This window comes from Homalodisca vitripennis, chromosome X (assembly GCF_021130785.1).
Source record: "Homalodisca vitripennis isolate AUS2020 chromosome X, UT_GWSS_2.1, whole genome shotgun sequence".
Classification (NCBI taxonomy): Eukaryota; Metazoa; Arthropoda; class Insecta; order Hemiptera; family Cicadellidae; genus Homalodisca; species Homalodisca vitripennis.
The window spans coordinates 123,427,089-123,499,177 of NC_060215.1; the positions used below are offsets into that span (position 1 = coordinate 123,427,089).

At 35.8% G+C, this 72,089-nt stretch overlaps 2 protein-coding genes across 2 annotated transcripts; one reads left to right on the top strand and one right to left on the bottom strand.

Moving 5' to 3' along the window:
- The first annotated feature begins 13,784 nt into the window (after nt 1-13,784).
- LOC124369601 lies at nt 13,785-36,454 on the top strand. Its single transcript, XM_046827651.1, has 5 exons — nt 13,785-13,809; nt 19,889-20,038; nt 21,821-22,009; nt 34,333-34,482; nt 36,267-36,454. The coding sequence occupies exons 1-5, from the start codon at nt 13,785-13,787 to the stop codon at nt 36,452-36,454; spliced, it is 702 nt and encodes a 233-aa protein (XP_046683607.1).
- Nucleotides 36,455-60,090: 23,636 nt separating this feature from the next.
- On the bottom strand, nt 60,091-62,114 carry LOC124368595. The gene is made up of 3 exons (XM_046825837.1): nt 62,045-62,114; nt 61,600-61,665; nt 60,091-60,570 (listed from the first exon to the last, which is right to left on the bottom strand). Exons 2-3 carry the CDS (start codon nt 61,660-61,662, stop codon nt 60,244-60,246), a joined length of 390 nt encoding a protein of 129 aa, XP_046681793.1. The 5' UTR covers nt 61,663-61,665; nt 62,045-62,114; the 3' UTR covers nt 60,091-60,243.
- Between the last annotated feature and the right edge of the window lie 9,975 nt (nt 62,115-72,089).

Here is a 72,089-nt window from a genome sequence, read left to right on the forward strand (position 1 = left end):
AACAGGATGAATTGTTAGTTTTATTCATTTGCAAGAAAAAAAATTTAGTAAGTGTGAAATATGCCTTGAAACATTTAAGATTGTTGAATGAACATTTCAGACTAACAAATTAAATTTTCGGTTTTAATATGGTGCCAGCTTATTTCTACAATAGGTTGTAAGTATTCTCAGATTTTAATGATCAAAAATCTATTAACTGAACTTACCAGTAGAGAAGTACTGTTTTCTTGGGACGACTGTGGGTCGTTCATTATCACCTACAACAAGGAAGAAGGAGTTAAATATGGTGCAAATAGATACATCAACAAAAAATAACTATTTGTAACTAAACAGTGAAAAGTATAAAAGCGTACATTGAGGAATTTTTAAAATAAACTAGTCACCATTTACCTTTGGGATTATGCAATTTACTTTTGGGTATTATATCGCTTAAATCAATGTTTGTATACTTTTTACAAAGTCAAGTCATGGATAATATTAATAATTAATAGTTCATGTGCAGACATCAGTTTTTTTACTCAGGTCGAAAAAACACAAAGCGAAAATGAAAGCACCTCAACTAGTCAGAAACACACACACACACACACACACACACACACACACACACACACACACACACACACACACACGCACGCACGCGCACACACACACACACACACACACACACACACACATATATATACACACACACATATATATATATATATATATATATATATATATATATATTACCACTTGCCATTATATATTATTTATTTGTTATGTAATATTTATGTTTTATTTTATAATTATTATAATTTGGTATTACATGTAAATTAGTAATATTTAATTAATGTATTAAGTATGTTAGGTTTTTTTTAATATACTAATATACAACGTAATAATAATGTTTCTGTTAAATCATTATTTTGTTAAGTTTAAAAAGTCACTCATCGCTACTAAATAATTTTGTCTTTAGGCGCTATGGTCGTGGACTACAATACAAGGATGTACTGCAGATATTGTGTCTCTAGTAAGAAAGGCAATATTGTGTGGATATACAAGTTAATGTCAATTATATCTACCATGTAACCAAAGATGGGTGTAACTGATGTGAAATATTCAGTTTTAGTTACAATACATTTGTATTGTATTGCTGTTATTTTATAATGATTATGTGTTACATTGCCACGATTATATTATATTATTAAATTTTATTAAGTTATTGTTATTTTTACTTTTATTTCAAAACACTGAAATAAACATGTACAATTTTTATATAATTCCCCCTATTACAATTCTATTAGTTAGTTTGTGGTTAAGTTTCAAACTCGTATATCTATACTTTGAGATCTGAGAATAAACTTCAAGATCAGGTCTTGATGGGTGATTTACACTTAACCGTTACGTTCAATATTTTGTTAATATTATGATAAAATTTTTATTTTTATTTCAATACACTTCATACGAACTGAATTTGTTGCAGAATATTTTTAAAATCCCTGTTTTTAATGGTGATTGGTGGTAGAGTGGTTTTACCGTAAACTTAATACACTCTGACCTGATTTTTGCTCTTCTTTTATTATTTCTGAAGTGCTGTAAAATAGCGATTTAGGACCTATTATTTTTCAGAATTTCCTCTGGACCCCCTACTGGTTTAGAGACTTTTCAATGCCTCTGACCCCTCGGTGTTATGCCCCCCCCCCACCCACAGAGCAGATTTCTGGATGCGCCAATGTAGAAGGATATGTGGTATATTGTACGAACTATAACTGGCAAAGAGCTCTGGTACGGCGGTCTACTCAAGAACAGAACTATGCGGCGAATCGCAACAAACAACATTAAGAGGAACGATTGGACTACAACTTTGAGGTTGACGGCCGTCATTTTGACGCATCGGCTATCTACCGCAGCCCCGCGATCGACTTCCAGTTATTCTTATCTGATTTAGAACTTTACTACTCGAAAATAGCAAATAACAATTCCTATACTGATAATTTAAAAACTGAACTCTTAGATAGTGTCAAAATAACGCTCAACAAGACACGATTTAAACATAATATACAAAGCTGGTCTAACGAAATGTATAAACAAACCAACACGTGTCACTGCTCATTCCTTGACTTGTATCGACCATATCTTTATAAAACACGCTAATTATGATCACTTCGTTACTTTGAGGCAATCAACACTGAGGTCCGTAAGATACGTCTTGGAACTGTGGCTATTAAGGTGACGTTGTCTAACTATCTGAGCGGCCTCGTCCCTAACACAGCCAGCTTTAATGTGTAGTTAAATTGTTAATATTTTCATGTCACACGGTCAACCACTGAGGTCCGTAAGATACGTCCTGGAACTGTTGTTATTAAGGTGACGTTGTCTAACTATCTGAGCAGCCTCGACCCTAACACAGCCAGCTTTAATGTGTAGTGAAATTGTTAATATTTTCATGTCACATGGTCAACCACTGAATATTTTCATGTCACACGGTCAACCACTGAGGTCCGTAGAATACGTCCTGGAACTGTGGTTATTAAGGTGACGTTGTCTAACTATCTGAGCGGTCTCGTCCCTAACACACCCAGCTTTAATGTGTAGTTAAATTGTTAATATTTTCATGTCGCAAGGTCAACCACTGAGGTCCGTAAGATACGTCCTGGAACTGTTGTTATTAAGGTGACGTTGTCTAACTATCTGAGCGGCCTCGTCCCTAACACAGCCAGCTTTAATGTGTAGTTAAATTGTTAATATTTTCATGTCATACGGTCGACCACTGAGATCCGTAGAATACGTCCTGGAACTGTGGTTATTAAGGTGACGTTGTCTAACTATCTGAGCAGACTCGACCCTAACACAGCCAGCTTTAATGTGTAGTGAAATTGTTAATATTTTCATGTCACACGGTCAACCACTGAATATTTTCATGTCACACGGTCAACCACTGAATATTTTCATGTCACACGGTCAACCACTGAGGTCCGTAGAATACGTCCTGGAACTGTGGTTATTAAGGTGACGTTGTCTAAACTATCTGAGCAGCCTCGACCCTAACACAGCCAGCTTTAATGTGTAGTGAAATTGTTAATATTTTTCATGTCACACGGTCAACCACTGAATATTTTCATGTCACACACGGTCAACCACTGAGGTCCGTAGAATACGTCCTGGAACTGTGGTTATTAAGGTGACGTTGTCTAACTATCTGAGCGGTCTCGTCCCTAACACACCCAGCTTTAATGTGTAGTTAAATTGTACAAATATCAAATTCAACTATACCTACTATTTAGTTTTATCGCGGGCAGTTACTTACACAATTAAATCCAATAAATTCCCATTGCCATTGTTCTATTGAATCAATTAGTGCAATCGTAATCGACAATTGACCTGTCTATTCCTGACCTTTCCGGAAATTATTGTACTACTGTTCATCGATGATCAACCCTAGAAATAAACCATCAATAGGTCAGCCCTACATCCTGCCAACACCTCCCCTGCTCGCCCTAATAATAGTTCCCACCATATTCATAATACTGTGGTGCCCTAAATAATTGTATCTTATACTAATACTCATTACCCTGAAGCGAGGTTCGTCCTGGGCAAACCCTGACTGGGTGGGGTTCATACCGCATGTGGTCACCGCGACCTACGACCGAGCTGCCTGGTTGTCACCGAGGCAACAAGTAAAAAAGATAAGCGACCGCGGTAATATGATTCTGTTGACTATCCCAGTGGGACAAACTGTGCAACTTCAGGCGTTTTAAAAACAGGAATTCCTGACCACTACGCAATTACTGCTACGATCCGTCTCCCTGCACTTCATGACGTAGTGGACTCTGACAGAACGTACTTGGACATGAAGGTGCTGGATGGGCTCGTGGTGGCTCTGACGTGTGACCATGTCCTCGGCTGACAAGAAGTAAATGCTTGCTGTAATGCTTTCCTAAACACGTTCTATAAGCTTATGACAAATTTGATATGAACAAAACATCTATTTACAAGACAAGAGCTAAACCTTGGATTCCATATTATTTAATTCTTGCCGTTAGAAAGCGTAATAAATTTAGTAAAATAATGAAATAAAAAAATGAAATAATGAGTTTATTCCTCCACAAAAATACAGTTCGACAACAATCTACATTCTAGGAATATACACTGCCACTTCATCCAGTAGTGTGGCAGCACAATAATAGAAAAATAATGTTTATAATACAACCATTTCGTGAACAATTCCGAAACTTTACTTTATTTTCAGGAATATCTTAAGCCATCAAATTAAAAAAACAAATATGGTTTATTTAACGGAAATATAGTAAATTCAACGGTATTAGAGCACTGTTAACGAGTTCATTTATTCTAGGAAAAAACAGACAGGAGTTCCCTGTGCCCGAGTTCACTCGTAAAAGTGAAATTTCTGGCAAAAATTTCTAGGAAATGGCTAACTCTTTTAATTTGTTTTTTTTCTAGTTGGATAAGGGGTTAAATTACAAATAACATAAGAAAAACATTTTCTTAATAAAACATATACAATGATAGATCAATATCATTGGTAAGTTCGAAAAGTAAAGTATTCGAGTAATGTGTCCAATCCCAATTACAGGAATAACTTGAAGATAATAATATTTTCTTCTCAATACGGATTCGAAAAAACAACAATGCTTCATACTCTCTATTCGCAAATTAATGAACGTATAAATTATTGTTTAAATAATAACAATGAAGTGCTTTTTCTGTTCATTGATCTTGCAAAGGCTTTAAATAGCGTTAACAGAAGCCTGATGTTTCGCAAATTACAATGTGTTAAAGTTCGTGGATTATCCTTCAACTGTTTCACAAGCTAATTGAGCGAACGTACGCAAACTGACTCAATTAACTATTATTGAAGAGACACAGTGAGTTTTAATTGCAGTGTAGTGCAACTTAGCACTTTTGGGTGACTTTTATTTTTAATTTATATAAATAATAATGACAAACTCGAGATTACTGGTAGCATATTTTTAATTGCAGATGGCAACGAAATATTGTTAGAGCAGAGATCGTGCGAGGCCTAACGTTTTGCTGTAAGAGAATTGGTGGCAGTAGAAAAGTGATTCGAGAAAAATATTTTTATCATGAATGTCTCTTAAACAAAATGTATATCGATCGCATAGCGCGCGGGCGAGCCGCCTGTAGACTTGAGATTGATGCTGCACTCTAGCGGTGACTCGAACAGTGGCTCCTGTGATTGTCGGGTGTTACAGAGAGATAATCAGTACAAGTACCTTGGAGTCATCATGCAATCTACATTAAAATTGTAACCACACATTCATATGCTAAATTTTAAACTAAGTGAAATGATTTAGGTGTTTCATCAATGAACTGAAATATTAGAAATAAAACTATTACACTTATCCACAATTGATTTTACAATATGGCATTATAGTATGGGGAGTGGCTTACAGGTATATTTCAGATGAGTTAATGTTCGCTCAAAGTTTAGTATTAAGGCTGCGTTTAAAAACACAACACATACCCGACTATCTTGCTTTATACAGAAACATAATTTCAGAGTATTAAAATCGATTAACTACACCAATCCAAAATACATTGCAATATTTCTTACTCAGAAATATTCCACAACATTTAAGGAACCTGCAGGTCCCGCTGTCTACGTACTACAATCTGGACTCTGTCTGGTTGTTGGAGGTCGGCGCTGAACACGCTGAGTCACTAGGCTTACTTTTCGGGTCCCATCTATTTACAGGACTAATATTTCAAACACTTACGATACTACACGTAACAACCTGCTCTACTGTTTTGGTATGTACGTCTTGTTCCGTTTTTTTATTCCTTCTCCGATACCTCTAAAATAATAAAAAATTAGCTTTCAACTAGCGTTAATAATTAATTCTTCAATTAAATACTAATATTCATTAATAAATACCATACCATATTTTGTTTGCTTAACAAGGTTTGATATAAATATCATTAGATTATAAAGTATTTGTGGCATAATTTACGAGATCTGCGTAAAAAACTTAGTTTTTTATTATTAGTTTTAATTTTGAGATACGGCAAAAATTGTTATAAAAGATGGTTTATTATGATAGCGTTGTAATACCACATGTGCACATCGACAATGAGTATACTCGCCACCACACTGTACCGTAGTTGTAATTATTTATGCTGAATCGCGGTAGGAAGTAGGCTCTTTTGTTAACTAGACGCGGTGCGTGGACATTGTTTGTTGGTTAGACCGGTAAATCAGCTGATCGAGATGTCTACGGTTAGTAATCAGAGATACGTTCCCGAGCCAGTTCACGGAGAGAGGGGGAGCAGTGTTGAAGTGACAACGACAGCGTAGAGACGTCCAGCTGAGAAGCAGTAGTTCTTCCTCTAATCCTATAGTTTGGGATCTAGAGTAATTCTTTTTATCGAGTGTAAATTTAAATCAAGTTATTAAATTTCTTTAGTGCGTTTTTAGTTTCCTATCAGCCTCCATAGTCTTCAAAGTAGTAAGTCCCGTACCAGCGTTTAGTTAATATCTTTTATTTTAATACTATTGTGTTTAAAATTTGTAAAATTTCCCATATTACAGAGTCTAAAAATTAATTCAATTTTTGAAGTATTGTGAATTAAATTTTGGTCGTAAATTTAATATCAAGTTTTGTGTTATATTGATTTTTGAATATTTTGAGAAGAGAACTTTTTATTTTATTTTGTTAATTTAAACCATTTTTGGAGAAGTATACATTTTTAGTTTCATTTTAATTTTAATTCTTTTTTAATCAGACTCTTAATTAGATTCAATCGGTTGTGAGAAGTTTTTGAAGAAAATCAAATCTAAAGTTTGTAAACTTTGTTACAATTTTGGGTAAACTTTAATTCGGAATAAATCAAGTATTTCCGAAAAGTTGTTTTGATTTATAAAGTATTAGCTCCAAAGTAATATAATATATGTACTAAAATAACGGTACAACACAGAAGTCTCTGGTGCCCATGGGGGACTAATTCCTTGTACAAAAGTGTACGATATGCGTTTGTAATCCGAAACGAAATATTTTTGATTTAATTCGAAGAAGTTAAATGGTTATTACTTGTGGTGGAATACATTTCATTCTAATGTCAACTGAATGTGCGGCATATTTTAAGAGGTGGCAACATTGAAATAATGGTGGTTTGAACATAACAAACCTCCCATGATCAGCTGCTAGATTGCTACAGGGTCTGACTTCATTATGTGATATCCTGCGGATAGTCAGTCATACAGTCATAAGAGGACGTTTCCCCCGAGTTATAGGCTTCGCTTACACTCGGCCAATTAATTTGAGATATTACAATAAAAGGACGATTTATTAAGTTAAAACTGAAAATAGGGAATGGAGTAATGTTGTTCTTAGCCCTATGGTTTACTTGAGCCAGCAAATATTCAAAACATCACACTAGCTGAAAACCGAAATAAAATTTGTGTCCAAGAGTCTTGTATATATCAGACACAAGTGGGTTGAGATTCACTTTCTGATAAATTTTGAGGCTACGAACAAGTAGGCTTGGGCTGTTAGGCAGGAAATCACAGCAAATTCTAAGGACTACAAGCTTGGTAAAAGGTATTAATGCTAAAAGTAACGCCTTTTTGTTCCATTTTTCCTTATCGTAACGTATATACTTACCAAAATTTTAATTTTTTATAAGTGAATATTTCTAATCTACATTAAGAAATACTAATCTAGTTTACCTTTAATATAATAGCTTAAATTTGTTTGGAGTATAATTTCTTTAGACTAAGTAATTTATGAAGTTAAATATAAATTATCTGTAGTGTATTTCATTTCGAGGTTCCCCAATCGGCTGTAGATTAAATTCAAAGAAAAAAAACAACCATCATAAGCATTTTGTTCAGCTGTTTTCAAAATAGCTACGATTAAAACTTAGCTAATCTAAATAAGATCGCAATCTGAGAACCACAAAATAAGCCCAAGGCCTTACATTTACTAGCAAATATTTCACATGTATTGGGAGAAATTAGAAATCTTCTCTTGCGAGGGAGAGTACTGACTAAGTGATATTTCGTAGGGTCAGTTGGTTGTAATGTAATAGTGACTTGCCAATTGAAATCGCTTCCTATCGTAACTTGATGCAAGTGGAATGTTGTGGTGTGTTGATTATCGGGGGGAGAGCAATTTAGTGACACACCGCGCCGTGTTTTCTTCAGAGAAATGAAGTAAGTACTTTGTTATGAAATGTGAGTCAGGCGCAGGAGTACAACCCACCATTTTCATATCAATTTCAAAATTCATAGGAATTGTTGCCTAAAAGTTGCAACCTGCGATTTATTTAAACTTTAAATTGACCTTTATGAATATAAATTTAGCAACTTTTTACTATGACCTATGCTTACTTTTCATATTTTCACCGACTTCTTACGGGCCATGTCCCTGAGGTGGTAAAATCTACTGATTTCATCAGAAAGTTCAATTTTATGTCCTTTGTCACTGTACAAAGTTTTGTTTTTAAGTTTATGAGTACAGAAGACTTACACAGTTTTTAGACTATTCAGTATCTCTGTATATGCACCAATGCTGCAAATCATGGCTGCATACGATAAACCCGTGCTCAAGGGCTTTCACCACTTTATTCTTCAGTGCTAATCACATATTTTCATCAGTCATTCATCTCTTAAAGCTGTGTTAGTTAAACAAATTTGAAACTTACACGTCATCCCGTTATTTGAATTGTTTACACGTCATCCCGTTATTTGAATTGTTTACACGTCATCCCTGTAGCTATTGACACAGCCGTCAGTCACAGTTTGATTTACGTTTGGTGACATGAGTCATTGCATCATTCGCAAAGTAAACATCTTTCAGCAGGCTGCTCCATACATTAAAAACAAATTGCAATCGGTTCCCTCTTTGAAAATCATATCAATGTTTCTAAATCTAGGATGATAATACAAGTTATAGCTAGATAACGTAATAACCAGCTATTTACATATGGTAATCATATGTTCTACTGTATGTATCATCTAATGCCACATCTTTAAAAAGTTTAGATCAGTGAAAATAAAAAAATGTAACGATAAAATTGGTTGTCATTGGTTGTTTGGCAATAACCTTAAACTTACAGTTTACTTAACTTCCAAAAGAATTTTATTTTTTTATTTTAGTTTGTATTTATCTTTAATTTGGAACTAATACACTGTGTAAAAGAACACACACACACACTTTTCAATAGTAAGAACTAAACAATTACCTCCAAAATAGTTTGAGAATACCAGTTAAAACTCTATATTATGAACCTAAAACACCAATTATTTATTATGGTTTATATAAAATGAAAGTATATACATGTACAAATATAACTGGTAGGTACATTAAAACCAAACTTTCAGTATTTAGAATAAAGGACCTACAAAAGAAATTTATAAAGAAATATTATAAAGAAATTTTAATGCAATAATTTGTAGCCTTCAGTGTCTCACGGTTGCAAGCATAGTCAAAACTAATATTCAACGTTTGAATGATATAATGAATAATTTTTCAGTAGCGGCATATGACACTTAAAATTATATAGGTCTGTGATAGTGCCCTTATACGTAAATAAGGTCTTAGCACACAGTGCCGACCAGCTGTTTAATATCAAATTTTGCAGCAATTTACGGTTATTGGACACACTAGAGGAACAGAATCACCATGGAAATGATGCTGGTGATAATATTTATGAGAAAATAAATGTCAACGTCTCCCTGATCGCCAGGTGTAACTTGAAGGTCCATCGGCAGAAGCAACGAAGATTATCAGAAATGTATGTCTTAGTTCAAGTTCAATGTGGTAGGTGTGTCCATATTGTTTAAAATTTTATGTAGGCAATACAAAAATACTTTTTTTGTCTCCACAGTAATATTTGCTTCTTAAAGTTGTAAAATAATTATTTATCCCTCTCCAAATGCCACGTAATTTAGTTTATTGTCGTCTGGGGTGATCTGAACGTCAACATCTTAAAAAATTACCCCCTCAGATGATCTATTCTCGTACGAGTAAATATCTCGCCGTTGGTTGAGGTGCATTTTAACATACAATATGTCGATTTTTCTAGGTTGTAGAGTCTTGGCTGAGGCCATTTGCAATATTTTGACAGCTGGTCTACACGACTCTTTGAATTGTAATTTTGAAATAACGCACAAATCGTTTGTTTTAGAAATTGCTCTCAAAAATTGGTTATTTTCACACTTGTAGCAACAGTCAGTAAGATTGAGATAAATTAAGCAATACTAAGCCATCATCAGAACCTTAATGGGAGAGTATTTTACTAGAGAACTGAAAACATAAATACCTGTGCATATTTTGGAGCAAACTTAATAGGTGTGAACACACGTTAATCAAGGTTATTTCCAATAAATTTTGAGAAGCAGACCTCTTCTAGTGTGATATCATCCAATAAAATAAGATAAATGAATAGGCCCAAGTTGCAGTCTGCTGAGTGCAAACAAGTAGAAGTTTGAATTTTGGAGAATTCGCTTTTACATTGAGGCTGTGAATATTTTGGACACAACTGTTGATTTCACAGAGCCAATACATTAAAACAATGAGTCATATCATCAACATAATACGCAATTCTTTCGAGTGGAAGCATGGTAAGATGTCAGCACAATCGAATGCCTTACATAAGTCGAGAAACACACTTAATGTGTGATTTCGCCCTGTACCTCCTCTCATCTCAACTCAAAACTGTTTCTGCGATTTGCACTTCCTGAACCCAAACTGTTCGTTATAGAGCTGATTGTATATGTTAAGAAACTCAATAACTCACATATAAAAGTGTTTTAATTTTATTCTCTTTACGTGAAAATTTGAGACAAGTCTATAACTATTAATGGTTTTGGGGTTATCTTAAAAAGATGTAATTACTTTTAACTTTTAGGTGTGATTCGAAAACAACTATGCCGGATCACTGATTGAGAAGCGACAGACAGCGACGTACGAAGTAACAGATTAACTAATGCAGTCAAAGGTTTCAGATTGTACTTAGAGAATTTACATTGGCTTCTGGGGAATTCTTCAGAGCTCAGGTATTAAACGACGGATGTGAGGATCGTTAGGGTTATTGGACTTTTTACATTGACATCTGAGGAATTCTTCAGAGCTCAGGTATTAAACGACGCATGTGAGGATCGTTAGGGTTATTGGACTTTTTACATTGACATCTGAGGAATTCTTCAGAGCTCAGTATCAATTTTTAATAATTTATAAACGCTTAGTTGAAAATCAAGCTTATCATCTAATATTCTTATAAATATGCACTGAAATTGACAGATATTATGAATTCATAAAATCTACGGATGAAAGAATTAAATAAAATTATATTCTTCATGATTGTTAGTATGATAATAAGAAATAAATTCAGATTATTAAAAATAACTAAAAAGGTTCTTCTCAAAAATTAAGAGGAAATCTTTAATAATTGTCTTAACACATTGTAAATCAAAATATTTCTTAAAACTGTCAATTACGTCATTACTGGTACATGTGATTTGCTCCAGCAAGCATGAAATACACAATTTAAATATAATTCGTAAACATCTTTATCATAATTGTTCTAATATTGAAACCAACTTCCTTAAAACCTACCATAAAGTATACTCAAATGCACCCCATTCTTCATACATGCTAATTGTTTTAAATATTGTAGAATTAAAGCTTGATAAATTATGTATAGTATCATTTTCTAAATTAAACCAGTTTTTAACACTTAAAGAACCTTAGAAGGTAGCAGTTTTAATATGTTTGGATTAGTTTGTTTTCTTTTATTTCTTATAGTTATTACAATATAGTTCAAATGTAGATGAGATGCTACTTTCAGCATTCAGTAAGGACATTTATTCAACTGCGAAATAAAGCTATTAGAGAGAAGAGTGACAGCTGGAGGTGTTCTCGAATGAAAACATCTTTACTTTACTTTTTTACTTAAAAAAGTAAAGTAAAGATGTCTTATTTTACCAGGCGAATTTAGGGCTATGAAGCCCTCTCTAACACTTAACCTGGGGATCAACGTCTTAAAGGTGACTTCTAAACTACCACCAATGGCCGGGCAGGCGGGCTGCTTTTGGCTTTAGTTTTATTTTTTACACTTTTTGTCTTTCCCCACACATAATTACAAATATCCAATAGGAAATAGAGGCACACTCATCATTCCGTATAACCAAAGCGAGATTCGTTATCATTTAGTAAAACTTACTGTAATGACTGTATTCTATGCATGTGTGTGTGTAATTTATAAATACTAATTTAGATTTGTTTTATTTACTTTGATTCAACTGAAATCCTAAGTACGACGTCTTAGAACGACACGGTTTGGCAATAATTTCGAAAATATTTGATACGTATGGCAATATTGACATGGGCATTCTTATTCAGCTTTGTAAGTAGAAATTTTCCATATTTTGTAATTGAATTGATATCATTGTATATACCATATGTTGTAGCTTCTACAACATGAACTTAGCTTTTACAATCTGTATATACAAATAATTATTGAAAATTGCTCTACATTTGTGTATTCGTTTCATTCTCAATATATGATAATTCGAAGATACTGATAGGAAATGAAGCAGTTGGTAGATTAATTTATTATTATTTAACTATTCATCATGTATCCCTTGTCAAATATCACATACATTTCCCACTCATACAAAATAGTAATTTACGTATTTATTTAATAAATATTTCCTAATTTTAATTCTTTTTATTTACTTTGTCATCGAGGCTAAATAAATGTCTTAAGTAACCTTATAAATCGGTTGAATTTGTATTTAACTTATTTAGATTTGCACAATTAGTTGCGTGACAGTTCTGCTATTAATTTATCTATTCGTGGAATCGTACCTATTCATGTATCATCTGAGGACTCATTTATTTGTCTCCAGCATAAGATCAACTCCAAAGTTGTTTATCTAATTATGGTCTTTGAAATCATGTAATCGAAATCAACAGAACACTATTCATAATGCGTTGTTAAGACAATACATTTCAACTAATGAATGTCTTCTCCTTCCATACAAAGTGTTTTTAATTTTAATTTTATTATATACTCTAAATTCTTGTTAAATAAAGCAATAATATAGTGGTGAATGTTGGATATTTTCAATTTGGATATTTTCTAAATTTATAAAGCGAAATATCATATCCACTAAATTATCTGCAAATTACAGCCACAAAAGTAAGTGTTGGAAGGATTGCGTTTTTCACGATGAAAGAATTGCGAATTTTATCACATTGGGTATCGTGATGTTCATAGCGGGCATCAGCGATACAAGAATTCAGTAACTTTTTGTTTTGGGAAATTAAATATGACCTTTCTTCCACACGTGTATAAAAAATAAAACTCCCGTTAATGTTTATTAAAATTTTAAATAATCCTAAGATAAACTATGATTTTTGCATTTATAAGCAAATTGTAGGTTGGGTTTAGTTATACGAACAATAACCCGTTTATAACAGAATGTGTAAAATAATCATAAATTAAATAATATTGCGTTACTTCCTATAGTGAAAATGTCATAAACCTTTCTATATGTATTAATTTTTCTAAATTGATAGTTTTAATTGACACGATGTATATATTGAAATATTTAATTGTATTCATGCGTCAAGACGTGACAATAATCACGCCAAATATATTAAAGAACAAAGCCAGGTGGTAAACTAGTAGAAATATTTATCGTACCTAGCCTTATCGCTCAAACGCCGTGTTGTAACGGAGTTCCCAGCCCAGCCTCTATAAAGTCAGTCCTCACGGTCGGTCACCTGCAGTGATACCCCAACAGTGTCAACATGGACAGCACCAACCACTCAGAGGGTAAGTTTTAGTGAATGGAATGAATGATTGACAAACGGATTGGACTTTTTATCTTTTGCAGTTAATGGAAATTTATTTTAAATATTATTCTGTGCTAAATAGAATGGTTTTCCTACAGTTTAATTAAAAAATTACTATAAATTAATCTTCAATGCACTGAGTTACAAATTTACTTCTGGTATTTTAATATATGACTAACTTATATATGCTATCTAACAAAAATTAGAAATACTAAATTTAAAATGAAGAAGGTCTTGCCAATTTCTAATGATTATGCATAGGGAATTAATATTAACGAAACACATATACTAGCTTTTGAACTGAATAGAACAAATTACTGATTAGTTTTACGAATTTTAAGAATTGGTATTTCATTTTATTCTTGCTAAAAGAATCAGTCTTTGATTAATATCAGACTAAATTATAATGGAATGATGAGTTAACAAAATTATGAAATTATAAACAATAAAAAAATTGTAAATATCGGTTGCCATATATATCTCGCACTGCAATAATGTACTAATATTAAAATAACCTACGAATTATTTAAGCTAAAAATTATAAATTTATAATTTCTGGCAGTCTGGTAAATAATTGAATGATACATAAATTGAATGAAAGAAGTGAATTGCCAATCGCATAGGATTAAGCATAATATAATACAATTATTGACTAAATCACACAATACTTTTTACTGATACTGATTGTGTTTGTTTACTGATTGAGAATACACAGTTTATACACAATTACATACATAATACATAATTTTGCAATCCGGAATTCCATTTCACCATTTCGTTTTAAATATCACACAGTGAAGTTTTTGCTCCTACAACGAGTCATAAAAAGCAAACTTTAAAGTTTAAAAAAGTGTTATTTATATCGTTGGAGAGTAGGTAAACTGGCAAAACTCATATTATATAACTTTCTTAGAATCACACATGGTAATATCTGTCGAAGCAATCAGTTCTGCTGTTCTGCTTCCTTAACTGCTTGCAGTTTCAGATTATATTTTAACGTATCTAATGGTATATTGTTTTAATTTTGGACCAAAAGTACTTTTTTGGCTTGTTTATGAATATATATGTTTCTGATTATGGCTTGTTTATAATTATTGACATTTAACTGCGGTATAGGACTAACGAGCTGAGTAGCACTTAACTGTCAGGGTTCCCTGCCAATCACTCTTCATGAATTTCTAAAAACATTTAAAATGTAATAACAATAAATTATTATAATTTATATATATATTTTCTTAAATTGGAACAATATTATGTTTGCTTAGTATACTCGTATTATTAACCACATTGTTTCAGTTGTTGTTCTTGTTTTATTTTTATAAATTAGAGAATTTTTGTCATTGGTAAGTACTTCTAATGTAGATAATTTTGTATTTTGATTATACCATTGTTTAACATTATTAATTGTATTGTAACTTTTGTAGTTATCAATTTATTTCACACATATACATGCATTAAAAAATTATTGATTTTTGGTTACTATAATTTAAGAAATTTAGTTGAATATTAATGATATGTTTAAGTAGGCAATATACACATGTTCAACTTACGATTATTTTCGTTAATTCATTACTTGCGAGTACTAATTAAATATGCACATGATTCACTCTACAGTTAACAATGAATTACATTATATTCTTAAGTTGAATAATAAAAGTTAACACAGTGCGGACTAGTTTACAATGCAGTAGTCAGGCACTGCGGTAGAAGAGTGGGGCAAGTAAAAAGGCATATTTTTTTAATTTTAGTTCAATTCCCTTAAACCTACCCCGCTCCCACGCTACAACCAAACGTGAGCTCCTTAGATTATAGGACATAAACATAAAAGGCATATATACATAGGATATTTAAATTCCGTTTCAGAAATAGTTTTTACATACGGCTGCAATCGGCCAGCCCTTTAAAATTTTCACGACTTACGTTTACCAAGCTCCACATCACAAAAAGCGAAACGCCTTATGGGAAATCGTGTTTCGTTTTTTTATCACAAGTATATAACGTTATGTGTACCAAACCTTAGTGCAGTTATGTAGTCCTTAGTGCTACTATTATATTCTGCTCACTGACACAACACTATAGTGACTTCACAAAACTGGAAATTACGAAAACTACAGGTATACAGGGTGATTCGGTTAGTGTTACCGGCACTTTCTGAGCTGATTGTACTATAAAAAATAAAGAAAAAAGTTCATATAAACATGGGTCCGGAAAAATGCTTCCTTACTGGGTTTATGGCCAATTGAAGATTTCACCAAAAATTGTGTGCAGGAAGGTCAAATGATGATTTGCCGCGTGTTTATGAAGAGATATTTATAGGCGAATGCAACTTTTTCTAACGGATTTTTAGATGAGAAATTGAATAAAGTTCATCTCATAGCTGTATCTCATTTAGTTTTTTTGTTATACTAAAAAAAAACAGAAATAAAATAATTTGAAAAACACTTTTTTAAGGTTTAACGGACAATTATTTTGTTAAATAGGCATTGAAGACCCACATTTTTACAAAAGAAACTTGCAGAAAATTTAATTCTGAATTCTGAATAAAATTATGTGCCACACGGCTATTAACAGTGAAGTATTAGTTTTCTGGAATTTAATTTTACAAACAAACATTCTACCAAGCAAGATATACGTATTTAGTAAATAAACACCGTAATGTAATGATATAAGGTACACAAATAATTGATTAGCATACAATTGTAAATACGATTTTAATAGATTAATGCTCAACTAAAAAACAATAATACTATTACTTTTTAGGAACTATCCAAATGGTTACATCATGTCCCTACATATCTTTGTCACGTTAGCTTTACAGAAGGTAAATTATGTTTTTTATAAGTTGGTATCACAAATCAGCTGTTCAACAATACACTGCAATTTATTGAGGAATCCAAATTATTTGTTACCAATTCTGTACTAGTTTAATGAGTGCAATTTAATACAATTAATTTACTACTCGTTTGTTAGTGAAGTGTATTTTAAAGTAACTTACTATCACAATTGCAATGCCTTTGTTATTTACAAACGGAAGAATATGCCGACATGGTATTTGTCTTAGGCGTTTGTGACGGAAATGCAACCGCTGCTACTGCAGAATACCGAAGACGATTTCCTAATCGCAGAGTTCCAAACCCAAAAACGATCAGTGGATCATTTTCGTACCCTAAGAGTAACAGGTAAACTTCCTAGTATTAATAATTATCGGGATCGCCCTGCCCAGAATAATGTAGATATGGGAATAGGCTATAATCATGGCTACTGAACGCAGTCCTGGTGTCAGTACACGGGCGTCTTTCTAGGCGATTCGCAGTGTCTCAGTCTGAAGTATGGAGAACTTTGCGCAAAAATAGCATGTTCCCTTACCATAAACAACAAGTTCAAAAGTATTCAACCAACCAACAGATCCTCCTCTTCGATTGGAATTTTGCAACTGGGTTAATTAGAAACCGTCAACATCATAGAACCATTTTATTCACTGATGACGCTCATTTACCCGAGATGGCGTCAAACTTCACAATCACAAAGAACACACTTGGGCAGAGGGAAATCCACATAGTACATTCGTGCGCAAATTTCAACACAGATTTAGTGTAAATGTATGGTGTGGACTCATTTATGATCGATTAATAGGACCATTCATTCTCCGAGGACATCTAAATTCCCGCATGTACCTAGAATTCCTTACAGAACAACTACCACTATTATTAGAAGATTTTCCATTAGCAGCAGGGTGCAATATTATTTATCAACATGATGGTGCCCCTGCCCACTTTTCCCATAATGTAACAATGCACTTAAACGAGCAGTTTCCCGGGCGATGGATTGGTCGCGGTGGACCACACACTTGGCCACCAAGATCACCAGATCTAACTCCATTAGATTTCTGTATATGGGGTTGGATGAAGAACCTGGTGTACCAGGAAAAAGTAAATACACGTGAAGAGTTAATAAATCGAATTGAAGATGCCGCCGCACAAATCAAAACAAATCGTGCAGCGTTGCGGAGGATAACTCGATCAATCAGAAAGCGAGCTGCTAAGTGTATTGAAGTACAAGGACTGATTTTTGAACACCTGTTATGAAAATGGTACGTAGTATTATAAGCTTTAGATGAAAAGCAATAATTTATTTAAAACTTAATTTAAATTGCATCCTAATAAATCTTATGTGTAGGCTACTCTATGTCATTAAAATGCGGTTTTTCCTTTGCTTCGGAATTTCTTGCTTGGTAGAATGTTTTGTTGTAAAATTAAATTCCAGAAACTAATACTTCGCTGTTAATAGCCGTGTGGCACATAATTTTATTCAGAATTAAATTTTCTGCAAGTTTCTTTGTAAAAATGTGGGTCTTCAATGCCTATTTAAACAAAATAATTGTCCGTTAAACCTTAAAAAAGTGTTTTCAAAATTATTTTATTTCTGTTTTTTGTAGTAGTATAACAAAACATCTATATGAGATACAGCTATGAGATGAACTTTATTCAATTTCGCATCTAAAAATCCTTTAGAAAAAGTTGCATTCGCCTATAAATATCTCTTCATAAACACGCGGCAAATCATCATTTGACCTCCTGCACAAAATTTTTGGTGAAATCTTCAATTGGCCATAACCCAGTAAGGAAGCATTTCCGGACCCATGTTTATATGAACTTTTTTTCTTTATTTTTTATAGTACAATCAGCTCAGAAAGTGCCGGTAACACTAACCGAATCACCCTGTATAATGTTATGTGTACCAAACCTTAGTGTAGTTATGTAGTCCTTAGTGCTACTATTATATTCTGCTCACTGAGACAACACTATAGTGACTTCACAAAACTGGAAATTACGAAAACTACAGGTATATAACGTTATGTGTACCAAACCTTAGTGCAGTTATGTAGTCCTTAGTGCTACTATTATATTCTGATCACTGAGACAACACTATAGTGACTTCACAAAATTGGAAATTACGAAAACTACAGGTATATAACGTTATGTGTACCAAACCTTAGTGCAGTTATGTAGTCCTTAGTGCTACTATTATATTCTGCTCACTGAGACAACCCTATAGTGACTTCACAAAACTGGAAATTACGAAAACTACAGGTATATAACGTTATGTGTACCAAACCTTAGTGCAGTTATGCAGTCCTTAGTGCTACTATTATATTCTGCTCACTGAGACAACACTATAGTGACTTCACAAAACTGGAAATTACGAAAACTACAGGTATATCATGTGAACTACTATACGCTGATAAGTATACGATAATCATAGTACCCTAAGCTAACCATGAATCCATGGTCTTATGAAATTGTGATTCCGGTTACTGTATAATTTTATTATCACAGAAACGTCAGTTGGACTTTATGTTTTAGTTACGGTTTTCTAAGGCCACAACTGGTAAACCAGGTAACAATGAATGTGTATTGATCTAAGTAACCCAGTGGTGCAGCGTATTTGTTTTGAGTGAAGCAATAGTTGAGTTGATACAGCATGTTTACCACAGGGAAAATATGTTGCTCCTAAGTTTTTTGACGATTGCCTGCAGTAAATTAATTAAAAATATTAAGTCAAAATTTATATCAAAATATTGTATCTTGTATTGAGAATGTATTGATAATAGTCTTAAACTTTGTTTGTCACACTAAGATTAGTTTGGTCTTTTGTTACTTGAACGATCTGTGTGTTTGTCCTGCCTTAAGTAATTCAGATTGTTGTTGCGCGTTAGAATACAGTAATCACAGAAAAAGTGTATTGCCGCTACGAATGCGTTTGTTCTATTTGTTATGAGTAAGTAATTTATGCAGGATGTATTATGATGTCTGTCACAATGAAAGTGTATTGCTCCTACGTAACCTAGTGGTTCAGCGTTTGTGTTTTGAATCAAGCAATAGTTGAGTTGATGCATCATGTTTAACTCAGGGTAAATATGTTTCTCCCACGTATTTTTTACGATTGCCTGTAGTTGTTTTCCAGGATCAAGGAATGATTATTCTGTTGTACCATAGACAATGATACTCTTCAGGATTACATTTGGCTGTTTCTGATCTAAGTAATGTTTAATGTTGCAGCTTGGAATAATATTTATTTGATCCTGGCAGCAGTTAAATGCTTTCTCATACAGACGATGGCATGTAGTTACTACTGCTATCGTCGACATTTGGAGAGAATCTCAGCTCTCCTACCTCATATTCGGCTCATCTCTGATCTTACCCGATTTGGTTTGTATCCCCCTTGATTTATATTTAAATGTGTTTATAATTTACCATTTTGTTTTGTTTTGCTGTTGCTTGATTTTAGTTTGGTTTTAAACTAACCTGTTGGACTTTTACAATTTTGGTAAAATGGATTGGCCGTTAAAATAAGTAAGAACATATTAAAGAAATTAAATAGATATCTAATATATATATATATATATATGTGTGTATGTATGTATATGTATATATAATGTTTTAAGTTGGAATATTTTTAAACTAGGCCTACTGTGGATACTGAAAAGTTTTTAGTGGATTTCTTTTAATTATATCCAATAATCGGTTACAGATTAATATTTCTTGTGCTGAAATATTTAAGTTATGTTGCTTATGCTACATAATAACATGTTCTACACAACAATACATGCTTTTAATGGGTTTAAATGTATTAGTAGTTTTTTAACATCATATTTATTTCTATAAAAATTAATTTAGTTACGCATGGATATAAAAATTAATTTAGTTAAGGATGAGTATAAAAAATCTGTAAATTTAACAAATAATATCCAATCTAAAAATATAATTTGCTTACTTAATAATTTAATATAGAATATCTTAATCCATGCAGCTATAACACAAGTACATAACGACACATTTTGTACACCGATATGTTGATTCGCGTTCATCTAGGGCTGCTTACAAAATTGTCTATATTTCCTAATTAAAATGCCTGTATTTTTACGTACATAGTGATATAAAAATTCTCATCCTTTTTTACATCTAGGGAATTTATCTGAAAGAGCTATTAATTCGAAAAAATATTTCCCAAGTCTTAAATCGATCGCACCACAATAAACACCAACGATGTGTATATCACCATTTATATATAGCGAAGGGAATGGTATAACTTATAAAAAAAATTTAATTCTTGTACTAACAAAAATAACGGAAACATTCTTTTTTATTGACGCAGAAGCTGAAAAAGATCCACTAAAAGTTTTAGTGATGTTAGTGATTTTAATAATGTCCAAACTGATTTCCAGGCTTTTTTTGTCATCAGTGCTGTGTGAGGAAATAACGTTAAACTTTTGAATACACGGTTTAGTTAGCGTTTATCCATATCTACAACCATTTGCATTGCCCACTCAACTAATAAATAACATCAACATTGATATTTCAATGGTTCTGTTAGCGTTCATTCAACGCTGAAAAAGTTGAATTTGTGGTAGTTTGAAACATTCTAGGTCTAGATATACTCCAAAACTGACATAGAAATAATAAAATCATCCGATCTGCATTCTTCTGTAAAATAATATAATTCCCTTTTTTTCTGTTGTACTCGGAATTATCTTATGGGTGATAGGGGAAATGTGTTATTATGTAGTATTTGGGAAACATTCAAAAGTTTACAGTATATAGGTAGCTTCCAGCAAGGATTTTGTTTTTAAGACTACCACATTATTATTGTAGTCATCCATATTATTGTAGGATTATAGTTATCTTTAAAATATATACTGTAGTTACTACGTTTGTAAAATTTTAGTTGAACTAATTATTTTACTATTAAAACAGAGAAATTTTTCTCATTCCTAGACGGCTATTGGGATTAAGTTGGTAAACACAAACAATGGCTCACTTGTTTATACTAATGATCATAATTTGTACTATTTATTTCAACGATTCAATGATTCTTAATATTTAATCAATCTGTTTAGTTCTCTTAGATATCAATCACAGTTTTCAAAAAGTTAAATGAAATCAAATAACTGTACCAGGAAGACAGCTGATAGTATGTGTTCATGTTCACAGATCCTTTCATGATTGAGTCCGAGGCCACAGTGATGAACGAACTAGAAACTGTCATTCAAGTTCCACGTGTCTCTGAAATAGGGGCTGTTGGTTACAAGTACTCCAAGTTCTTCCGGCGTCTCACCAGAGGCTTTGGAGGTCACTTACTGGCATTGTTTTATATCGTTAATTTCTTTACATATATAAAACGTTTAATATGGGGATAAAATATGAAATCAGTCTTATTATAGGTTAAGTGCTTTAATTTTAAATTACCTGATAATTGTATACGAAATAAATTGAATACTTAATTAAAAGTTTGTTGCACAAAAAATAGTTGTATTTCTTATTTATTTCAACTAACCATAAATAAAAGTCGAAATGGAGGCACAGTCAGTTGGAGTGTGGGTGTATAAATGGTAGAATATACCCACATAACATCCGTCAATGGATGGCATTTAAAGCTCTTTAATTACCTTACTTGTATCATAAATGAACGCTTATCCTGAACAGCTGACATATTGTGGCCCAAATCCAACAAGATCGTTACCTCTGAGGCGACTACATCCCGCATCAAGACACCGTCCACGACAAGAGTAAAATGTTTGTCCTCGATACTTCTTCTGTGAGAGCACAAGCATAAAAGAACTGTGCTCTGTAAAAGACTGTTCCTTTACATACATGAACAATTTTGCAGCACTTGAATTACTCAATACATCGCGTTCCATTTGTCAAATGCGATCGCTTAATTTTTAAGGGTTATATCAGAATTACTGCTTTCTTCACCACTTCGTAACAACTACTACTGAGCCGCAAAAAGTCCAGTCATAATTGTACGAGTACTTTAAATTTGTGGTGTTTTTTCTAGCGCAACTGCAAGAATACAAACTTATTTGCCTTGATATGAAGAACCACCTTGAATCAAATACGAGAACTAAAATTGTATTTAAAAATACATTAAAGTTTAAAGTTCAAACACATCTTCACTGAAAATGGCTCTCCATAGTGAAATTGAAATATCTCAGAGTGAAACCGTACATCGCCGCTCGCACACCCACAGCAAACCATCAGGGAAGCGCGCGCCCATGGTGGCGAACGGGATGCCGGATCAAAACAAAACTAGGTAAAAAAGAACACCGTGGTCAGTATACTCAGGTTCATTTACTAAGACACAGCATAGGCCTATCCAGTCAATATAAAAATATATATATATACTATAAATAAAAAAAAAAAAATAAAAAAAATAAAAAGTGCCTGCAGTAGTATACCTCAAACAATCCTTGTCAGGTGCACCTGCATACAAAAATTAGAAACGCCATAATTTGAAACAAGAAATGCCTATTCCACCCGGTATCCTTCGGCTAAGGGCGGGCTCCTAATGAAATCCAAGAAATAACTAAATAATATCTAAAACTAACTTAAAATTAAATAACAAAATATAAACTATATAAATGGCAACAATAACAATAACAAATAAATAAAGAATATGATCAGGGTATCACAGATGTTGACTAGTAGAAATGTCCATCATGGTGGCCGTCCTTCAGCAGAGCGCAAAAGCGAAGGTTCTCTGCGACCACGCATGATGGAGAGATGACAGCAGAAAATCAACTCATCTCCTGGACCTCATCAGTGAGGGGCCGTAAACTTAGCCGCACATGTCAGAAGGAGAACAGGTCAGCAAAACTAACAAACACTTAATTAAACAAAATATTAAACTGGAGCTACTCCTAACTTGTACACCACGGCTCGGAGTCTCTACCACTCTACCACTCTACCGGAAAGGCCAAACGCCTTCAAAAGGTCAGTGGGCTCTGCAGCCAATAAACCACACACACATACACTATATAAAACACACATGAGCCGGGGAGATATAGGTATTGAACCGGCTCAGACTCCCCCCCCCCCAAAAGGAGGAACTCCCCTCTGTTAATTTCTTCAAAATGAAGAAGCAAACGAAATGCCTCTCCCCCCAAATGGTTGAAGAATTATAAACCGGAAACCCTGAAGTCTGCAGAAGGGAAAACCAAGAAAATCCAGTTGGAGGCAAGAAATCACTCCAAGAGTTGCGTGGGTACAAAGAAGAAAACAGGAACCTTGATCAGGAAGAAAGAGCAGAGGTGATCAGGCCTCTGGACCTAAAACCCTCCCGCACAGACTAAAGAGAAATCACGGATGACTCCGGCAAGGCTTCAGATGGGATATGTGCGCCTTCCTGAAAATCTTCCCGGACTGAGGATCTCCCAGTCGGGCAGTCACCGGAGTCAGAAACTTCAAGATGCGGTGGGGACCAGTCCACCTGTAGCAAAGTTTAGCAGCTCTTTTATCCACAGCCGAACTGACTGGGTGAGCCTTGCAGTAAACTAGATCCCCCACCTGGAAGGGATTGGCAATACGACCTCGGTTGTACTTCCTCCTTACTAACTCCCTAGCCCGAATGAGATTCCGCCTGGCTGCCTCCCAAGTGGCTTTCACATTGGGAGTACCAGGAGGTGGCAGAAGATCGCTAATTTTCCAAAGGTTCGCCAAAGGGTTGTTTGGCGGAAAGCCAAATAATAACTCGAAAGGTACCGCCTTGTGACTTTCATGCTGGGCCGTATTAAAGGCAAATTGGATCCAAGGTAGTTGTTGATCCCAGGTGGTCTGATTTTCCGCATGAAAGGCAGATCGAAGATTGCGATTAAACCGTTCGGCGTGAGAAGGCTGAGGATAGAAAGGGGAAGTAGTCACATGGCGGATTCCGTGCCCAAAGCACATTCTTTTAAAGATATTGGAGACAAACTGTGAACCATTATCGGAAACTAAGGTGGCGGGGATTCCAAAGTGTTGAAAAAAATGGTTATGAAGTGCTTGCACCGTGAGCTGCGCGGTAGCACTCCGCAATGGGAACAACCAAACAAACTTGGAGAAGGCATCCACACAAACAAGTAGGAACTTATTTCCGGACTTGCTACGCGGGAGAGGCCCAACATAGTCAATGAAAACCTTCTCCAAAGGTTTTTCCGCCACCTCAGATGACAAAAGACCCAACTTGGTATTTTGAGCGGGTTTGCTTAGCGAGCACAGTTCACAAGAACGTACTCGAGCTGCAATATCCCGGTCCATACCTTTCCAGATGAACTGATCCCTAATCTTCGCGATGGTCTTATGAATTCCTAGATGTCCGCCCACAGGAGAAGAATGAAAATACTGAAAGACCATCGGTACAAGAAAGCTTGGCAGCACTAACTTAGGTTTTCTCCGCTGCTTGTCACGGCAGCATAGAGCACCTCGGTACAGAAAATAAGGAGGGTGGGCACCTCCGTTTTTAAGCTCATTGATGATAGCAGTCAGCTCGGGATCCTTAAGTTGGTGTGGAACAATGTCCGAAAATGCCAGAGGAAAGTCTAGGAGCACGCCACAACATGGCGGCTCTGATAAATTCTGGTGGTCGTTGGGTAAGTGATACATGCGTGACAGAGTGTCCGCTATGATATTTTGGGTGCCTCGCACGTGCTGCACTGTGAACTTAAGGGCAGAAATTTGGACTACCCAGCGACCAATCTTCCCGAGCTGACGGGGGTGGGCAAGGAGCCAAGAAAGTGCCTGGTTGTCGGTTTCCAACAAAAATTCTTTATGTTCTAGGTAACGCCTGAACTTATTAATTCCAAACACGACAGCCAAACATTCCAGCTCATAAACAGAACAACTCTTCTTCTCACAAGGGGTTAACGTGCGTGAAGCATAAGCTATGGGCTGCCGGATACCATCTACTTCTTGCGATAAAACAGCAGCAACGGCTAAGGAGGAAGCATCAGTTTGCAAGACGAACTTACGACTAAAATCAGGCATAGCCAAGACTGGAGGCTGCATCACTGCCTCTTTCAGCTGCTCAAAAGCAGTCTGTTGCGCTTCACCCCACTCAAACTTGGCACCCTTTTTCCTAAGAGAGTTCAGAGGGGCCGCCACTTCAGCAACATTGGGGATGAAACGACGATAAAAATTTATCATTCCCACAAAACGGGCAATCCCCTTGGCATCCTTAGGAGGAGGAAACTCCCTGATTGCCTGGGTTCTCTCTGGATCAATACAAACACCTCGAGAAGAGACAAGATGACCCAGAAACGATATTTCAGGCTGAGCAAAACTCACCTTTTCAGGATTGACGGTAAGGCCAGACTCTCGCAGCCTAGTTAGAATTCCTCTAGATGAGTCAAGTGCTCCTCATAACTCTCACTGTACACAAGCAGGTCATCCAGATAGTTGAACACGAACTTAAATTTGACATCATGAAAGATAGAATCCAGGAGTCTGGTGAGTGTTTGGGCCCCCACAGCCAAGCCCATTGGCACACGGGTGAACTGGTACAAATTCCAAGGCACACAAAAGGCAGTGAGAGGTCGAGACTCGTGTTTTAGAGGAATCTGATGATATGCCTGATTAAGATAAAAAATGGAGAAATACTTGGCCTTACCAAACCAGTCGAAAGCAGAATGCAAATCGGGGAGAGGCACGGAGTAAATTTCTATCTGAGCATGGAGCTTTCGATAATCCAGGACCAATCTGGACTTCCCATTAGGTTTCGGCACTAGAAACGCTGGACTGGAAAAATTTGAGCAAGACGGCTCGATTACCCCACTCTTAAGTAAATCATCAATCATATTTCTCAGAATTTCCATCTTGGGCGGAGCAAGCTTATATGGATGGGAACGTACAGGACGGGTGTCTGTAAGACGAATCTCGTATTCCAAGAGATTGGTCGTGCCCAGTTTGTCAGTTAGGACTTCAGGAAAACTGGAACAAATCTGCCTTATGTCCTCAGCCTCTTTCGGCGTAAGATGTCCTAGTTGGTCAGGAGGAGTCAAGCTCTTATCTTCCATCTCTAAGGCAGCAGTCCCACGAGACTCGACATCTGAAAAGGGAACGAGCTCCCGCCTGGCGAAAGCAAAGGAAACATGACTGGAGGCCAAATCCAAAATCATGCAAGTTTTTCCGATAAAAACTGCTCCCAAGATGAAAGGAAAAGTCAGGTCCTTAGCCACCAAAAAGCTCCAATCCCAAGAGAAATAATTAATTTTGATGTGAATCTGGGCACTACAGATAATAGGTAAAGGTGTGCGTGAAGCAGTCCAGCAGATAAGTGAACTATTCTCAACCTGCCGTATTAGCCCAGAGGATTTTAGATCTTCAAAAAACGACAAAGAAATCAGGCTGCGTGCTGACCCAGAATCAACCAGGGCCTTCTGCACCACATTCCCCACAAGTACATCCAGTTGTGGGCAGGTTGAGCGGGCAGCCCTTACTCCCTGCGCAGCCAGAGCAGCAACCTCCCCTCTCGGCCAACGATGATAACTGTCCCCAAGTCTATTTCTTTTTGTTTTCTTTCTGTTCTGTATTAAACCAGCTACCCTTTTACCATCAAAATCAGGTACATATTTGCCCTCAAAATTACCTTTACGGCACGAGTCAGGCTTACTCGTCCGCAAGCTTACTAGTTTTTTTTATTAAGTGGACAAAACGGTCTAATATGTCCCACTTGCTTGCAGCCATAACAGGTAGGAGGCTGCCTACGGGAAGGAGAAGCTGCTGGCTCAGACTGCACCGGAGCATGGACCGGCCCCGGAGGCAAGTGAGGAAGATGCCTCGACATGGCCTCCCTTTGATCATCCGCATCCTGAACCCCTCTAGAGATGATGGAGAGGCGGTCCAAATCCGCAAAAGATGCGGGACGGCTACAAAAAATCAAACGGGAGCGTTCTTCAGGTTTAATGCCCTCCAAAATAAGGCTCACCAACTCCGTTTCGCTCAAGCTCAAGCGCAACACCCGGGCTACATCCCGTATCTCCCCGACAAAATGGCTCAACGTCTCGTCTGGTGCCTGAGGACGATAAACGCGTTCCACCCGCAAGCGCTCCCTAACCCGAGCAGGTACAAAGAACTCCAAGATCTCGGCGTGGAACTGGTCAAAGGTGGCACCTCTCTTAAGGCAGTCTAGAATGCGATCAAAAAGCGGCCTTAAGGAAAACTGCGCTAAAATCTGCATAAGCATGGCATCTGTCATACCAGGAAATTCTCTTAGCTTAAAAACTTCCAGAAGGAAATGGATAAGTAAATTAGTGTCAAGCCCATCAACTCTGGGCAGGCCCAAAGGATGGGGCAGTTTGCCAAAGCTAGAAAAGGAAGGCACAACTATAGATGATGCCTCACCAGCCGCTTCAGGAGGGCCACTACCCATCGGAGACATAGTAACTCTGGGAGGCTCGAAAGAAAGAGCCGGTGGATGGTTAGCAAAAGTAATGGTAGTGGGAACCTCCGTTGGAGTGACAGCGGTAAATAGTACCCCCTTCTCTTTCACCGAGCGCACCTCACTCAAACCATCTAAGGCTTGTTTTAATTTGTTACTGGCCGAAAAAGCCCAACTTTTAATATCAGAGTCTAAACTAGGAGCTGACATAAGTAAAACTATTCTGTCACGCCAATGTAAAAGCTGAGATGCCAATCTAGCCTTTGCTGACCCGGACATGGGAAGTGACTCAAAATTAATATCGTCTTCTAATTCCTCCATTCGGGTTTTACAAAACTCAAATTCTGTGTTAATTTGGAACTCTGCATTCCAGCTGCGGTCCAACGCTATACAAACCCGTAATTGAGCTCTTAATGCCCTCACATCTCCCTCGGGCTTCTGTCCTCTCGCCAGGACCTCAAAAACCAACTCGGGCTTGCGTAGATGTTCAGGCACCAGGGAAAACGCCATACCAAACAATTAAGACAAATACATACAACAATAAACAACAAAGCGTACGCAACAATTACTTAGTAACCTAAGTGGACTCAACTCACAAAAGGCTTACACTGACGAGGTCCAAGTGAAGAACTTAATACCTGCTACCTAATAGAAGGATACCCTGCAAATATACACTAACCACAACCTATAAACACAGAAGCAATAAATATAACAAAACAACACATTGATAGGGGAGAAGTAGAGTACAGTTAGATAAATTTAGCGGTTAAGCAATTTAGAGTCCCTTGCTCCCTGCAAAGGGTAAGTCTGCAGGAAGCAAGACACTAAACCAATTCCACCCGGTATCCTGTCCTAGGGCGAGCTCCTAATGAAAAAAAAGTTGTGTACTCTAACCTCCCCCTACCTAACACTAACCTACACCAACAAACAAAACCAGAACTGAGAGACAGCTGAGAGAGCAGCTAACCACGCTCTGCTACCATTGAAACCGTACATCGCCGCTCGCACACCCACAGCAAACCATCAGGGAAGCGCACGCCCATGGTGGCGAACGGGATGCCGGATCAAAACAAAACTAGGTAAAAAAGAACACCGTGGTCAGTATACTCAGGTTCATTTACTAAGACACAGCATAGGCCTATCCAGTCAATATAAAAATATATATATATACTATAAATAAAAAAAAAAAAATAAAAAAAATAAAAAGTGCCTGCAGTAGTATACCTCAAACAATCCTTGTCAGGTGCACCTGCATACAAAAATTAGAAACGCCATAATTTGAAACAAGAAATGCCTATTCCACCCGGTATCCTTCGGCTAAGGGCGGGCTCCTAATGAAATCCAAGAAATAACTAAATAATATCTAAAACTAACTTAAAATTAAATAACAAAATATAAACTATATAAATGGCAACAATAACAATAACAAATAAATAAAGAATATGATCAGGGTATCACAGATGTTGACTAGTAGAAATGTCCATCATGGTGGCCGTCCTTCAGCAGAGCGCAAAAGCGAAGGTTCTCTGCGACCACGCATGATGGAGAGATTACAGCAGAAAATCAACTCATCTCCTGGACCTCATCAGTGAGGGGCCGTAAACTTAGCCGCACATGTCAGAAGGAGAACAGCTCAGCAAAACTAACAAACACTTAATTAAACAAAATATTAAACTGGAGCTACTCCTAACTTGTACACCACGGCTCGGAGTCTCTACCACTCTACCACTCTACCGGAAAGGCCAAACGCCTTCAAAAGGTCAGTGGGCTCTGCAGCCAATAAACCACACACACATACACTATATAAAACACACATGAGCCGGGGAGATATAGGTATTGAACCGGCTCAGACTCCCCCCCCCCCCAAAAGGAGGAACTCCCCTCTGTTAATTTCTTCAAAATGAAGAACCAAACGAAATGCCTCTCCCCCCAAATGGTTGAAGAATTATAAACCGGAAACCCTGAAGTCTGCAGAAGGGAAAACCAAGAAAATCCAGTTGGAGGCAAGAAATCACTCCAAGAGTTGCGTGGGTACAAAGAAGAAAACAGGAACCTTGATCAGGAAGAAAGAGCAGAGGTGATCAGGCCTCTGGACCTAAAACCCTCCCGCACAGACTAAAGAGAAATCACGGATGACTCCGGCAAGGCTTCAGATGGGATATGTGCGCCTTCCTGAAAATCTTCCCGGACTGAGGATCTCCCAGTCGGGCAGTCACCGGAGTCAGAAACTTCAAGATGCGGTGGGGACCAGTCCACCTGTAGCAAAGTTTAGCAGCTCTTTTATCCACAGCCGAACTGACTGGGTGAGCCTTGCAGTAAACTAGATCCCCCACCTGGAAGGGATTGGCAATACGACCTCGGTTGTACTTCCTCCTTACTAACTCCCTAGCCCGAATGAGATTCCGCCTGGCTGCCTCCCAAGTGGCTTTCACATTGGGAGTACCAGGAGGTGGCAGAAGATCGCTAATTTTCCAAAGGTTCGCCAAAGGGTTGTTTGGCGGAAAGCCAAATAATAACTCGAAAGGTACCGCCTTGTGACTTTCATGCTGGGCCGTATTAAAGGCAAATTGGATCCAAGGTAGTTGTTGATCCCAGGTGGTCTGATTTTCCGCATGAAAGGCAGATCGAAGATTGCGATTAAACCGTTCGGCGTGAGAAGGCTGAGGATAGAAAGGGGAAGTAGTCACATGGCGGATTCCGTGCCCAAAGCACATTCTTTTAAAGATATTGGAGACAAACTGTGAACCATTATCGGAAACTAAGGTGGCGGGGATTCCAAAGTGTTGAAAAAAATGGTTATGAAGTGCTTGCACCGTGAGCTGCGCGGTAGCACTCCGCAATGGGAACAACCAAACAAACTTGGAGAAGGCATCCACACAAACAAGTAGGAACTTATTTCCGGACTTGCTACGCGGGAGAGGCCCAACATAGTCAATGAAAACCTTCTCCAAAGGTTTTTCCGCCACCTCAGATGACAAAAGACCCAACTTGGTATTTTGAGCGGGTTTGCTTAGCGAGCACAGTTCACAAGAACGTACTCGAGCTGCAATATCCCGGTCCATACCTTTCCAGATGAACTGATCCCTAATCTTCGCGATGGTCTTATGAATTCCTAGATGTCCGCCCACAGGAGAAGAATGAAAATACTGAAAGACCATCGGTACAAGAAAGCTTGGCAGCACTAACTTAGGTTTTTCTCCGCTGCTTGTCACGGCAGCATAGAGCACCTCGGTACAGAAAATAAGGAGGGTGGGCACCTCCGTTTTTAAGCTCATTGATGATAGCAGTCAGCTCGGGATCCTTAAGTTGGTGTGGAACAATGTCCGAAAATGCCAGAGGAAAGTCTAGGAGCACGCCACAACATGGCGGCTCTGATAAATTCTGGTGGTCGTTGGGTAAGTGATACATGCGTGACAGAGTGTCCGCTATGATATTTTGGGTGCCTCGCACGTGCTGCACTGTGAACTTAAGGGCAGAAATTTGGACTACCCAGCGACCAATCTTCCCGAGCTGACGGGGGTGGGCAAGGAGCCAAGAAAGTGCCTGGTTGTCGGTTTCCAACAAAAATTCTTTATGTTCTAGGTAACGCCTGAACTTATTAATTCCAAACACGACAGCCAAACATTCCAGCTCATAAACAGAACAACTCTTCTTCTCACAAGGGGTTAACGTGCGTGAAGCATAAGCTATGGGCTGCCGGATACCATCTACTTCTTGCGATAAAACAGCAGCAACGGCTAAGGAGGAAGCATCAGTTTGCAAGACGAACTTACGACTAAAATCAGGCATAGCCAAGACTGGAGGCTGCATCACTGCCTCTTTCAGCTGCTCAAAAGCAGTCTGTTGCGCTTCACCCCACTCAAACTTGGCACCCTTTTTCCTAAGAGAGTTCAGAGGGGCCGCCACTTCAGCAACATTGGGGATGAAACGACGATAAAAATTTATCATTCCCACAAAACGGGCAATCCCCTTGGCATCCTTAGGAGGAGGAAACTCCCTGATTGCCTGGGTTCTCTCTGGATCAATACAAACACCTCGAGAAGAGACAAGATGACCCAGAAACGATATTTCAGGCTGAGCAAAACTCACCTTTTCAGGATTGACGGTAAGGCCAGACTCTCGCAGCCTAGTTAGAATTCCTCTAGATGAGTCAAGTGCTCCTCATAACTCTCACTGTACACAAGCAGGTCATCCAGATAGTTGAACACGAACTTAAATTTGACATCATGAAAGATAGAATCCAGGAGTCTGGTGAGTGTTTGGGCCCCCACAGCCAAGCCCATTGGCACACGGGTGAACTGGTACAAATTCCAAGGCACACAAAAGGCAGTGAGAGGTCGAGACTCGTGTTTTAGAGGAATCTGATGATATGCCTGATTAAGATAAAAAATGGAGAAATACTTGGCCTTACCAAACCAGTCGAAAGCAGAATGCAAATCGGGGAGAGGCACGGAGTAAATTTCTATCTGAGCATGGAGCTTTCGATAATCCAGGACCAATCTGGACTTCCCATTAGGTTTCGGCACTAGAAACGCTGGACTGGAAAAATTTGAGCAAGACGGCTCGATTACCCCACTCTTAAGTAAATCATCAATCATATTTCTCAGAATTTCCATCTTGGGCGGAGCAAGCTTATATGGATGGGAACGTACAGGACGGGTGTCTGTAAGACGAATCTCGTATTCCAAGAGATTGGTCGTGCCCAGTTTGTCAGTTAGGACTTCAGGAAAACTGGAACAAATCTGCCTTATGTCAAACGTTAGAAAAAGTTGCATTCGCCTATAAATATCTCTTCATAAACACGCGGCAAATCATCATTTGACCTCCTGCACACAATTTTTGGTGAAATCTTCAATTGGCCATAACCCAGTAAGGAAGCATTTCCGGACCCATGTTTATGTGAACTTTTTTCTTTATTTTTTATAGTACAATCAGCTCAGAAAGTGCCGGTAACACTAACCGAATCACCCTGTATAATGTTATGTGTACCAAACCTTAGTGTAGTTATGTAGTCCTTAGTGCTACTATTATATTCTGCTCACTGAGACAACACTATAGTGACTTCACAAAACTGGAAATTACGAAAACTACAGGTATATAACGTTATGTGTACCAAACCTTAGTGCAGTTATGTAGTCCTTAGTGCTACTATTATATTCTGATCACTGAGACAACACTATAGTGACTTCACAAAATTGGAAATTACGAAAACTACAGGTATATAACGTTATGTGTACCAAACCTTAGTGCAGTTATGTAGTCCTTAGTGCTACTATTATATTCTGCTCACTGAGACAACCCTATAGTGACTTCACAAAACTGGAAATTACGAAAACTACAGGTATATAACGTTATGTGTACCAAACCTTAGTGCAGTTATGCAGTCCTTAGTGCTACTATTATATTCTGCTCACTGAGACAACACTATAGTGACTTCACAAAACTGGAAATTACGAAAACTACAGGTATATCATGTGAACTACTATACGCTGATAAGTATACGATAATCATAGTACCCTAAGCTAACCATGAATCCATGGTCTTATGAAATTGTGATTCCGGTTACTGTATAATTTTATTATCACAGAAACGTCAGTTGGACTTTATGTTTTAGTTACGGTTTTCTAAGGCCACAACTGGTAAACCAGGTAACAATGAATGTGTATTGATCTAAGTAACCCAGTGGTGCAGCGTATTTGTTTTGAGTGAAGCAATAGTTGAGTTGATACAGCATGTTTACCACAGGGAAAATATGTTGCTCCTAAGTTTTTTGACGATTGCCTGCAGTAAATTAATTAAAAATATTAAGTCAAAATTTATATCAAAATATTGTATCTTGTATTGAGAATGTATTGATAATAGTCTTAAACTTTGTTTGTCACACTAAGATTAGTTTGGTCTTTTGTTACTTGAACGATCTGTGTGTTTGTCCTGCCTTAAGTAATTCAGATTGTTGTTGCGCGTTAGAATACAGTAATCACAGAAAAAGTGTATTGCCGCTACGAATGCGTTTGTTCTATTTGTTATGAGTAAGTAATTTATGCAGGATGTATTATGATGTCTGTCACAATGAAAGTGTATTGCTCCTACGTAACCTAGTGGTTCAGCGTTTGTGTTTTGAATCAAGCAATAGTTGAGTTGATGCATCATGTTTAACTCAGGGTAAATATGTTTCTCCCACGTATTTTTTACGATTGCCTGTAGTTGTTTTCCAGGATCAAGGAATGATTATTCTGTTGTACCATAGACAATGATACTCTTCAGGATTACATTTGGCTGTTTCTGATCTAAGTAATGTTTAATGTTGCAGCTTGGAATAGTATTTATTTGATCCTGGCAGCAGTTAAATGCTTTCTCATACAGACGATGGCATGTAGTTACTACTGCTATCGTCGACATTTGGAGAGAATCTCAGCTCTCCTACCTCATATTCGGCTCATCTCTGATCTTACCCGATTTGGTTTGTATCCCCCTTGATTTATATTTAAATGTGTTTATAATTTACCATTTTGTTTTGTTTTGCTGTTGCTTGATTTTAGTTTGGTTTTAAACTAACCTGTTGGACTTTTACAATTTTGGTAAAATGGATTGGCCGTTAAAATAAGTAAGAACATATTAAAGAAATTAAATAGATATCTAATATATATATATATATATATGTGTGTATGTATGTATATGTATATATAATGTTTTAAGTTGGAATATTTTTAAACTAGGCCTACTGTGGATACTGAAAAGTTTTTAGTGGATTTCTTTTAATTATATCCAATAATCGGTTACAGATTAATATTTCTTGTGCTGAAATATTTAAGTTATGTTGCTTATGCTACATAATAACATGTTCTACACAACAATACATGCTTTTAATGGGTTTTAAATGTATTAGTAGTTTTTTAACATCATATTTATTTCTATAAAAATTAATTTAGTTACGCATGGATATAAAAATTAATTTAGTTAAGGATGAGTATAAAAAATCTGTAAATTTAACAAATAATATCCAATCTAAAAATATAATTTGCTTACTTAATAATTTAATATAGAATATCTTAATCCATGCAGCTATAACACAAGTACATAACGACACATTTTGTACACCGATATGTTGATTCGCGTTCATCTAGGGCTGCTTACAAAATTGTCTATATTTCCTAATTAAAATGCCTGTATTTTTACGTACATAGTGATATAAAAATTCTCATCCTTTTTTACATCTAGGGAATTTATCTGAAAGAGCTATTAATTCGAAAAAATATTTCCCAAGTCTTAAATCGATCGCACCACAATAAACACCAACGATGTGTATATCACCATTTATATATAGCGAAGGGAATGGTATAACTTATAAAAAAAATTTAATTCTTGTACTAACAAAAATAACGGAAACATTCTTTTTTATTGACGCAGAAGCTGAAAAAGATCCACTAAAAGTTTTAGTGATGTTAGTGATTTTAATAATGTCCAAACTGATTTCCAGGCTTTTTTTTGTCATCAGTGCTGTGTGAGGAAATAACGTTAAACTTTTGAATACACGGTTTAGTTAGCGTTTATCCATATCTACAACCATTTGCATTGCCCACTCAACTAATAAATAACATCAACATTGATATTTCAATGGTTCTGTTAGCGTTCATTCAACGCTGAAAAAGTTGAATTTGTGGTAGTTTGAAACATTCTAGGTCTAGATATACTCCAAAACTGACATAGAAATAATAAAATCATCCGATCTGCATTCTTCTGTAAAATAATATAATTCCCTTTTTTTCTGTTGTACTCGGAATTATCTTATGGGTGATAGGGGAAATGTGTTATTATGTAGTATTTGGGAAACATTCAAAAGTTTACAGTATATAGGTAGCTTCCAGCAAGGATTTTGTTTTTAAGACTACCACATTATTATTGTAGTCATCCATATTATTGTAGGATTATAGTTATCTTTAAAATATATACTGTAGTTACTACGTTTGTAAAATTTTAGTTGAACTAATTATTTTACTATTAAAACAGAGAAATTTTTCTCATTCCTAGACGGCTATTGGGATTAAGTTGGTAAACACAAACAATGGCTCACTTGTTTATACTAATGATCATAATTTGTACTATTTATTTCAACGATTCAATGATTCTTAATATTTAATCAATCTGTTTAGTTCTCTTAGATATCAATCACAGTTTTCAAAAAGTTAAATGAAATCAAATAACTGTACCAGGAAGACAGCTGATAGTATGTGTTCATGTTCACAGATCCTTTCATGATTGAGTCCGAGGCCACAGTGATGAACGAACTAGAAACTGTCATTCAAGTTCCACGTGTCTCTGAAATAGGGGCTGTTGGTTACAAGTACTCCAAGTTCTTCCGGCGTCTCACCAGAGGCTTTGGAGGTCACTTACTGGCATTGTTTTATATCGTTAATTTCTTTACATATATATAAAACGTTTAATATGGGGATAAAATATGAAATCAGTCTTATTATAGGTTAAGTGCTTTAATTTTAAATTACCTGATAATTGTATACGAAATAAATTGAATACTTAATTAAAAGTTTGTTGCACAAAAAATAGTTGTATTTCTTATTTATTTCAACTAACCATAAATAAAAGTCGAAATGGAGGCACAGTCAGTTGGAGTGTGGGTGTATAAATGGTAGAATATACCCACATAACATCCGTCAATGGATGGCATTTAAAGCTCTTTAATTACCTTACTTGTATCATAAATGAACGCTTATCCTGAACAGCTGACATATTGTGGCCCAAATCCAACAAGATCGTTACCTCTGAGGCGACTACATCCCGCATCAAGACACCGTCCACGACAAGAGTAAAATGTTTGTCCTCGATACTTCTTCTGTGAGAGCACAAGCATAAAAGAACTGTGCTCTGTAAAAGACTGTTCCTTTACATACATGAACAATTTTGCAGCACTTGAATTACTCAATACATCGCGTTCCATTTGTCAAATGCGATCGCTTAATTTTTAAGGGTTATATCAGAATTACTGCTTTCTTCACCACTTCGTAACAACTACTACTGAGCCGCAAAAAGTCCAGTCATAATTGTACGAGTACTTTAAATTTGTGGTGTTTTTTCTAGCGCAACTGCAAGAATACAAACTTATTTGCCTTGATATGAAGAACCACCTTGAATCAAATACGAGAACTAAAATTGTATTTAAAAATACATTAAAGTTTAAAGTTCAAACACATCTTCACTGAAAATGGCTCTCCATAGTGAAATTGAAATATCTCAGAGTGAAACCGTACATCGCCGCTCGCACACCCACAGCAAACCATCAGGGAAGCGCGCGCCCATGGTGGCGAACGGGATGCCGGATCAAAACAAAACTAGGTAAAAAAGAACACCGTGGTCAGTATACTCAGGTTCATTTACTAAGACACAGCATAGGCCTATCCAGTCAATATAAAAATATATATATATACTATAAATAAAAAAAAAAAAATAAAAAAAATAAAAAGTGCCTGCAGTAGTATACCTCAAACAATCCTTGTCAGGTGCACCTGCATACAAAAATTAGAAACGCCATAATTTGAAACAAGAAATGCCTATTCCACCCGGTATCCTTCGGCTAAGGGCGGGCTCCTAATGAAATCCAAGAAATAACTAAATAATATCTAAAACTAACTTAAAATTAAATAACAAAATATAAACTATATAAATGGCAACAATAACAATAACAAATAAATAAAGAATATGATCAGGGTATCACAGATGTTGACTAGTAGAAATGTCCATCATGGTGGCCGTCCTTCAGCAGAGCGCAAAAGCGAAGGTTCTCTGCGACCACGCATGATGGAGAGATGACAGCAGAAAATCAACTCATCTCCTGGACCTCATCAGTGAGGGGCCGTAAACTTAGCCGCACATGTCAGAAGGAGAACAGGTCAGCAAAACTAACAAACACTTAATTAGACAAAATATTAAACTGGAGCTACTCCTAACTTGTACACCACGGCTCGGAGTCTCTACCACTCTACCACTCTACCGGAAAGGCCAAACGCCTTCAAAAGGTCAGTGGGCTCTGCAGCCAATAAACCACACACACATACACTATATAAAACACACATGAGCCGGGGAGATATAGGTATTGAACCGGCTCAGACTCCCCCCCCCCCCAAAAGGAGGAACACTCCCCTCTGTTAATTTCTTAAAAATGAAGAAGCAAACGAAATGCCTCTCCCCCCAAATGGTTGAAGAATTATAAACCGGAAACCCTGAAGTCTGCAGAAGGGAAAACCAAGAAAATCCAGTTGGAGGCAAGAAATCACTCCAAGAGTTGCGTGGGTACAAAGAAGAAAACAGGAACCTTGATCAGGAAGAAAGAGCAGAGGTGATCAGGCCTCTGGACCTAAAACCCTCCCGCACAGACTAAAGAGAAATCACGGATGACTCCCGGCAAGGCTTCAGATGGGATATGTGCGCCTTCCTGAAAATCTTCCCGGACTGAGGATCTCCCAGTCGGGGCAGTCACCGGAGTCAGAAACTTCAAGATGCGGTGGGGACCAGTCCACCTGTAGCAAAGTTTAGCAGCTCTTTTATCCACAGCCGAACTGACTGGGTGAGCCTTGCAGTAAACTAGATCCCCCACCTGGAAGGGATTGGCAATACGACCTCGGTTGTTACTTCCTCCTTACTAACTCCCTAGCCCGAATGAGATTCCGCCTGGCTGCCTCCCAAGTGGCTTTCACATTGGGAGTACCAGGAGGTGGCAGAAGATCGCTAATTTTCCAAAGGTTCGCCAAAGGGTTGTTTTGGCGGAAAGCCAAAATAATAACTCGAAAGGTACCCGCCTTGTGACTTTCATGCTGGGCCGTATTTAAAGGCAAATTGGATCCAAGGTAGTTGTTGATCCCAGGTGGTCTGATTTTCCGCATGAAAGGCAGATCGAAGATTGCGATTAAACCGTTCGGCGTGAGAAGGCTGAGGATAGAAAGGGGAAGTAGTCACATGGCGGATTCCGTGCCCAAAGCACATTCTTTTAAAGATATTGGAGACAAACTGTGAACCATTATCGGAAACTAAGGTGGCGGGGATTCCAAAGTGTTGAAAAAAATGGTTATGAAGTGCTTGCAACCGTGAGCTGCGCGGTAGCACTCCGCAATGGGAACAACCAAACAAACTTGGAGAAGGCATCCACACAAACAAGTAGGAACTTATTTCCGGACTTGCTACGCGGGAGAGGCCCAACATAAGTCAATGAAAACCTTCTCCAAAGGTTTTTTTCCGCCACCTCAAGATGACAAAAGACCCAACTTGGTATTTTGAGCGGGTTTGCTTAGCGAGCACAGTTCACAAGAAACGTACTCGAGCTGCAATATCCCGGTCCATACCTTTCCAGATGAACTGATCCCTAATCTTCGCGATGGTCTTATGAATTCCTAGATGTCCGCCCACAGGAGAAGAATGAAAATACTGAAAGACCATCGGTACAAGAAAGCTTGGCAGCACTAACTTAGGTTTTCTCCGCTGCTTGTCACGGCAGCATAGAGCACCTCGGTACAGAAAATAAGGAGGGTGGGCACCTCCGTTTTTAAGCTCATTGATGATAGCAGTCAGCTCGGGATCCTTAAGTGTGGTGTGGAACAATGTCCGAAAAAAATGCCAGAGGAAAGTCTAGGAGCACGCCACAACATGGCGGCTCTGATAAATTCTGGTGGTCGTTGGGTAAGTGATACATGCGTGACAGAGTGTCCGCTATGATATTTTGGGTGCCTCGCACGTGCTGCACTGTGAACTTAAGGGCAGAAATTTGGACTACCCAGCGACCAATCTTCCCGAGCTGACGGGGGTGGGCAAGGAGCCAAGAAAGTGCCTGGTTGTCGGTTTCCAACAAAAATTCTTTATGTTCTAGGTAACGCCTGAACTTATTAATTCCAAACACGACAGCCAAACATTCCAGCTCATAAACAGAACAACTCTTCTTCTCACAAGGGGGTTAACGTGCGTGAAGCATAAGCTATGGGCTGCCGGATACCATCTACTTCTTGCGATAAAACAGCAGCAACGGCTAAGGAGGAAGCATCAGTTTGCAAGACGAACTTACGACTAAAATCAGGCATAGCCAAGACTGGAGGCTGCATCACTGCCTCTTTCAGCTGCTCAAAAGCAGTCTGTTGCGCTTCACCCCACTCAAACTTGGCACCCTTTTTCCTAAGAGAGTTCAGAGGGGCCGCCACTTCAGCAACATTGGGGATGAAACGACGATAAAAATTTATCATTCCCACAAAACGGGCAATCCCCTTGGCATCCTTAGGAGGAGGAAACTCCTGATTGCCTGGGTTCTCTCTGGATCAATACAAACACCTCGAGAAGAGACAAGATGACCCAGAAACGATATTTCAGGCTGAGCAAAACTCACCTTTTCAGGATTGACGGTAAGGCCAGACTCTCGCAGCCTAGTTAGAATTCCTCTAGATGAGTCAAGTGCTCCTCATAACTCTCACTGTACACAAGCAGGTCATCCCAGATAGTTTGAACACGAACTTAAATTTGACATCATGAAAGATAGAATCCAGGAGTCTGGTGAGTGTTTGGGCCCCCACAGCCAAGCCCATTGGCACAACGGGTGAACTGGTACAAATTCCAAGGCACACAAAAGGCAGTGAGAGGTCGAGACCTCGTGTTTTTAGAGGAATCGATGATATGCCTGATTAAGATAAAAAATGGAGAAATACTTGGCCTTACCAAACCAGTCGAAAGCAGAATGCAAATCGGGGAGAGGCACGGAGTAAATTTCTATCTGAGCATGGAGCTTTCGATAATCCAGGACCAATCTGGACTTCCCATTAGGTTTCGGCACTAGAAACGCTGGACTGGAAAAATTTGAGCAAGACGGCTCGATTACCCCACTCTTAAGTAAATCATCAATCATATTTCTCAGAATTTTCCATCTTGGGCGGAGCAAGCTTATATGGATGGGAACGTACAGACGGGTGTCTGTAAGACGAATCTCGTATTCCAAGAGATTGGTCGTGCCCAGTTTGTCAGTTAGGACTTCAGGAAAACTGGAACAAATCTGCCTTATGTCCTCAGCCTCTTTCGGCGTAAGATGTCCTAGTTGGTCAGGAGGAGTCAAGCTCTTATCTTCCATCTCTAAGGCAGCAGTCCCACGAGACTCGACATCTGAAAAGGGAACGAGCTCCCGCCTGGCGAAAGCAAAGGAAACATGACTGGAGGCCAAATCCAAAATCATGCAAGTTTTTCCGATAAAAACTGCTCCCAAGATGAAAGGAAAAGTCAGGTCCTTAGCCACCAAAAAGCTCCAATCCCAAAGAGAAATAATTAATTTTGATGTGAATCTGGGCACTACAGATAATAGGTAAAGGTGTGCGTGAAGCAGTCCAGCAGATAAGTGAACTATTCTCAACCTGCCGTATTAGCCCAGAGGATTTTAGATCTTCAAAAAAACGACAAAGAAATCAGGCTGCGTGCTGACCCAGAATCAACCAGGGCCTTCTGCACCACATTCCCCACAAGTACATCCAGTTGTGGGCAGGTTGAGCGGGCAGCCCTTACTCCCTGCGCAGCCAGAGCAGCAACCTCCCCTCTCGGCCAAACGATGATAACTGTCCCCAAGTCTATTTCTTTTTGTTTTCTTTCTGTTCTGTATTAAACCAGCTACCCTTTTACCATCAAAATCAGGTACATATTTGCCCTCAAAATTACCTTTACGGCACGAGTCAGGCTTACTCGTCCGCAAGCTTACTAGTTTTTTTTATTAAGTGGACAAAACGGTCTAATATGTCCCACTTGCTTGCAGCCATAACAGGTAGGGAGGCTGCCTACGGGAAGGAGAAGCTGCTGGCTCAGACTGCACCGGAGCATGGACCGGCCCCGGAGGCAAGTGAGGAAGATGCCTCGACATGGCCTCCCTTTGATCATCCGCATCCTGAACCCCTCTAGAGATGATGGAGAGGCGGTCCAAATCCGCAAAAGATGCGGGACGGCTACAAAAAATCAAACGGGAGCGTTCTTTCAGGTTTAATGCCCTCCAAAATAAGGCTCACCAACTCCGTTTCGCTCAAGCTCAAGCGCAACACCCGGGCTACATCCCGTATCTCCCCGACAAAATGGCTCAACGTCTCGTCTGGTGCCTGAGGACGATAAACGCGTTCCACCCGCAAGCGCTCCCTAACCCGAGCAGGTACAAAGAACTCCAAGATCTCGGCGTGGAACTGGTCAAAGGTGGCACCTCTCTTAAGGCAGTCTAGAATGCGATCAAAAAGCGGCCTTAAGGAAAACTGCGCTAAAATCTGCATAAGCATGGCATCTGTCATACCAGGAAATTCTCTAAGCTTAAAAACTTCCAGAAGGAAATGGATAAGTAAATTAGTGTCAAGCCCATCAACTCTGGGCAGGCCCAAAGGATGGGGCAGTTTGCCAAAGCTAGAAAAGGAAGGCACAACTATAGATGATGCCTCACCAGCCGCTTCAGGAGGGCACTACCCATCGGAGACATAGTAACTCTGGGAGGCTCGAAAGAAAGAGCCGGTGGATGGTTAGCAAAAGTAATGGTAGTGGGAACCTCCGTTGGAGTGACAGCGGTAAATAGTACCCCCTTCTCTTTCACCGAGCGCACCTCACTCAAACCATCTAAGGCTTGTTTTAATTTGTTACTGGCCGAAAAAGCCCAACTTTTAATATCAGAGTCTAAACTAGGAGCTGACATAAGTAAAACTATTCTGTCACGCCAATGTAAAAGCTGAGATGCCAATCTAGCCTTTGCTGACCCGGACATGGGAAGTGACTCAAAATTAATATCGTCTTCTAATTCCTCCATTCGGGTTTTACAAAACTCAAATTCTGTGTTAATTTGGAACTCTGCATTCCAGCTGCGGTCCAACGCTATACAAACCCGTAATTGAGCTCTTAATGCCCTCACATCTCCCTCGGGCTTCTGTCCTCTCGCCAGGACCTCAAAAACCAACTCGGGCTTGCGTAGATGTTCAGGCACCAGGGAAAACGCCATACCAAACAATTAAGACAAATACATACAACAATAAACAACAAAGCGTACGCAACAATTACTTAGTAACCTAAGTGGACTCAACTCACAAAAGGCTTACACTGACGAGGTCCAAGTGAAGAACTTAATACCTGCTACCTAATAGAAGGATACCCTGCAAATATACACTAACCACAACCTATAAACACAGAAGCAATAAATATAACAAAACAACACATTGATAGGGGAGAAGTAGAGTACAGTTAGATAAATTTAGCGGTTAAGCAATTTAGAGTCCCTTGCTCCCTGCAAAGGGTAAGTCTGCAGGAAGCAAGACACTAAACCAATTCCACCCGGTATCCTGTCCTAGGGCGAGCTCCTAATGAAAAAAAAGTTGTGTACTCTAACCTCCCCCTACCTAACACTAACCTACACCAACAAACAAAACCAGAACTGAGAGACAGCTGAGAGAGCAGCTAACCACGCTCTGCTACCATTGAAACCGTACATCGCCGCTCGCACACCCACAGCAAACCATCAGGGAAGCGCACGCCCATGGTGGCGAACGGGATGCCGGATCAAAACAAAACTAGGTAAAAAAGAACACCGTGGTCAGTATACTCAGGTTCATTTACTAAGACACAGCATAGGCCTATCCAGTCAATATAAAAATATATATATATATATATATACTATAAATAAAAAAAAAAAATAAAAAAAATAAAAAGTGCCTGCAGTAGTATACCTCAAACAATCCTTGTCAGGTGCACCTGCATACAAAAATTAGAAACGCCATAATTTGAAACAAGAAATGCCTATTCCACCCGGTATCCTTCGGCTAAGGGCGGGCTCCTAATGAAATCCAAGAAATAACTAAATAATATCTAAAACTAACTTAAAATTAAATAACAAAATATAAACTATATAAATGGCAACAATAACAATAACAAATAAATAAAGAATATGATCAGGGTATCACAGATGTTGACTAGTAGAAATGTCCATCATGGTGGCCGTCCTTCAGCAGAGCGCAAAAGCGAAGGTTCTCTGCGACCACGCATGATGGAGAGATGACAGCAGAAAATCAACTCATCTCCTGGACCTCATCAGTGAGGGGCCGTAAACTTAGCCGCACATGTCAGAAGGAGAACAGGTCAGCAAAACTAACAAACACTTAATTAGACAAAATATTAAACTGGAGCTACTCCTAACTTGTACACCACGGCTCGGAGTCTCTACCACTCTACCACTCTACCGGAAAGGCCAAACGCCTTCAAAAGGTCAGTGGGCTCTGCAGCCAATAAACCACACACACATACACTATATAAAACACACATGAGCCGGGGAGATATAGGTATTGAACCGGCTCAGTAAATTAAAATTGCTTGAACCATGATTAGCATGGTAAGAGGGGAAAACATAGTTAACGGAAGGTAAGGAGCACCGAGTAGCAAACGATGATGTACTGTTAATGTACTGCTATTAACGAAATTTAATATAAGTATTCCATGAAGCATTTATTATTATTACTGATAAATCAAACATTGTTTTGAACGGAATATGGGTAAATACAATTAGATTTGGGAAATTGTCATTAAAGTGTTCGATATGAGAGAAAATAGTTTTTCAAAGCCAACCAACAAACGACAGATTAACAGGAACCATACAATTTCCACAACATGATAGAACGGTTTTAAACATTTTTTCTACCATTTACAATCTTTGTAAAACGATTTATTTGATTTTAAAACTTTTCTTGAATAGGTGGTGCTAAGCTCCATTTCCGATTTGAAGCATTCCACTTTACAAATAGGAATGTTGCTTTCTCTAATTTCGATATATAATTTTCTTTTCGCCCCATTGCAAACACGAGTTGATTTTTTTAAATACCAAGCTTAATTTTCCAATTTAAACATAATCTAACTTACCGAATTAACTAACCGAAGACTACAGTCAATACCAATGGCGTAGTGTAGTGGGTACAAACAGTGGCGTTACAAAGAGGGGGCAGCGGGGGCGGGCCGCACCGGGTGTCACCTTTTTTGGGGTAACACCCACTCGGTCTCTCAACTTTAAGAACAATGTGCAAACAAACAAAAAATAAATTGCTAGTACAAAAAATTCTTTTTAGGGGATTCCACTAGCACTAGCTCAGACGTACACTGAAATAGGAACTTCAAAAAGATATGTTGGAATGTCTTGACCGATTCAGAGTTAAACTCTAAACAAGATCGAAGTCTCTTCAAGATGTAGGTTCTTTGTTCGAAATCGTACAAACTAATGCTTTGCTTTTGGTGAATAATGAAGAACTGAAATTAGTTATATCTCAATTTACTGATTTTTATGATGAGGTTACAGAAACCGAATTACTTTTGGATATACCAAGACTGCGAAGATACTTAAAAGCCGCTAATGTTACGGTTATTGATTGGGTGTCTCTAGATTTTTAAAGTTTATTGTAGAATGGGATTTTACAGAATCTTTTCCAAATCTTATGATTGGATTGAAATTGCTCATGACGGTTTGCGTGTCCGCAGCTTCATGTGAGAGGAGTTTCAGCAAGTTAAAATTAATAAAAAACTATTTGCAGTCAACAATGACCCAATCGCGGCTTAGCAATCTTGGTATTATTAGCCATCGAACACGAGGCAATACATAAATTTCGATGAAGTTATTGCTGAGTTTGCAGCTGTCAAAGCTAGAAGGAAGAAATTTTAATTGCATACCAATTCTTTTCTGTCTTAGGTATTATTTTTTTTTATTTCTTCAATATTATAAATAATAAATAATCCATGACCTTTATAAAATAAAATGTATTGCTTTTTACTTTTGATGGGGTGAAACCACCAACTTCCGCACCGAGTGCCACCCAAGGTAGCTACGCCATTAGGTACAAAGGTTATCGCAAGATAACCGGATCAAGCAACGTCGAGCGTGGCTGCTGCTTGGATGAGTGACCACCGAGCGATCCTGTCCTGAGCAACCCGCCTGCCCGGCCATTGGTGGTTCGGAAGTCACTTTTGGTCTCCAGGTTAAGTGTTAGAGAGGGCTTCTTAGCCCTAACTTCACCTGGTAAAATAAGACTACTTTACTTTACTTTACAGTCACATCCACAAGTGAACAGATGGACTACGAAATAGAGTACAAAAAGTTACACCAAATTGTAAATTTTGTAACAGAAAGTTCACGTAAAATTGTAACTTTTGTAACAAAAAGTTCACGTAGAATTGTAGGGAACGTAAGTGTTTGAGTGAACTCATAAAAAATCTTAAAAGCAGTGATAAGTTTGGTTTACTACCCATACTTAGACGATAAAGCAACTGATTTTTGCAACTTTTAAATAATTTAAGAACTCATATTGCAAGAATTCGAGTCATAAATAAAATAATTTAAAATTTATGACAGTTTAAATCGTATATTGGTTGTATGATAGGTCTTGGTGCTGAAACCTATTTTTTTCGGTTAATGAATATACTGGAATTGTATTTAACGAAAATTATTTATAAGCACATAACTGTTTGTCATTTGAAAACAAAAATAAAATAAATAACTTCATGAATAATACATTTTAATGTGTATTACAAACGTAACAAAATAGCACTTCACAAAAAATATAAAATCCACTATATTGTTTATATTATTGTAACAATAATAAATTATTTGTTAATATGTATTTGGATTGAAAAGGGTGATCTGAACTTCTTTTATTTCGTATATACAGGTATAGCAAAACACAACTTGAAGGCGCTAAGTGGTTGTCTTTCAAATAAAAGAATCTGGTTCAATTTTTTATTAGACTATTTTATAATAAAGTACATGTACGTGTAGTATCTTTCTTATAATTTTGCGACTTCTTATCATTTTTCGGTGATTCGCAGGACACCACAGCCTACACAAAATTTTAAATCGTCCATAATTCAATTTATAATATGAGCAGTAATGTCCACCATGAACCAATTTTCATTATTTACTAAACGTTACTTGAATTATCGGGTGTTCAAATAATTAACTTGATCTTTTGTCATACCTTACATTAGAACTGTCGTAACATATGATTTAATTTTTTTACAATTACTCAAAACTGAATCTACTAATCCTAATTCTAATAATATTATAAATCCGAAAGTGCATTTGATTGTTTGGTTTTCTTTTACGCATTAACAGTTTAACCCATAGCGCTTAACTTGGACATAAACATTCTTAGGTTCCCTGCGATGAATGTATGCCTATTTGTTTTTAAAAACCCCTCCATATTATGCATGGTCTTTTAAAGTTGTGAAAAATTATTAAAAGAGCATTTCTAATGCAATTAACTGGTCTGTGTAAACATAGTTTATTATTTTAAATTTGTTTACATTACTAGTGAGTACAAATATGTTTAATGCCGTTTTAGATCTCAGCGATTAGGTAAGTAATCATCTATTTTACAATATGCCCCCAAACATAGGATGGTCAGAATTTGACACCGAAGAAAATTTGAAGCAGTCGGCAAGAACTATGCTAGATGAAAGTTCCATGGACTGTGCTTTTGAACTAACGTACTAATTGCAGCTCTCCCTTTTTTTAGTTTATAAAGATACAAACACGAAGTATCGTTGTTAATGTACTTTTAACTGTTCATTTTCATAAAATATTAAGGATTACATCTAAAAGATAATGTTACTATCTAACAAAGAATTTCTATGCAATTAGAACTGTCGTTGCTAATGTACTTTTAGCTGTTCATTTTCATAAAATATTAAGGATTACATTTAAAAGATAATGTTACTATCTAACAAAAAAATTCTATGCAATTAGAATGGCCTTAAGTATAAAGCATTTGACGTATTTTTTTAAATAGAAAGAAGGCAACACAACATTAGCGTCGGAAATATAATTCACTCGAACAAGAAGTGCTCTTATGGATGCAAAACGTACCAAAATTGGGTGCGAACCGCGGGTAACTGCTACTAATAAATTAAAATTAAACAATCTAATTTATATATGTAACTTACACTCACACATACATGAAACCGCAAGAGTCCAAGAACCAGAGATCCACGGACAAAAAGGCTGCTGCCATCCGTTGCATAATTCACCATTTAACAATTGAAACGAACCAATTCCAGAGAATAAATGTTAAATAATCTAGGAAGGATTTCCATAAATGATAAATATATAACATAATTATAATTATTTATTGAATGCAAGTCCTGTGAAGAATATTTTATTAGGATTTACCTGTCAAAAGGACTATTCGTAATAGAATTTTTTTTAATTGAATAATGCAAATTAAACATATTCGCTAAAAAAACTTAAGCTATAAATTTCTTTTAATATTTATCGTTTATTATACACATATTCTTATCAAATTTGTTAGTGAAACATTACTATTACTGAAATAACTGATAGTAATGTTTAGATTTACCTGTTCAGTATTACATCATGTCAAACCCCAAGACCACCACATATGTATTTTTTAAACACTATAAGAATTAGAAGCCACCTCTACTAAAAACCACCTTATTTTAGCTTATCCCTGCATCTCAATTCTAAAGACAGTTCACCCAGCAGGGACTCTATAACCCTGACATGAGCAGCGAACTTTAACATACTCCTTCAGAAAGATTATACATAAGTATAACTTAAACAGCCCAATAAATGTTCCTGAATGTATTTAATGTACGATCTCTGTAATTTTTCCTACCCCAGTGCTTCAGGACAGAATATACTTCGCCTCGCAAAGGAGATACTTCGAAACCATATTATACAGAGCCACATTTTCCCCACTGCATATGGAGGAATTGGATGACACCTATCCGCACTAAAAACTATTTTCAGGGGTTTAGACATTATTTGCAGCGTAAAAATATAGAAATTAGTAAATTTCCTAAAACTTTTTATGTTTCAATCTGCCACTGTTAATTTAATAAATATTGATTGAAAACACTGGACCAAAATATTTTAAACAATATCTCCACTCTGGCGTACACGGTGCGTTTGAAAAAATAATCCTTATGAATAGCAATAATACTGGATACACTTTAATGTTAGCATTAAAAATACGTTTAAAAGTTGAAAACGTGTCATTTTGAAATAAAAAAATCAAAATTAATATTATCTTTCTGTTTGCCTTTTGTTACATTATATGCTTATTTCCAAAACATTTTATACACAAAACATTAATATCTAATGCATACTTTCATTTCGAAACATTTTTTAAACTGTGATTTACCTCACTACTTTTCCCTCTTTTTCGTTCATCTGTACGAGTCATTGTTTAAGCTCCTTGATATGTATCAAATAAAATAATACAGTAACTTATATTATCTATTTATCCTCTTCGTATTTTTACTTTGGTGAAATCAAGCTTTCTAATTTGTCGTAATTGTATTTTTTAATTTGTTTATGTTTTATGTTTACCTCAAACTTATGAGTTAGACTTTTTTATGTGTGACGTTTAAAGCTGTGATATAATTTGTATACTAAAAAATATTTTCAAGTTAAAACGGAACAGATTTACTATTGAATAAGTAGCTAGTGATATTAGTGAAAATTCAAATTTTACTGACATTATTCCCTGCTGGAAATAATCGTGTAGTTGTCCCAAAATAACTAGTATTGTCTTAAATGCTAATAAAGAAGCTTTAGAATGCTCAAGGAACAAAAGAAAACTTAAAATAAATACTAAAAGAAAAATGGGAAAAAAGTAGGAAGAGACAGCTGCTGAGTATACTGCTGGAATATTTTAGAGCTCAAGACATTTTTGCAGTTTTTTGTGTCTACTTAAAATTTATTTCTCCTGACACTCTGTTACTAAAGCTCTTACATTATCTGTCTAAAACCGTTTCCTGTTGGGTTAGATGTACGAGGTTACCGTACAATGCTAAATAACGTTTTTGTGTATAAGCGTTAGAAATTAATGTAAAAGCCATTCATGAACATATAAATTGAAATGTTCAGTTTTTTATGCAATATTTGATTTACTACCAAATACGTAATCATACTTACAAAAGATATAAAATCATCGTACGAAGTTTTAAATCTGTAAACTTACAGGCATTTTCTATAAGTGGGAGCATTGCGTCTTTAATATAGTCAGTATAAGGATAATCCCATGTCAACAAACTACACCCTTAACTTAAAATGAGAAACTAAGGGAAAAACCCTTCTATTTTAATTGTTTGAATTATGCCCATTTTATCTTTTTTTGAATGTCCATTTATTGCCGTGGGCAAAATTTAGTAAATATTTTCATGTGGTATATTATTTTAAAAAGTATTTATGTTAAATTAATAATTCTCATAATTATTTGTTCCATTTTTTAATTTGTTCAAAATATAGAGTTATATATAAAATTTCAATTTTATTATATTTTGGTCTGTCATTTTGAAATGGTAAACTATTTTTAAATACAATTTCACTGTGGTTGTCTGCCAATAGAGCTTTAAAATAATGGGCTATATGTTATAGGTTTAAATTTGACAAATTATGGGATTCTAACCCGGGATTTCCAGTATAGCACATTCTTAAATTGGTTGAAATTATTTTAAATATAGTTCTTGAGTGTGAAGTAAGGAGGTTGCATTTTTTTTTTGTCCTACAAATATATGGTTAGGGGCTCAATCTGAATATGATATTTACCTCAGATATAAGAACTGCAATATTATCCTTCTGCTGCAAATCGTATAATATTTGGCGTCCAATATTTAGTAATGGATAATCAATACATCACGTGAACCAAGGTCAAGAATCCTCCTATACCATACTCTATAAGACCCTCATGGATTTCTGTCAGAATAGTTAGATATCGAGAGTGAATCCCTGCCACGCATGTAGTAAGTACACAGAGAACCACATAAACCTTGTTTAGAAACCTCACCTAATTGCACACCATCCTATCTCGCTACTTCAACACCTTGAACAATAACAAAATCAGAAAAGTGTTCGCTATCTTATCATCCCTAAGATAAGAAACATTTCAGCAGTCTACCTTATGTAGCAACTTTGATACCGATAGTAACTACACCACAGTTGGTTACAGTAACCGTAACATAAATTAGATATGTCCCTTCGTATACCTGAGTAAGTGTTTAAAATTATACGAAAACACCTTATCTCCATTATATTCTACCTCTCTGTTCCAGAACGCAGACCGATTGAGCTGTATCATGTCATGAACAATCAATTATTACCTGTATTCTTTGACATAATTTGTGATTATTGAGTGACAGTCCCATTCACCTTCATCTTTTCTCACTTCTCCACATGTAATGGAATTTTTATAAAAGTAACAAAAATATGTTATTTTGCGTCCATGAGGAAAATGACGATAACGTTAAGAAAGCTTATCTCTTATAATATAACCAAATTCGTAGAACTTTTATCAATTATTTTTACATTTTTCCAAATTTATTTTCTAAATCCATAAAATATTTCTATTATTAATTGAATAAAATCCATTAGATACCATTCACTTGAAAATGTGTTTAATTTTCTACACCATGTTGATATTTACTGTATAATGTACATCAAAACTTAGACAACGTGTTTTAAACTGTATTTCTAAATATACGTAAGTATTTTCGGTCGTTACAATATTAATCTATTTTCTTTATAGATTAAAACAGTCAAAAAACTGTTCTGGTCAGACATGTGTGAAGCCGACCTAGGGATGACTTCAGATCCAGCTCCAAAACGCAACAATATTCAAAATCAACATTTAAAAAACATCAAAAATTTAAAATTGGCAACTGAAACAATAAAATTGATTCACCAAAACTCCCAAATTGCAACCAACAAGGACTAGATTACCGGTATAATTAGTTTCTTGGTACGGCAAAAGGTTGCGCACTAAACAAATCAGTTAACGGCAGAACACTGTTTATCCCTCTGTACCGCTTCACTCCATAGAGAAATACATTGAGTACGGTATATGTATATATACGTACGTATGTTTGTATGTTTAGTTGATATTGATATTGAATTGAAACGAAACAAACGTGTACTCAACTTTTAATTGAACTAGATCGTGTGAACCGTCTAAGAGATTTTTATTTGTAAATAGATTACAAGTATTTAGTGCACTGATGATAATTTTATCTAACTTTCTTGCTGTGCGACCATTGCTTTAAATGAGAATGCAAACTGTAAATTTTGATCTTACGTTTGTATAAGATTTTTGTTTTATTATATGTTTATACTGAAAACAGCACTGTCAAAAGCCTTCCTACAACGTTTTGTCCAAAATATAATTACTAGGTCTGGTATTTTTAACACAAAAGTGAGTATAGAATATATCACGTAAATTTAGCAACGGATTGTTTGGCCACAGCACTCAAAGTGATACACTAACCACCGACAAAATAGTTAACATAAATATTAACGGCGCAACCTAGTCATGAAACGATACGAGAGAAACACAGCATTTTTGTTTAACTTTCAACAAAACTTTTGCACAAAAATATAAGGTCTCAGGATAAAATTTTGACATTTAATATATAAAACTGAGAGTAGATATGCATATGGGGTTTCTAGCGCACTTTTGGGACAGACAGATATTCCATGTAAAATTTTGTTCAATGTACCATAAATAAACGTGATCTATCCAACAGTAAATCTAGAATGTACAATAACCAAATCTATAGCTGTTTTACTGTTAAATGTTGCTTATAATTTCTTAAGCTGTTTTAATGAAAAATCTTCGAAATCTTTAGAAAAATCTTTATTCTACAAAGTTAGTTGTAACACATTCTTTATCTTTTATTATCTTTTTATCCGTAACAATCAAGTGTAATTTATCATTTTTATTCTATTCTATTTATTTTATCCAAAACATCCAAAAATCTGTTCGGCAAGTGTACTTTATCTTCCAATTCTGCTATGATTTTAAACCCGAATTTATCTTTAATTTTCACCAACTTCATGATTTTATTCTTCTTATTTTCTTCTAATTCCATTAAATTCTTATATTCTTTCAATCTTAAATCACTAAACTTATTTAATTCCCTTAGTAGCTCCATTTATTAAGAAAGAAATGTATACTTCTACAAAAATAATTAGGTAATTTAAGGTGAAAAATCGACATTGTACTTCTAAAAAACACAAGAAAAACCGCGCTATGGCCCTAAAAACTCGGTTTTTTAAAGTACATACGATCTAGTATTACAGTTTTTTAAAAACCTGAAAAATCTACTGAATTATTTCTAATTATTGCGAATTGTAGCTTAAAAGATGATACTTTGGATGGAATTTCTCCAAATTCACTATAAAATTTGGAATTTAAAAAATCTCTAATTGGATTTTTTTTCTTTAAATGGGGCGCAAAAATATCATGTTCATATTGCAAAAAAGATGTTTTTGACGAAAATACACTAGGTACTACAATTCAAAGAATCATCTGAAAAATAAAGAAATTTATGAAAAGGAGCTAAATCATTTAAGGAAATGGGCTAAAGATAATGAATTGAAACGAAAAAAAACAAGTACCACATATTTTTATAAACATTATAAAATTGCCTTTAAAATACCATTAAAATAATTTTATGAAAAATTTAATTTCGGGCATCATTTTATTTTGCAATTTTACAACGTATAAATGTCAGATAATAATATATTACTATAAGTAATGCAGTGATCTGCATTCGTAGACCTATTGCAAACAACCTTTCTCTGGAATTAACCAAATGTCGATTAAGTATAGTTTTTTTTTTCAAAAATAGCACACATATATGGGTATACGGTAAATAAGTATTGGCAGTATTATTTAGTAATAATTATTATTATTAATGTACTGTCATCGTTAATATTTTTTTCATGACTGGAGGTCTTATTAATTTTCTACCTATTTAAAAACTACAGTAGTACTATAAGCTCTAGACACAGTAGAAAAGCTAATAGAAAACATAATCTGCTTGTTATTTAAGTTGATGGACACAGTCTGCTGAAACATGACATTAAAAGTAGAGAGAGATACTTGGTTGAATTCAAATTAGACTTAAAATCATCAAGCATGTTCCATATCAGAAATTCACATTGGGCATTTGCTGTGTTTGAAATGCAACGCGCGTTGGCAGTTAAAATAACTGAATTAGTTTTGAGAGCAACGCCATTTAGTCTAGATAAATCAAACTTATTTTTGTGACAGTTTCGTACTGCAATACATAAACTGTTATACACATTCATTAGCAAAAAACCAATAACAGATTCCTTTTGATCAAGCTCAGTATATTATAGATAGTTTAATAATCCTCATTGGTTAGGGAGCTACTGGTGGAACTCGTATATATGTTTTTTTTAATTATAAAAAAATGATAAAAACTAAGCACGTTTATTTAATATTTGTTGATAAATTAAATAGTTTTTAAAATACTACGATTGATTTCAATTTTTGTAAATTTTAGAGCCGGATACATCAAAACGGTTTTGAATATTACCACAATAAAAAGTTTACACTTTTAATAACGCTTTTACAAAATGATAAACACAGTTAAGACCTTATTTGTTGTTGCAGGATTGTGTGAGATATCTCTTTTGTTGTAAGCATTTTTATGACACGATTTGTAATAATTTAAGATACAATTTAATTCGTTTTTATTGTTTTACAACGGCTAAAATCCACATGTTATAAGATAAGATAAGATAAGATAAAATTTTTATTGATCATTAGACATTACATGCAATAGATCACGTCAAAATACTTATACCACCAGTAAAATTAACAATTTAAATTAAACACTCATTATAGAAGACGTAATAGTTTACATTAATTTAATACAATAATGTTAGTGAGACAAAGGTGTACTTTTTAGCAGACAATACACTAAAAAACTATCTCACTGATGTCAGATGAATAAAACTCTGATAAGTCATAAAACGGCCTCTCTACCAGCCACTTATAAATAAACGTTTTAAATTTATTTAATGTAACACTCTGAGCATTCAGAGGTAGTTTATTGAATAGATCTATTCCAACGGCCTCATATGAAGTTTGAATTTTAGAAAGTCTTGTGAAAGGTTTGTTGATCAGGTTAGCGCCTCGGGTATTGTGAATATGTATGTGCTTATTCAGTGTCAAGGTTTTGAAAATTATTTTTGACATGGATCAAGCAGTAAAAAATGTAAAGATTTATAACTGTCAAAATCGCATCTTTTTTAAAAATCGGCTTACAATGATCTTTGAAATTAGCATCCGCTATAACTCTCATGGCTTTTTTCTGAGTCAATAAAATTTTATCAATACCAGATGCATTGCCCCACAAGAACAGACCATAAATAATGATGATCTCAAACAGTGCAAAGTAAACCATTCTTAGCGTATCTTTGGAAACATAAAGTTTTAGTTTTCGCAATAAATATACCACCCTGCTCACGTTTTGATGAACATAATCAACATGTATGTGCCAAGACAGAGTAGGATCTAGAAAAATTCCTAATAGTTTTACACTCTCAATTGTTGTTTCATTCAAAATTGCTCTATTAAGAGTAAATACCAAGTGTTGGGTCTTCTCTGTGTTCATAAATAACATATTGGCTTTATACCAGTTATCGGCTTGATTTAAGATAATTTTAAATCATTAAAAATTAAGTCTAATGAAGGTTGAGTTGTAAAAAAAGTAACGTCATCAGCAAACATAACCGATCTGAAATTGACATTAACATCTAAATCATTAACTAAGACTAAAAACAAAAGTGGGCCCAGAACAGATCCCTGTGGTACCCCATGACAAACCTCAGCATAATTAGAGTAGGTATTATTGCTGAATACTGTATGAAAACGATTACTGAGATAGGAATTAAAAAGGGAATTTTCAATACCAGTTATTCCATAATACTCTAACTTTTTCAACAAAATTCCCCGGTCGACGCAGTCAAATGCCCTAGAATATCACATAATGTTGCTCCTGTAGGTAAACCTAGCTCAAACTTGGAAAGCATGTGGGACACAAGTCCCTCGATCGCGTCGATCGTGGACATTCCACACCTAAATCCGAACTGACTCTTACTGAAAAGACTGTTAATTTCGAAAAAAGAAGTTAATTGAGTTTTTAGGACTTTTTAGAACACTTTGGAAAAACAGGGGACCAGAGAGATCGCTCTGTAGCTGTTTATTTCACCGTAGTTACCTTTCTTAAAAATAGGTACTACCTTAGACATTTTTAACTTAGCGGGAAAACTTCCCTCCAATAGACAAGCATTTATACATTTAGCCAGTGGATGAGCTATTGCATCGATTACAACTTTCACAATTACTGATGATATGCCATATACGTCACAGCTTCCCGAGGATTTAAACCCTGAAAATAAACGACTCACTTCACCACCATTCACTGGACGCCAATTGAAGAGCCGGGAATGGGCTGCCGGGGTACTGCGTTGCAGCAGGTCGACAGCAGAAGATGATGGAAGAGAGAGGCTCTGTCGAATCTCGTCCACAGCACTGATGCAGTACTTACTGAAGTCCTCAGCATCGGGTTGCACATGATGTGATGGTCTATCTCTGCCGGTTTCACGATTCACAATAGTCCAAGCAGCCTTACACTTGTTATCCGCTGTATTAATGAATTCTTCATTTGACTCCCTTCTCGCAACTTGTAAAGCTTGTCTGTAGGTCCTCTTGGCTGCTTTATATGCTTCTATGTCAGCATTTTGTCCAGATTGCCGCGAACGACAAAGCAATGCCATGACACGGTCTTTCATGAGTTTTAGATGAGGAGAATACCATGAGTTGTGCTTTCGTCTGGGCTTAAAAGTTTTCCGCTTGACTGGTAGATGGACATTCATCCAACAGATAAAGATATCGTGAAATTTATCATACATAGCCTCAGATTCCAAACCACTAAGAGCAGAGTCCCAATCTATTAAACTTAAGGTGCGTGAAAAATCGGCCAACAGAGTTTGGGAAGTCAGTCGATATTCAATGGAACGATTTTCATTTGTTGAGTTCCGATTTCCAACAGACACCGTGTTCAATTTTGTGTATGCCTCAGTTATCTCCATACTCAGAAAAACTGTGATCTGATATGGACCAGTCATGAACTTCTACTTTGTAAGAAGAAGGATCCAGGTTGGTAGCAATGTTGTCGATGCAAGCTTTGCCTCTGGTAGGTTTAAAATTAGTGCAGTATAATCCTGCAGACCGTAGTACATTGTGCCAACTAGAAGCAATGTTCCCAGAACTATGAACTTCAATGTTGAAATCCGACCGATCAATGTGACCGGTCAATACCAGGTCACAACCAAAATGAACAAAGAAATCTAGAAGCAAGTCAAGTTGTTCAAGGAATATTTTGTCATTACTACCACTTGGCTTGTAGATAGATGCAATTATCATTTTATGGTTCAATAGTTTAATCGCACAGACTTCAAAATTCTTCTCAATACAGAATTGCTTCACATTAATTACACGAAAGCTAACAGAGTCTTTAACATAAATTGCAGCACCACCATGTTTTGCGTGCTTTCTGACAAAAATTGACGCTAGGGTGAAACCACAAAAATTATATAACTCATAATTATTTAAGTCTAGCCAATGTTCCACGAAGCAAAAAACCTGAGAAGCTGTCATAGGAGCAAAGCATTTCAATGTCTAACACTTTGTTCGTGAGACATTGCACGTTACCGTATAAGATCCGTAGAGTAGAATGCTGGTCATTAGGATCAGGAGTACCCATGTCCGAAAAGTTGAGAGGCAAAGGGTCCTTAGGAGACCCTACACTATATCCAGTATGAGGAGTAAAAGTATTTATGGGAAGTGGATTTAAATTATTAGTGCTGTTTTTATCGCATAGAGACTTATTTAATTTTCTCCACTGGCTGGAATCGGATGGGACAAAAAAGGTTCCCCTGCAGTCAGAAGAGATTCAGGCGCGTGAGCGAATGAGTTGAACAGACTAAAGATAGAGGAGACGATGGAACAACAGGTTGATGTTGATGAAGCAATGCAACGTCATTACGACCAGGCAGAGGCGGGAAATCGGTCAAACTTGAGAATGACGAATCGCCAGTCTGGAGGCCAGAAGGACCAGACACTGACAGAAAACTGGATCAGGAGCCCTAGATGGTGTTGTTGCCTTATTTCCTTTCTGTACTGCCCATTTTTCAATAATATGAAATATATCGTTGGCTATGTTCTTTTTACCTGCGTGATTAAAATGCAAGCCTCGGAATAAGTGACGGTGTTTGGAACCCAAGTTCAACAGCTTCATGTTTGGGAAATTAATTGTTAGTTCCTTAAAATGTTTGTTGACTGTTCTTATATTGATATTTTCTCTACAATAAGGACTAAGGTCAAATCTTGTGGGGACTGTAGAGACGAGGAAATTCACTTTGGGTAAGGATTCCAACATAGTTTCGTATGCCTCAACGACTCGTCGAATATTTTTGTCGGGCCGGTCCATGTTGTTAGTCCCAGCAATGCAAATAAAAAGTCGGTTTCCTTTATGTATTCCTTGTCGGCACTGACCGATTTGACAATTTCTTCAATGAGGGCGCCTGGTAGAACTGAACTAGGTTTTAGTAAAGTTGTTTTAGAATTGAATTTTTTATCAAGAAGTTGATTAAGACCTCTCCCGTGGCTATCACTGTACAATGATACAGATATATTAAAATTTCTCTTCTGCTTTATATTTTGCCGTCTTTTTGAACGGTCCGCAACGAACAACGTTTTTCAAAATTTTCATCGTTACCTACCATTTTTGGAGACATAATTTCATGATGTTCAGATATATTAGCGAGAGGGAGATATTTGTTAGACGTGGGTACAGGAGGCACTGGCGCTACCTGAACAACAGAATCGAGGAACGGCGTTTTGTTCATCATTCTATCAAATTCATCATTATTCTTGTTTAGGGTTTCAATCCTAACATTTAAACAGTTGATTTTGTTATTCAAAGAAACTATTATTTCTTGGTTGGTTTTATTTTCTAATGAGAGGATAGATAGTTCGGATTTAAGACTTTCAATTTCGTTTTTTAATTTATCATTTTCAGTTGATAACTTATTTGAGTCGAATAAACAGGTACAATTGCTGCTTCGAACAGCGATGCTTTGTTCTTGTTCGATTGTTATTGCTTGGACTTTTTCAATTAAACTGTTTCTTTGGATTACTAATTCATTAATACGAGCAATCAGTTCATCTTTAGATTTCAAGCATAAATCGTCTGTTTGGCATTGTCTGTCTACAGTTTTTGGCACTAGCAAGATTTGAGAGATCAACGGAGTAGATACTGGAGTACTGTTGACAGATGAGGGCTCAGTCGATGACAAGACAGGAGTCAACGATCGCATAGTAACGGGGTGTTTACCGGTGTGCGAGTTTTTACGGCTTAGTATCTCTGTATAATCAGAAGTAGTGCGAACTGACGCCGAACAGTCCTTCCCAAGACACCTCCAACTAACCTCACCACTGACCAGCGCCCTGTCATAGCGATATTTGTATCGGTCAATAATAATGCATGCTTTGCCATTTTTAGTTTTCTCTATTTGAACAGATGTCATGATATTAATATTATGTTAATTAAATTCGGTATAAAGGGCCACCCCGGTAGCAAGTGCCTGAAAGATAGAGAATACCAGCAATGCTGGTGTGGTATCAAGAAAATGCAGGCGCTGCGGCGTAGCCAGAAAAATCCAGTAGCAGCGAAGATATCTAACAACTCAGCCGTTATCAGTGAGCGGAACAGGGATTCCCCGCGGGACAGTAGTAACCCAGGCGGCGGCTGCACTGCAATCCGCGAGACAGATGCGTACTGGTTTGATCAGCTCATATTTATACCGGTTGATCCATCTTCGTGGAATTAATTAAGCACGATGATTTCACTTCTAACCTCCACTAATTACGTTCAACAATGAAGAACAGTGTTCTACTAAATTGGCATGTATCATAACCAATACAAGAACTAAATAAAAGTACCTGATATAATTACTTAATTATCCGATAACATTTCATTATAGACTGCGCAACTAACACTTTAAATTAATTTATTTCGGGAGAATTAAACACGAGTGTCACTCGGAGGTACCTGAGTACCAACCTGATTAGTGGAAAACCTCTATAATGATTAGTAGAAACCTGGAAAGGTCTTAGGTAGGCCCAATAAAAAGAAAATCTGTAATAATATTAATTCTTTTATGCTTCATTCATGAATATATTTGTTTCTAGTGTTAAATAAAAAATTTGATAGTGAGATCCCTATTTAAAGAGATCTCCAACTAAAAACCATGTATGTGCAAGGGGGAAGGTAACACGTAGGTGGTTTCGCTAGTCATCCCTTCAGGCTTTCAATAGAGTGCATGAGCTGCTGGGAGGTAGTATGGTTGTGGTAGCATATACGGAGGGTAGGGATACTGTGGATATTGGCCTCCTGCGGGTTTGCCAACAAACCCTTGGCCCATATCACCATAGCCTCCACGGCCATGGCCTATACCTGCGCCTGCATGCACTCCTAGCAGATTTGCACCGATTCCGAGTCCGAAAAGCGAGTCCAAGGAACGCAGAGAAACTCCTTTATTCTTTGGGTTTGCTCCATGTTTCTTTAGTTCTTCTAAAGCTGGGATCACGCTGCTAGATGTTGTGGGAAGTGTTTCTATGGAGCTGTAGTCTTCTTCCTGAAAATGATAAATATAGTATGTGTGTGTATGTACGTACTATATAAATATCAACAGGTACTACAATATTGTTGTCAAAATGTAATATTATATGCATAAGTGCTATTGTCACATTGTTTTACATAAATAAAACTATTTATATAATGATCATATTTTTCATTAATGCATTGTATAGATTCTCTAAGTGTCTATATATAAACTTCTCTTATCATAATCAAAATCATAATTTTTCAGTTTGTAAAAGAGTTCAGAAGCGAAATTAGGGCCAAGTGGCCCTTCCTTGCATTTAATACTCAAAAAGCAACTTTTTTATAATATATATATGTAATAAATAAATATAAATAGAATTAAAAAAATTTGATATTTATTCCTATTACATAAAATACATGTTTATTACTGTCCAGATTTTCTGAAATGTAGTATTATTTATCATAATTACTCAGACATTTCATAATAGATACCTACATAGTTATATTTATTTAAAATAAACGTAAAGTATATGATTCCGAAGATATTTTACATCTTTATTATATATTATAATGACACCATGAAATATAGTTTAATATGAGATGCTTCAGTTTTTAATTCTATACTACTGCCAGGCTATTTCTCTTAATTATTAAACAAAATTAAGCGTTGCTCATTGTATAGTTTGTAAACACATTTTAGTTCTTGGGAAACTCAAACATATAGATATTCCTGTTATAATGATATTCCCTGACTTTCCTCGTACATAACTACGATTTCAAGAGGCTAATGATACCGCTTATTAATGCTTATATATATTTAATGCCTAATAAATTTGAAAATAAATGCAATGGTCATAAGGCATCAAAATAAAACATATTAACTTTCTAAACAGTTTGTATTCTCTCCGGTTAACCTACTGTTGTGTATGGATTACAAGCTTTGCAAATTTATATGTAGGCCTATTACCAATATATTTTTAACATAAATATTCATTTACGTTGAAATGGAAAATAAAATCATATAAATCTATAAATATAATAAACTTATTATATTACTTACCGTTGTATCGCTGCAAACAATCGCTACCACCAGGCAGAAACAGATAAGTTTCTTAAACATCATTTCCTGTAACAACAACTTAAATATCATTTCCTGTAATTACTTAAACATCATTTTCTCTAACAATAACGTAAAAGATAGTTTGTTTTATCATCGTGTCTTTAATATTTTGACTCTTTACTCTTAAGAACAATGATAAACAGTCGCTAAAGCTCAAATCCCATGGAGTGGCGTGCTTCATCACCAAACTCGGTGTTGATTTTATACAATGAAGCTGCAAGCAATATTATAGTTTATTATAGTTTCACAATGGTTTTACCAAATTAGTTGTCGATTATCCAAAAAATCTGTATCAAATTATATAGAAACAGGTCAGATATAAAATAAATATAATGTAGAAAATTTCAATCTGACAAAAAATATTATATAAATTATAACTACTTACGTGGTGTATTCTTGAGCGAGGGAATCGAGACTGAATGTAGTCAGAAGTATATTGTCTCTTACTGAATGGTACAAAAGAAAACCATAAATATCCCGTGACAGTTGTGATATCATGAACAGAGACTTTCCATTGTTTTTAGCCTGATTGGCGTGACGAATAATTTATGTTTCTTGTTCCGCTATTGGAAAAATACAAATGCTTAAATTAATAACGCTCGATATCAGTATGGTTGAACAGAATTTGATAGTTTTAGTGTTGGTTTCTATAATTGAAAGCTTATCGGACCAGTATGAAAGTAATTCAATATAATCATACGATGTTTTTCATAGTTTAGCACAAAAAGTTGAATTTTCTAGTTTAAAAACAAAAAAAATAATGTATATAAAAGAGCTAAATAGAATTTAATTAAAATATATTTTCTCATCATATATATATACATAGTTTGTAATTTTTGTTGAATTAATTAAAAAAACATTAAAAAATTTTTAAATAAATATACTTTTGGTTTATAATGGGCGCCATTTTAACGGTTTCAAAATTGTATATCTCTATAACTGGTAATAGTAAATCACAAGTATAATAATAATCGTTTATTTTAAATGTGAAAATAGCACATTAGATTTGTTGTAAATAGTTTAAAAATAAAATAATTACACTTATTTTAAGTTTAATGTATTTAAGCTTTCTTAGCCAAAGTATATTTGTAGATCCAAGTAATGACTTTTGTTTAACTATTGGTCTGTGCACCATTAATAGGTGTTTGCTAATTAATAATCTAAGGTTATCAATTGCTCTCACAATAGGTGTTTCAAAATAAGACTACGAGGTGTTCATGAACCTTCTATTTGAATTTGGCTTGTATTTGACGATAACGGACACTATTTATGACCATAAATTTGTAATTATTTCTAAGATTGTTTTTTTACAATAATGAGGAGTACGTTTATATGCATTTGTAATATGGCGCTGGTTAGGGACACGGAACAATTTGTTGACTGACTTATCCCTAATAGGAAAACTTGTTGACGATGTTTATCACCGTTTATGATTTGCCTTATTAAAAAGTTAAAAACTGTTTTTTTTAAACCTCTATATCTTAAAGTCTGATTAGTAAATATTAAACTTATGACATTTGTAATTATTTGATTATAATTATTATTATAAGATACTATTTTACAATAAAATACATTGTTTCTTCATCGATAACTTTGATCATCGATAATTAAATAATAATTCAAAATTATAGCAGTATTTTTAATTTTCCGTGACACTATACCATTAAACTTTACTAAGTGTAAAACTACTGTTTAAGTACAAATTTGGAGCTTTATATTACACTTTTTGTTTTTCATTCTGTTGTGCGAATACTATGAAGGTTAAGACGTATAATTAAATAAAGTCACAAACTTATCGGTCGTGCACATCTTCTCAGGATTTTGCGCTAGGAGGTTTAGACCTATAGGTTTAGGATATTAGTATTCACACAAATCCATGATAATCCAAAAATATCCTATAATATATATATACACACACGCGTCCTTGCGCGCACGCAAACACAGACAAACTTACACACACACACACACACACACACACACACACACACACACACACACACACACACACACACACACACACACACACACACACACAAAATAATGGATTGTTTCCCGAGAGTTTTCCAATATTTTATGAAGAAAATTAACACTTTGCCTAGCACTGGCAAAACAGGGTCTATATGATTTTGAGCAGACCCAAAGTCATTAAAAACCCTGTAAGTTTACTGACTATTTAGTTGCATGACTATTTTGTAGACCCTTCTTTGCATAATAATTATCCATGCCGAAAAGTTTCCACAGTTTATAAGAAAAACCTTAATACGGAACAATTTTACAGTCAATTATAAACCATTAAACGATGAATACAACAATAAAAGATTTGGTTTTATAAGGTAAGCGGGAATTCTTAGTTGAAATTGCCTATTTGAGTGCTTGGCAAATCTTCAATAAACTAACATATCATTCCTAATGATGTCCTAATTAACGTCCTTGACGTAAATGCAAGTGTTGAAATAAATATGATAATAGTTTTTACATAAGCATGCCTGATTGCTCATATTTTGCTTCATTGTTTTAATAAAAAGGGCCTTTTTTGTATAGTGAAAAAGATATTTCACTATCATGCAGATTATCTTGCATGAGGCTCCATATTTAATGATATTCTTGTCTCAACCTTAATCTTTGGCATTCTCTTACCTCTCTAGTGCCAAATGACGACATTTGGAAGTATCTATTGTATACAGGGCCTTTTTTGTATAGTGAAAAAGATATTTCACTATCTTGCAGATTATCTTGCATGAGGCTCCATATTTAATGATATTCTTGTCTCAACCTTAATCTTTGGCATTCTCTTACCTCTCTAGTGCCAAATGACGACATTTGGAAGTATCTATTGTATACAGGGCCTTTTTTGTATAGTAAAAAAGATATTTCACTATCATGCAGATTATCTTGCATGAGGCTCCATATTTTAATGATATTCTTGTCTCAACCTTAACCTTTGGCATTCTCTTACCTCTCTAGTGCCAAATGACGATATTTGGAAGTAGGGTAAGTGGGAATACTTAGTTGAAATTGCCTATTTGAGTGCTTGGCAAATTTTCAATATACTAATATTTCGCTCCTAATGATGTCTAAATTAACGTCCTTGACGACGTTAATGCGAGTGTTTAAATAAACATGATAGTAGTTTTTACCTAAGCATGCCTGATTGCTCGTATTTTGCTTTAGCTTTTTATTTTGTTTTATTTATTTTATTTTATTTTCATGCTATAAAACAGGAAATACACCCAATTACATTATAGCAGTACAAACAAATCAAAACGTTAAATAAGTGGTTTGAGTCCTAGTCCCATCTCTATTGTATCACTGGAATATTTATAAGCAAAATAACTATAAATAAATATTATTCTAAACGTTACATAGGCACTATTATAAATAAATAAAACAATAAATACGAGTAATACACATTCAGATAAATAACAAATACAGTACCTATATGGTAATGACAATATTAGAAATTAGTTTAATAAATTAATGGAATTTTAATTAATAAATTAATAATAAAATCAACATTTAATAAATATAGCTTGAATTTAAGAAATTGTAAAAGAATAAATATACTATTAAGGACTGGTACACAAAATTAATGAAATGCATTTCTCTTTAAAGATATTCAAACTGTCGAAGTGAAAATCAATGTCGGATCCATCCAAAAGCATTGCGTTATAACCCCTCATCATCCGCAACAGAGGAAAAGATGATCGCATCACTGTGCGTGAGTAAGGAAATTAAACAAAAACTTGTTTCTGCTGTTAAAGTTCTGTACGCGATAGCTGAGGGTCCCCAAACAGTACGCGTCATCCACCCGACCACGGACCAGGCCCCACAAATGTACTTGCTCCAAGATCCGTCTCCTCAGGCTCAGGCTCGTCAACCCAAACATCTCCAACAGCTCATTGTAAGGAACTAAATACGTATAAACATTAAAACACTTGCAATATAAATATCTCAAAAACTTCTTTTGCACTCTTTCAAGCATATCATTATAAATTAAATGTGTAGGATTCCATACAATGGCGGCGTTTTCAAGTCTCGATCTGACCAAGGATGTGTACATCACCATAAAAGACCAGATTTTTCTAAAATTCACACCTTGTCTCGTAATAAAGCCCATCATTCTACTTGCAGCATTCACGCAAATTTCTATAAGAGTACTGAACGATAATTCGTTATCATGTAACGCCCAAGTCTTTAACTAAACTGAATCTTGCAATTGACTGTCCATTTAAATTGTAGTTGTGTATTATGGAACTATTTGATTTGGTAAAAGACATTACATGGCACTTTGCGGTATTAAAATTCATTTTATTTTGGCTAGCCTATTTATAGACATTATCCAGATCAGCTTGTAGTATTTCAGCGTCCCTTATTGAAGAAATGTAATAAAAAAAAGTTTTAAATCGTCGGCAAATAACAAAGAATTTACTGTTTTAACGTGGTCACACAAATCTTTAATCGTAATTAAGTATAAACAAGGACCTAAATTTGACCCTTGAGGTACCCCAGATTGCACTTTCCCCCCCCCCCCCCCACCCCCCCCCCCCCCCACCCCCCCCCCCCCCCACCCCCCCCCCCCCCCACCCCCCCCCCCCCCCACCCCCCCCCCCCCCCACCCAAAAAGAGAATGTCCCAGAAATAATAAGAATAGAGTACAACGAGAAATATAATAATGAATAATTTTTATGAGTGTAATTTTGGTACTAATTATAGAAATCGTATGTTTAATGAATAATAATGTAGTTTTAATAAATAAATCGTATAAGAAATGGCTTATAAATGAGTAAAAATGACAGGTCACTAACTACAGCACACGAGTCAACTCATCAGTGTTAATGGTAAGCTGCTGTAGAAAAAACTTGTATGAGTAGACCTGCCTTACATAACAACAAGAAGTATTTTCGCTTGAAAATGTTTTCTCAGAATTCATGTACCGCATGTCCTAAATATGTTAGCTCGCTGCAATTTTCAAATACTGTATTGTTCATTGTTAAGTATTGGAGCTATTGGGAAAGAGCAAATGTAAATAATCATTAATAGACACTGCTCATTGTGAATGATTGTTGTTACTTGAAAAGTAGCAATTGTGGCCGAATTAAAATTTTATTTATTTATTTCAGCTAAGGTAGTAAGTAAAGATATTTGGAAATGTTAATTAACAGATCAGATGGTTGAGATGGAGGTAAAGTATAGGAAATTTACGTTGTATATAGTATATTGAAAATTTTTGATAAGTTATCAAAGCCTATTTCTAAGTACATGGGAGTAGTTAACATTTATTGCTAATAATGAAAGTTAACGTACTGTTAGGAGTTTCACATTACTGTTCGGATATTTATGTATATAGAAGTTATTAACAATAATATCCTAAAAGCAGTGGTGAAGCAAAGGGAGGGGGGGCGGGCCGCACCGGGTGTCCACCTTCTTGGGGTGACGCCCACCTGGTCTCTTAACTTTAATAACAATTTGCAAATAAGCAAACAAAAACCACTAGCACAAAAAATTGTTTTTCTGGGGATTTCTCCACTAGCATTATCTCAGCTCTATTTATAATATTTCGTGTGCAATTCCACTTTTTATGTTATTTTTTCTTCTGGTATTATGTTTTTCGGGATTTAATGCTGCACAGATTTCATTGCAAAGTAAAGGCTTGACTGTTGACGAAACTGCTACAAAAATAGGGGCACTTTGTTTTTATATTAAAGAAAAACGGAATCGCAGTTTGGAAGATGCAATGGACATTGCAACAAAGAAATCAGAAGACTTCGATATTCCAAAAGAAAAACGACTTTGGCGTAAAAACGGATGGTTGGTGAGATGGCCAGCTATGCAAGACCGACACAGAAATAGGAACTTCCAAAAGATATGTTGGAATGTCTTGACCGATTTAGAGTTTAAACTTCAAACAAGATCGAAGTCTCTTCAAGATGTAGCTTCATTGTTCGAGATCGTACAAACTAATGCTTTCCTTTGGCGGATACTGATGAACTGAATTTAAATACATCTAAATTTACTGATTTTTATAATGACGACGTCTCAGAAACCGAATTACTTTTAAAGATACCAAGACTGTGAAGACACATAAAAGCCGCTAATGTTAAGGTTACGGTTACTGATTGGGTGTCTCTAGATTTTTTTAAAGTTTATTGTACAATGTGATTTTAAATAGTGTCTTCCAAATCTTTATAATTGCACTGAAATTGTTCATGACGGTTTGCGTGTCCGTAGCTTCAAGTGAGAGGGAAGAGTTTCAGTAAATTAAACTTAATAAGAAAGTTTTTGCGGGCAACAATGACTCCAATCGCGGCTTAGCAATCTTGGTGTATTAGCCATCGAACACGAGGCAATACAAAATATAAATTTCGATGAAGTTATTGCTGAGTTTGTAGCTGTTAAAGCTAGAAAGAAGACATTTTAATTGTATAACAATTCTTTTTCTGTCAGTTAATATTGTTTTCTATTTCTTCAATATTATAAATAACAAATTATCCATGACCTTTATCCTATAATATTTATTGCTTTTTACTTTCGATGGGGTGACTCGACCAACTTCCACACCGGGTGCTATTCAATATCGCTACGCCACTCCCTAACAGGAGTCTAGTGTTGTGAGCGTTTTAAAGAAATAATGAATTTGAGAATAGAGTAATTGATTATAAAGAAGTTTTGGTTGTGTTTGAGAAACTTTATGGAAGTTTTGGGTTTATGATTGAAAAATGTATCAAGTTTGGTAGAGTATGTTTACGGCTTAAGTGTGAGCTGGCCAAGTTGTGAATTTAACTTAAGTTTTGGAAAAAATATACTGATTTAAACTATAATCATACGAATTTCGTTGAATTATTAACAATGGTATTTGACATATCCACTGAAAGCACAAGCTCAGCATCATTCAGCGATAGCAGCCTATCTTTATGTAAGTCTATTACAATTGTGAGAAAGACTGAAATTTAGATCCTCTTTCGAATCAAAAGCAGGCAAAAAGGATGTTTTCTTTAATTGCTTATAAAATTGGTTTACAAAGTTCTTATATATTTGTGGCAGGTTTTTTTTATATGTAATCTAAAATCATTGTATTATCATGAATTAATATGTATATATAATATTATTAATAAGTACTTATAATATTGCACATTGTTATAACAACATGTAATATTAAGAGAGGTTAGTTTATTTATACTTGTTTTGTGATATTGCCTTGTTAGTCTAACAAGTAGTTGTATTACATAAAAACAGAGAGTATACAGAAAAGGATGAAGATGTAACTGAAATATAACAGCACTGTCTAGCCAAGCAATGTCTCCGTCTTTTCGTGTTTCCAAGCATTAAGTAGGTTATGTGTATTGCATGGACTAAGCACTACTTAGACACATGTTTATGATTTTCCTCAAACGGATAATAGCTGCAACTCAAAGTAAAAATGTCTATACGTGGGATATCAACATAAATTAATTAAAATTCTATGATGGTTACATAACCTCTGAATATTTCTTTTAAGACTAATTGGTTTACTTGAGCAACACTCTGCTTCGTTCATGCTGCTACATGTATTTAAAACATGTTTAAGATAATTATACTATACAGTAAATATCAAGAGTACATATTTACCTTATTCCGCAATACATGCAAGGTGACTGCTATGGTACAAAGACATGTGGAACAAGACCAGATGGTTCCAACTCTTGAGATGTACGCCACTGTGGCTCATGTGTTGTTTGTTGCTCACGTCTAAATGCATTATGTAATGCATATTTATACATAAATTGTTGTTCTTCGGCAGGAGGTGTAATCTGTCCAAGTCTTTGTTGAATAGGCCACTGTCTCTCAGTTAATGTTTGTTGCGCATGATCATGCATAAGTTCTTCTCCTACTGCTGCTGCTGGATACACAATATCAGGTAGTGTAATCTGTCCAAGGTCAAGTAGCTGAGCAGCTGTTCTTCAGCAGGTATAGGTGGGGTCTCATACTCGAGTTGATTGTACCCTTAATATTCGAGTTCATTGTGCCCTTCATTATCGGATTCATTGCGTCCTTCATATTCATACATCAACTGTTCTTCTTCGTTTTACAACAGGTTTCTCAACAGCATATAGTGTAATTTGTTGTGATTTAGGAATTCGTGAGTCAGATAGTGTGGTGGAGTCCATATTGAGTTTGGATTTATCATCTTTTCTGATACAAGTGGAGTATGTGGTACATTGCCTATATTCCTTCGTGGTTCAGCTATTGCAGGTCTTGTAGGCCTAACTGATCGGTAAATGTGATTTTGGTCGTACTTGTTTAAATGCAGAAGGTTAATCAGCTACAGATGCTACACTGCAATTCATTTGCCAGAGGAGAAAACTGTACAGGTTCTTGTGAGGAGGAATGTAAAGCATTACATGTTATGAGCTGTTGTAGTGTCGGTGATCCAGGTCTTATCATTTTAATGATAAGACCTGATATCATTGTAATAGTTTTATCAAATTATGTTAAGACAATAAATAATTTTACAAAACCAAAATACTTTTTTATTGTTTTTAAAGTATAGTGTTTCAAAATGCAACTATATTGTTTAAACATTTGCTAGAGAGCTGAAATTTTTACAGATTATTTTTGAAAGCTATTTAATGAATTGTGTAGAATTTGAAAAATGTTTTGTGTATAAATGGGCAAGTAATATAAAATAAAAAGTTTTAAACCTCTCTATAGGTCACCTTGTCTACAATATAAATAATCATTATACAGGGTGTAAAATAAGTCCCGTTTAGGCTTGTTAATTCACGGTAGATTATAGATAGGGCAATAAATCTTGGTACATAAATCATTAATTCACCTATAAATCTACTTTATAAGTAGCTACCACTTTTTTGTTATGTCAGTGGGATGGCCCTCAATGAGTCAGAAGGAAACCTTAAATTGGAGTATAGGTCGAGTAGTACATAAAATTAAAGGTCTCAAGTAATAGAATACAATGCGTCAAATCTACCTGAAAAAGCTCCCTCTTGAAAACATTACACTGGTTTAAAGTTTAAAACATTTACAAGGTAAGTTTTGTTCTTAGTGGTTTAATATTCTTGTCTTGGCTTAAGTTGTGCAAGTTTAACCTAGTAAATGAATACTGGATTTACAGATAGTTGTTAATGTAGTTATTGACATCCAACATAGGATGGTCTACAAGGAGTTCAGCAGAAAATTTAATGTAAGCATGGCTTTAGAAGTACATAATTTAAAGTGTAATGTATATTTACATAAAGTAAAGTCCAAAATTAACCTACAAATGCGAACCTTCTGTTGTAATAACTGATACTGAGTTTTCCCTTTGTAATTCATCTCTGCTAAACAATCCCTTTAAATTAATGTAGATCTTGGGCTATGCGTATGTGAAATAGGTTGCCGAACGCATTTTAGCCCATCCTCCTTTGGATATGAATTTATGCAGTAATGATGTACTAAGTTTTATTGTATTACATATAATCGTTCGGGAGTTATCAAACCTGTGTGTCGGACTTTTTGTACACTCTGTATAAGAAATATGTATTTAATGTATAAAATATGTATGTAATGTATGAAATACGTAAGTAATGTCTTTGAAATAAAGGTGTATTTTCTGCAATTTTTTCACTTCCTTAAATAAAATTATTGATAACTCTACCTGTTGTTGATGAGAAGACTTGTAATACTTTATGATTAAATTTTTTTATAAAGGAAGTTGATTGTAATAAACCTAAAACTAACTGCTAATAATTTGTTGAGTTCGCTAGCAAACTTTATCACAATTCTACCTTCATGTTATTAGTTTGTTATTAAAAGTTTATAAAATTTTAATTAGGTTTTATTATTTTACAGCCGGGCTGCCAACCACCCACAGCCCGGAGAAGGGTCTTCGTACAAGCCTCAACGGCAACGAGCTGCACCACCCTCCCCAGCCACGTATGCCAACTACCCACCTACTCACAACTCTTTGCAGAATGTCCTACAACAGTCACCATATGGCACGGCAGTACCCTACATAGAGAATCCATATAGTGTTTTCGAACCCCTGTGAGTACAACAATCTGATACCAATAGTTTGTACACTACAATCTGAGGATGGCGAGAAGCAGGAAGTCAAATATATTTTTCATATTGTTTTTCAGAGTATTTATTGCGGATTTGGGAAAGACATAGATGCTTTGTGGCTCATGAATACCTTGTGTATTGTGTAAAACAATGGTGATTGTGTATTATTATCAAGAATTTTAGTTTTTCATCTCAATAAAACATCACTTAACACCTTTTGATGAAACGCTTAATAAAATTAAAATTTCAGAAAATTGTATTTACATTTAGATGTTACAAAGCATTTTAATATATGTCTCACTTTTCTTTGAAAGATTTTGAAATGTAAACATAAGTCGAACTGTACGTCATTTTAAACTTCTCTATACACTGATCATTAAAAAAAGTTTTTT

Excerpts from the sequence above, each read along its gene's own strand:
- LOC124369601 (XM_046827651.1), top strand. The coding sequence starts at position 13,785 with ATGGACAGCACCAACCACTCAGAGG. Across the intron at positions 13,810-19,888 it reads CAGCACCAACCACTCAGAGG|CTTGGAATAATATTTATTTG; the intron begins GTAAGTTTTAGT and ends TTAATGTTGCAG. Across the intron at positions 22,010-34,332 it reads TTTCTTTACATATATAAAAC|CTTGGAATAGTATTTATTTG; the intron begins GTTTAATATGGG and ends TTAATGTTGCAG.
- LOC124368595 (XM_046825837.1), bottom strand. The coding sequence starts at position 61,662 with ATGATGTTTAAGAAACTTATCTGTTTCTGCCTGGTGGTAGCGATTGTT. Across the intron at positions 60,571-61,599 it reads TTGTTTGCAGCGATACAACG|GAAGAAGACTACAGCTCCAT; the intron begins GTAAGTAATATA and ends TATCATTTTCAG.